This window comes from Rhinatrema bivittatum, chromosome 5 (genome assembly GCF_901001135.1).
Source record: "Rhinatrema bivittatum chromosome 5, aRhiBiv1.1, whole genome shotgun sequence".
Taxonomy (NCBI): domain Eukaryota; kingdom Metazoa; phylum Chordata; class Amphibia; order Gymnophiona; family Rhinatrematidae; genus Rhinatrema; species Rhinatrema bivittatum.
Window position 1 is genome coordinate 116,781,505 of NC_042619.1, and position 60,229 is coordinate 116,841,733.

Below are 60,229 nucleotides of genomic sequence, written 5' to 3' on the forward strand. Positions count from 1 at the left end.
TATCAGCGCCCGTTACAGTATAGGAGGGGAATAGCTAATTCCTTCATTATACAGCTTTTTCGTTCATTTACATGCTGGGTGCAGAAAGGGTTATGTGTCTATTTTAGGAAGCGCTAAGGACGCGTGAAACTGGAGACTGTATCGCTGGATCGCCTTACTCGTCTGTATTGTGCGCTCCCAGCACGTTACAGACGGGAAATCTTCAACCGCACGTTACTGTATCGACCCGCTAGAGCAGGGGTCGGGAACCCATGGCTCGCGAGCCAGATATGGCTCTTTTGAGGGCTGCATCTGGCTCGCAGACAAGTGTTGCCACACTTTCCCGCTGACCCAGCTGCTCCCCGGTCCTCCTCCGCCCGGGCGGAACGCGGCAGGACAGCTGGAGTCAGCGGCACCGGCGTGCTCTCTTCTTCCCGCCCCCCCCCCCCCCCCGCGGCCCGGAAGAGGAAGTGGAGAGTATCGGGTGCCTGCGCGGCAAGAAGAGGCCACGCTAGTGCGCTCGGCATCGGCCCGAAGAAAAGAAGACTGTGCAGCGCGACTCGGAGGAAAATGAAGAGGTTCAACCGCGGCCGATGGGACTCCGCCTCCGCGAGGGCTGAAAATGAAGAGGTTAGTGTTGGGAGGAGGCTGCTGCTGCCGCGAGTTCCTGGGGTGGGGGTGAGAGAGAGTGAATGAGCGAGCGAGCGTGGCCTCTTCTTGCCGCGCAGGCACCCGATACTCTCCACTTCCTCCTCCGGGCCGCGGGGGGGGGGGGGTGCGCCTGTGTGTGAGAGATTGCATGTATATGAATGATTGAGAGTTGGGGGGTGCCTGTGTGTGTGTGTGAGAGATCGCATGTATGTGAATGATTGAGAGCCTGTACATGTGAAAGAGAGTGTCTGTGATTGAGAGCCTGCCTGTGAGAGAGAGCATGAATGTAAGTTTACAATTGAGAACCTGTATGTGTAAGTTTGTGATTGAAAACCTGTTTGTGTGAAAGAGTATGTGTGTATGATTGAGATCCTTTGTGTGTGAGAGAAATCATGTGTATGTATGATTAAGAGCCTGTGAGTATAAGTAAGAGAGAGATCATGTGTGTCTGTGTGTGATTGAGAGCTGGTTTAGGTGATGGAGCATGTGAGTATGTGATTGAGAGCCTGTGTGTAAATGAGAGAGAGAGACCATGTGTGTCTGTGTGTGATTGAGAGCTGGTTTAGGTGATGGAGCATGTGAGTATGTGATTGAGAGCCTGTGTGTAAATGAGAGAGAGAGACCATGTGTGTCTGTGTGTGATTGAGAGCTGGTTTAGGTGAGGGAGCATGTGAGTATGTGATTGAGAGGCTGTGTGTAAATGAGAGAGAGAGACCATGTGTGTCTGTGTGTGATTGAGAGCTGGTTTAGGTGAGGGAGCATGTGAGTATGTGATTGAGAGCCTGTGTGTAAATGAGAGAAAGAGAGGACATGTTTGTAAGCATGTGAATGAGAGTCTGTGTGTGAGAGAAAAAGACAGCATGTATGTGTGTGATTGAAAGCCTGTGTGTGTGTGTAAGCGTGAAAAGATAGACAGCATGTGTGTAAATGTGTAATTAAGAGCCTATATAAGTGAGAGAAAAAACGTGTATATGTGAGTACTGAGAGCATGTGTGTATAGGTGTGTCATTGAGAGCCAGTGTGAGAGAGAGCGCTGGTATGTGACTGAGAGAGAGGAGAAAGCTCCAAGCAAACCACCCCACCTCCTGCTAATTCAGAACAATCTCAGGACACCTGGATATCAAACGTTCCCAGGTATGCAGAGCAAAAAAATTTTTGTATCCTTATTATTTTTCATTACTGGGTCTTTGTGTCTGCTATTTTGAAATATTTTGTTGGTATCTGGAAATGTTTTATATGAGTTTTTAATTATTGGATATTCCACTCATCAACTGTTTCGAAATATGTTCTTTTTGTTAGTACAGTTTTACTGCTGATGATTTTATATTTCTTGATTTGTTTTATAAGGATGGGTGATGTTTCTTTTTTCCTTTGTTACACTGCATACAGAGACTCTGGCTTGTTGCAGTTTCCAATTCATTTTTTTCTGTATGCTTCTTGTTATGCATTTTGGTCTCTTTATTCTATGTTAGGTGAGGGACAGCACGTGATTCAGGTGAGGTTTTCTGCTGGCGTGTAGCAGCCTGACTTGGTCCGTTTTCCTAATAGGAGATGTATTGGTGTCTTAAGGCCTGGTGTAATATTTTCAGAGACTTATTGTACTTTAAAAGTGTGATCTTACATAAAATGCACACATTTACTTGTATTTAGTTTTAAACATATTGTATGGCTCTCATGGAATTACATTTTAAAATATGTGGCGTTTATGGCTCTCTCAGCCAAAAAGGTTCCTGACCCCTGCGCTAGAGAATAGCCACTGCCATTAGCAATGGTTACATGGAATAGACTTAGTTTTTGGGTACTTGCCAGGTTCTTATGGCCTGGATTGGCCACTGTTGGAAACAGGATGCTGGGCTTGATGGACCCTTGGACTGACCCAGTATGGCATTTTCTTATGTTCTTATGTCATATTCACCGCTCTAAAATCTCTACCGCGTTCAAAAAGTGGCCAGATCTGGAGCAAAAAAAAAATCATTAAATGGGGCAGAGCTGCTGCTCCTCTTTTCCTAAGTCTTTTCGGCGACAGTTCTGCTTCCATTCAAAGGAGCTCCCGCGCCAACTGCAAAATAATGTTCACGGGGCGCCGCCGCAGTCGTCTAATAAAGCTCAGCAGCCACGCTTTCCACGTGACCAGTGAGTCTCAGGTGCCGCTCCGTCGCCCCTCTGATTGGATGGGCTGGAGCCTCCCATCGGGCACGCGTCGGGTTTGTTATGCCACCGCCTTCTTCCCCCACCCGGAGCAATGGGAATGTTTTATTATATCTTGTGCGCCTACTTCCTCTCCCGCTGGGTGAGTGCTGTGCTAGCCGTTAGGAGCCGAGAGGGGCTGGGTTGACGTGGTGTCTGCTCCGCCTTGCTAACTTTGTACCCCGGGCTTAACCGAAAGCAAAGCTGCTGCAGTCATCGGCGGATCGGAAGCGCTGGGAGTTGTTCGTCTTGGTCTCCACGCCCTTTCCCTTCCTCCTCTGGTGGATACTTTCCTGGGTATAAAGACCCGGCCGTGGAGGAGGGAGAATGAATCGCAAATTCCTGGTTTAGGATTTCCTGCGGATAGTTGGGTGGCGTGGGCTGCTCTTACCTTTTTAAGGATTGTATTAGCAGGACGTGCACAGTGCCCTGGAACTAGCCGACAATCGGACGGATTCGTGAGCAGTGAGATAATGCCGGAGATGCTCGGTATGGTGCTTGCGCTGAAGTTTGCCCCTTACTATGCAAATTTTCATTGTTCTTGCCTTAAGGCTTGGATTATCTGCATAACAACAGCACCAGGTCTCTAGAGCTCTACTTTCACAAGGAACACAATCCGACAACTGTTTTCTGCGGGAAAATGGGATTGTGTATCACCTATTGGGAAATTAACTTAATATTGCAGCATGTATTTCTAGGCAGAACTATTTCTTTCTACAATGCTCTATTACACCACATCATGAGCTAAGCGTTTGAAACAAAACCTTGAGACACTTCACAGGCAGTCTATTGTACTAGAATTAGAAAATGGCTCAAAGATTTCAAACTGGCCAATGAGCCTTACTGGGCTAGATCTTTCTCAATTAGTGGCCACAAAGCTAAAAAAAAAGGTGTTCTTACTCTGCAGTGTCTTTAACCATGTTGAACCTTGAAGGATGTTACAAAAAAGTCACTGTAGATAATTATAGATTTCACAGTATACAATTAACTGTCGTCTTAGTTTAAGATAACTTGAATTTTTCTAAACTTTATAAGAACATATAGATGATTCTTTGGCTATCTGTTTTGACAAGCGCTCTCTCTGTATTGGGGACCTTCCCAGTCCAGACTAAAAAGGCCAGAATTGCCTTCATAACTAAACAGAACAGGGACCTGGAATCTCCAGGCTCATTGATTTCTCTCTTCTAAATCAAGATGTTAAACTTTTATGCCAGATGACTGAAAGAAAACAAAAATTCTAATCAGATTTATCTCAGATCAAATTAACTTTGTTCAGGGTAGGCATTCCTCACTAAGGACTCAAATGTTTGGCAATACCGGAAAAGCTAGAATTACTAAAATAAGTACAAGAGTAATCTGCCTAGAGGCAGAAATATTTATTATACTTAATATACTGCTTGCAATCAACAGAATCCAAGCGTTTAACAAAATCAAATACAAACAGCTTTTGATTACATTTCTTGATTTAGTTTTTTTTAATCTCTTGGTTTGGTTTTAAGGAACTATTTTTTTTTTTTCATAGATAGCTTTTGGCTGGTGGTAGGGAGGGAGCCCTTAACCTAACGTTATAGTAAATACACTTTCAGAATAATGTAATCTGTACAAAGGAATCCAACAAGAGTGTCTGCTTTCACCTCTACTCCATGGTTTGTGCTGGAGCCTCTGGCTATAGCTCTGAGACCAGCCTGACTAAAGTTTTTTTGGTTTTTTTTTTACGGGTAAAGCAGAGCTGAGCTGGCCCTTTATGCTGATGACCTGCTCATATCACATATCTGAACTGCAAGCTTCTTTACCCCATATTCTGTCTCGGTTGAAAACATTCTAGGCAAGCTTCAGGATGTAGAATGCATTTTGTTAAATTATTGAATTGCCTTTGGATGTAGATGAAGCACAGGTGAGGGGAATTTTGACTATTCTTGACTCCAGGGAAGATTAAATGTTTAGGGGGTAAATATTCCAAGACATCTGTAGAATATTTACAATATGAGCTTTGTTCCCTTTCTCAAATAAAGCACATAGGGCAGAGTTTTTATATTTAATACGTCATTAGCTTTTGAGGGTTATGCATTGACCTGATGAAGGCAGAAACTTGCAGAATATTTTTCACCTAAAAACCTGGCTGATCAAAAAAGTCATTGGTATAATGACTGACAGGACCCTTTACCTGCCGCATACATAACCCATTTTCCCCCTCCCTTACCCCCGTCCCTTCCTATTCAGCACTTATTCCCTAGAATAAATCTATCTACTGTAAATCCCCCAAACACTTTTGTTATCCCTATTACGTGTATTTTATTGATATAATTTGAAAAATGATTCCAGTTCCAAATTGTCTGTAAAGCCTGTTGAATGTATCATTTTTGTTGTTTAATACTTTTTGTTTAATACCTTTTATTTAATATTCAATATTTTAATTGTAAAGCCTGTTGCTGCATTACTGTTTAATGTAAACCGAGGTGATGTTCTGAACGTGCTGTGGTATATAAAAATCTCTAAATTTGTGGCTGTTTTTTTACTACTTTTGTACATATATTTTTTTTTATACTAAATTCCTTATTCAAATGAGAATAAAGCTGTATGCACACAATGCGCACATCATCTTAGTACATCAGAACCCTAGAGAGAATGTTGCCTGAACATCTGGTCTCCCTAGCCTTGCTGGTCAGTACCCAACCATGACTGGGGCTTTGTGGCCTGCTGGTACCAACCTTGCTTACCCTATGGCCTGCAGAATCGTGCTTTCATTATTTGCCTTCTTTCTTCTTTATCATTTCTCCTTTTGCCTGTCCTCTCAAAGGAGTGAAGAGAGTTGTTTGTAATACTGCAACCTTCCAACCCTTTTACTACCACTCTGATGGTCTTTGCTGACCCACCTCCCTCCTAGTACAATGCCACAGACCCCCCAACTGATCCTCAGCCTTCCCCTTTACACCACACGGGTACTGGGACAGGTGGGAGCATGGAGCTCAGCCGGAGGTCTCAACACTAGAGAGCGTGAGAATTGAGTCATTGCTTGCTTTCAGGTCCTATACAGAAGCCAGGAGGATGGAGCAGACTCTGACTCGGTCTCACGATGGCTTATTAACATTCAGCTGCAGCTGTTCCCTAACAGGGGAAAAGAAAGATCCACGGGGCAAGGCAATGAGATAGGAGGCGGTCGGGGGGAAAAGTCTCTTCTGACTGTGGTGCAGGGCAGGGAGTACTTCCTTCTCATTCTCCTGTGATCGCCGATGCTTCACGGACTGGTAGAAATGCTGCTAGGGACCAGTGGTTGAGAAACGCAGAATTAGACTAGCCTTTAATGTTTTCTGTGTGTGCACAAATGAATTGAGACATAATTCAGGTTTTTTTTTTTTTGGTTACAGATTGGGAGCCTGTAAAGTTGCTGTCGCAGTGGAAGCATGGAGCAGTATACGGTGCTGAGGGTGATTGGAGAAGGAACCTTTGGAAGAGCAGTTCTAGTTCACCAGAAGTGCAGTGGTCACCCCTACGTCATGAAGGAAATAAGACTCCCCAAGGTACTGTGGTTTGGGGGAGACACAGACAGACACGGACACACACTTCGTGTGCCACTGGCATTCGAAATGGACTTGAAAACGCTGCCCAGATTAGAGAGTACGGTTTTTAAAGCTAACGGTGTGGGAGAGCAGTTTGTTAATCAACAAGTGGCAAATCCGTGGATGGAAGGACGTGAGGATGGACAGCGGGACCCAGAGAGCAAATAGAGATGGTCCTTCCAAACCAGGGAGGCAAATGCAGGGTCTCCTGTTTGTGGTCTGAGTGGCAGCAGTAGAACGGTGCGTGTTGGTAGGTTTGTAACTGCTCTTGGCTGAACCTGGACCCATGTGAAGGAGAACCCTTTCTGTTCAGTCTCCAGGTGCCGTCCAGGACTCCAGGCGAGAAGCTGTTCTTTTAGCTAAAATGAAGCACCCCAGTATCGTGGCCTTCAGGGAGTCCTTTGAGGGTATGTACCAGAAACCTGCTTTTGTTTTGGGGGGTTCCCCCCCTTTCCTATGAATGATACTTGTTTGCATGATTGTGCTGTGGAGTATGAATGGTTGCACTCAAAAGAATAAAAAAAAACAGGCATTTAATTTGTAGTAAGGACTGTTTATGGAATTAGTCTTTGCAGGGGAACTTGAACACTGCATTAAAAAGGGGCATTTAGTAACACTTTCACCTTTTGGTAATATTAGAAAGAAATTCAAGTTTGTGGATGGAATACCAAACCGCACCTTTTTTTAAAGGAAGGTGAGAAACCCTACATTTTATCTATGGAGTCTATTACAGTCTGCAGAAATCCCACTAGTTGAATTGTCATATGGCTCTGCAATTTGGGGTATGTTTTTAAAGCATTTCTCTGCAAGATATACCCCACCCCAGCCCCAATACGCTCACATGCATGCACACATTACCTTTTTCCCCCTTAAAGGTAAAGAAGAAAGGCTGGACTAGCATGCATCCAAACTTAAAAAAAAAATCCTAGTTTCTCTGAAGAGCTGTGCTCTTTTCTTCTCCTGACAGCAGGAGCTGCCTTGTACCTTGTTTGCTGCTGGTAGCAGTGCATGATACCAGATTGTTCCTGTAGCACCATGTATAGTTTCCCTAGAGACTCTGGAACATATCTACTCTTCTCAGTGTGTTACTTCACCAGCACAATGTCAATTTGGCCACCAGCAGGAGGGGCCAGAAACTGGGCTCTTCTTTAAAGGTCAGGTCAGGTGGGCCTCGGGTTAGCTGTCTCCAGTTTCAAGGACAGTGCAATTGATGCCCTAAGTGAACCTTCAGTCATGCATCTCCCTTCTCTAACCTACCTATTGGTGGCAGCTCCAGCACAGCGCGCTCTTCGGTGGTATTGCCTCTGGCACAGCACCCTTCAGGGCCTCGTGCTGGCGGGATCATGCTGCTCCCAAAAGTTTGATATGCTAGGCCAGTGGTTCCAAACCCAGTCTGTGAGACACCTAGCTAGTCGTGTTTTCAGGATATCCACAGTCAATATGCAGAAGATGGGTTTGCATACATTGGAGGCTTTGCGTGCAGATCTTCCCCATGCATATTCATTGTGGATCTCCTGAAAACCCGACTGGTTAGGTGTGTCCCGAGGACTGGGCTAGGCGACCGCCTGGTCTTCCTAATGAAAGCATTGGCCCTGCCTGGTCTCCGTTTTGAAGAAAGCGAGGAGGAGGTGAACCCTCGGAGGAAAGACTGCGCATATCGCAGCCAGCACCAAAAATGGGAATATTCATGCAAGCCAAAAACAAGATCTGAGGGCAAACTTGCTTAAATGCGACTCCTGTGGAAAGTTAACTTTTAAAGCAACACAGCCAATCAAAGGTTGTTAAAGTATCTTGTCTCACCTCTGGAAGGTGGTATCTCCATCTCTTTTGTTTTTTGTAGTTGGTTTCATTTTTAATGGTGGAATTCTGACTGCTTCCCCCAACCCCCCATTGGGTCTTTCTGGGGGTTTTTTTTAACTCTTTATTTAATAGCTTTTCAAGAACATCAAATAAGAAAATATAGGGAATACATAAAGCAGCATGGAATGTTGTAAAAGAAAAAAGGGGAAATATAGATAAAAAAAGACATAAACAAAAACTCTTAGAACATGGGATTAGTAGTACAAATAGGGACCCCACACCCTATTTTCTGTAAATCATGATGTAACAATTCTGTCTCTGCAATATCCTCACCTGCTGCCTCCAGTGTGCCAATGAAGGTCTAGCCTTCCAAAACGTGGCTATGGTAAATCTAGCAGCCACCAAAAGATGAAGAAACAAGGATCTACTTTACAAAGGAATCCCTGACCCTGACCATTTACCTAGCAACCCAAACTCAGGCCCAAGAAAGACCACATAACCCAAGATGTTAGCTATAAGAACATAAGAAAATGCCATACTGGGTCAGACCAAGGGTCCATCAAGCCCAGCATCCTGTTTCCAACAGTGGCCAATCCAGGCCATAAGAACCTGGCAAGTACCCAAAAACTAAGTCTATTCCATGTAACCATTGCTAATGGCAGTGGCTATTCTCTAAGTGAACTTAATAGCAGGTAATGGACTTCTCCTCCAAGAACTTATCCAATCCTTTTTTAAACACAGCTATACTAACTGCACTAACAGATTAAATTGAATCTGTTTTTATGTATCACTAATATATTGGTTTTTTGTTGATTATATTTATCACTCTCCAGTTGTTATAGTTTAAAATCTGTCTTCCTTCTCCCATGTTTTTACGCTCCCTGTTTAATGTAACTTTACCTTCTACCTAGATGTTAATTGGTTTCCCCCTGTTCTATTGTAAACTGGTACGATAAGACCTGGTCTTGAGTATCGGTATAGTAAAAGAAGTTAGATAAATAAAATAAATAAATAACCACATCCTCTGGCAACAAATTCCAGAGTTTAATTGTATGTTGAGTAAAAAAGAACTTTCTCCGATTAGTTTTAAATGTGCCCCATGCTAACTTCATGGAGTGCCCCCTAGTCTTTCTACTATCCGAAAGAGTAAATAACCGATTCGCATCTACCCGTTCTAGACCTCTCATGATTTTAAACACCTCTATCATATCCCCCCTCAGCCGTCTCTTCTCCAAGCTGAAAAGTCCTAACCTCTTCAGCCTCTCCTCATAGGGGAGCTGTTCCAACCCCTTTACCATTTTGGTTGCCCTTCTCTGTGCTTCTAGAATGGTATTTTTTAACAATGACCACACCTCTTGGACATTTTTTACTTTTGTAGCTGCTCCTTTCAGTTTTTTTTTCTAACAATTTTTCTCATTTTATCAAAGTTTCCCTTTTGAAAGCTATCTCCTGTGTTAACCCCCTCCAAAAGAAACGTACGTTTTGGCAATGCCAGAACATATGGATGTACGTACAAAGAGCTGCACATCCTCTCCAGCAACTAGTACTAGCCCCAGGAAAAAAATTTGGCATAATAGTCGGGGGTTCTATAGGTTTGATGTAGGAGCCGAATCAAGAGAACAACCTGCTTAAGGCAAACAGAGCTCTTATGTGCATCCTGCCATATATGCATCCAGTCTCTGTCAGTAAGCTGAAGGTTCAAATCCCTATTCCCAGCTTCAATAAGGGCTTGTGGAGAGTTGCTGCCATTCTTGCCGACCAGAAGACCCTTATATACTATGGCCACACCCCTCTTATGAGAATCAGGGTCACTGATAAATTTCTCAAGCACATTTAATGGTCGCAAAGGGCTTGATACGTTCATTTGTTGAGAGAGAGCCTGCCGAATCTGCAGATATAGGGCATGCCCATCCAAATGGATGTCGTAGTCTTCGACTAAAGACTGAAAGGTCTGCAAGCCATCCTCTCTCCACAGCTGAGTCACAATTGTCAGACCATTATCCTTCCAGCTCTTAACCACCAGGGAAAATGTACAACCAGATATATTCAAATTCCTGTAAATAGGGGAAAGGGGAAGGAGATCTCCAGGAACTCTACCAAGAAATTGAAAAACCTGACGTGACCTTTCTGTTTTTTTATGGTTATTTGTCTACCACTGTTATACCATGTTTTTTTGCTTGTTGGTTGGTTTTTTTTTTGTTTTTTTTTAATGATTTGCATTTTCTCTTGTTTTTTTATTTTTATTTTATGAAATTGTATACTGCCTTGACTCTTGGAAAAGCAGCATATAAATCTTAGTCGGCCCCTCGAGGGACTGGTGCTATCATGCCTTTTCTCCTACGATCACTGGCCCGTCCTTAGGCCTCTCTCCTTATCCATGCTTTTAGCCAGTAGCAGCTCGCCTTTTCTGTAACATTTATTTTATTTTTAAGCAATGTATAACCTGCTGATCTACCAATCTCAGCAGGTTACAACTTACATACAAAGTCAATATTACATACAAGTTTGACAAAGCATAACAAAACAATAGCACATAATAAATAAAATCATCAAATTAATCTAAAACGTCATGCTATTACATTTATATTAACATTGTTTTATGTTCACAGCATAGTATGATTGATTTGCTTTAAGTGGTTTATAAGTCTTTTTAAATAAATAGATAAGAATTACCATTAACATCTGAAAGGATGTGACTCAAAAGTTCTGCAGTCAGCTAACCTCATGTCCATTGCGACTGAGTAAGAACACCAGGCTAACAGGTCGATACAGTAACGTGCAGTTAAAGATTGCCCGTCTGTACGTGCTGGGAGCGCACAATACAGACGAGTAAGGCGATACAGTCTCCAGTTTCATGCGTCCTTAGCGCTTCCTAAAATAGACTCATAACCCTTTCCGCACCCAGCATGTAAATGAACGAAAAAGCTGTATAATGAAGGAATTAGCTATTCCCCTCCGATACTGTAACGGGCGCTGATACTATCTCCTCAGTAACCCGCTGTTTTGCCGCGGCCTTAACGTGTTAGTTTACCGCCTCCCCCTAGTAGGAGTTAGTGTAGTGTAAAAAACATTGCTTACCCGCCCTGGTCCGGTCTCCGGTCCAGCCCGTCCGGTCTCCTGCAGCCCGTCCGGTCCCCTCCTCCCGAAGCAACAAAAAACGAAAAAGTAGCAAGGCTCGGGCCTGCTACGGCAGTCCCTTCTCCCTTCCTCCCGATTTCGCACGGCCATTCATCCAGGCAGAGGGAACCGGTGGCGAAAACGGCCCACGTTCCCTCTGCCTGGATGAATGCACGGCCACCGGCAGTGAAGGAATGGCCGTGCGATTTCAGCGCTGAAGGCAGTCACATGCCGTGACCACGGCATGTGACTGCCTTCAGCGCTGAAATCTCACGGCCATTCATCCAGGCAGAGGGAACCGGTGGCGAAAACGGCCCACGGTTCCCTCTGCCTGGATGAATGCACGGCCACCCGGCTCCCTCCGCCTGAATTAATGCGCGCCTGTGCGACCCGGCCTCATTTGAACACGCGCCCGCCCGCCCACGGCCTCGATCGAACACCCAGCTCCTGCCGCCGGCCGCCTGGACCCACGCCGCTGCCTGGATGACCGCATGAAAGTGACAGGTATTTAAAAAATTTTTTTTTTTAACACTCAGGTTTTTACATATTTTTGGTTTGTTTTTTTTTTACACTTCCTGGTACCTGTCATTTCAAATGTCATTTGAAATGACAGGTACCAGCGCACCCAGGTTACTGTATAGGTGCTGTATTAAGCGCCTATACAGTAAAATGGGTTACGCGGGCATAACCCTTCCCTAACGCTTTAAAGCCGCGGCATGCATTTGCATGCGATTAGAAGAGAGTATCAGGCGCTAGGTCAAGAGAACTGTGCGTGTGGGGAGGAAGGGTGCGCCTGACACTGCCGCACTGTTTCTACCGCGGCCTTACTGTATCGACCTGTAAATGATTAGGAAAGAAAAAAAAATACAATGAGACAAGTCCTTTTTTCCCCTCTATGATAACAACTGAGATTTGTTAACATTATTTTTAAAAGATAACTGGATATGTTTGGAGGAGCACACTGAGAGAATTTCAAGATCCATTCCTAAAATGATGTGACAAATACTGCCTCAATGATGTGCAAATGAATCCAATCACCAGAGCGCTTAGTCAGGGAGGATAATTTCCAACAACTCCATGTGGCCCCATATACATGTGCATATGGGTCCATGCAGGTTTACTATAGTATCTTAGAATCTGTGCAGATGCATCATCACAGCTTCTAAAATATGCATATTTATGGCCCCAAAAGAATGCAGATATATTTCTGTACGATTATAAAACATGCACATATGGTGAAATATTCACGTGTACCTTGAAACTTGTATGCATGTGTGTTTTATGCACTTGCTGTTCTGTTGAGGTGGGTTCATTCCAAGATGGCACATTCCCTCCCTCCCTCCCCAGCAGGGCAGCAGAGGGATGTATCCCTGCTAGGCACAGGTTCCTTCTGTTCCCCGTCTATAGTGTCAGGAGGAACCTGCAGGAGACTTGTAATCGTGGAAGGAGAGGCGGGCCACAAATGGGGGAGAAACCTGAGCAGGGTCCCAGCAGATGTATTAAAAAAAGATGCTCAAAAATGATAGTTTATTGTTCTACCAATTTTGGGAAAGCAATATGGGGGGGGGGGGGGGTAGATGGCATCAAAGAATCATGTTAAATTTCATTTAGCAAATGCTTGTCCAGTGTATTGATTTGTACTGTTCATACAAGGCCTGAGTAATTGCTCTAAAAAAAAATTTAGGCCCAAGTCTAAATTGATCTTGTCTTTTGTGTGCAGCTGACGGCCACCTCTATATAGTGATGGAGTACTGCGATGGCGGGGACCTCCTGCAAACAATTAAACGTCAGAAAGGAAAGCTGTTCCCTGAAGAAAAGGTTAGACACAAACATGATAACTAAACTGGACAACTCTCTCTTCCTGATAGCTAGCATGTATGTTTAACACAGACTACGCAAACATGAGCTCTAAAAATCTTCCCAGCTGCTAACAGTTTCATTATATTCTTACTTCTGTAAACTAACTGGGAACAGCTTCAACATAGATTTGCAATGGAAAGCAAATGACATCATATTTTTAAATCTGTAAATAAAAGGATTTAAAGAATCTTCAGCTTCTAACCTCTGTTTATCATACAAGCAGAGCTCTGTGCAGAGAGGCACCTTGGACAGTATTGAAGTGCTTCCTCACAGGCGCATTATGCTGTTCTCTTACAGTTGGGAAGCGAAAATACATTTTATAAAATATATTTATGGCTATATTTTGAGGATAATATAAAACATACACAAGAAGAGGACCTATTCAACAAATAAATTTGTTTATTCATATATACCAGTAACCTATCTAACATTAAAATCTATCTAACACACTTATCCATCACACATACACCCACATATAAAATCAATTTTCATCAATGAACATGAAATATATTGTATACAATGTATATAGTAATGTAATTACATTACTATATACATTAGATTTTAATGTTAGGTTACTGGTATATATGAATAAACAAATTTATTTGTTGAATAGGTCTTCTTCTTGTGTATGTTTTATATTATTGTGACGAAGAGGTTGTTTACTTTTTGACCCTTGTGTGATAATACCATATATTTTGAGGATAGCATAGTCCAGGAACTCTGCACCCTTCCTCCCTCCCCCCCCCCCCCCCAAAAAAAAAAGTAAAATCCCTTTCTCTTCAACGTTAGAAGCCTAATGAAGGTCTGTAGCACCTTCTTAATTTATTTCTGGCAGTGTAAACTGAGCAGCAGACCTTGTTCTTAAGTTAGTGCCTTCAAATGCTGTAGATTATAGTGGTGGAAAGTAGGAACTAGAGGACCCTTATTCTAATTCCCAGCTGTGCTGATGGAAGCCCTGCTGCCTTACAGTCTGTGTATTCTACTGCCATAACTCTGGAGCTCTTTTTTTCTTTTCTTTATCAGATACTTCATTGGTTTGTTCAAATGTGCCTCGGTGTAAAGCACATTCACGACCAGCTAGTGCTGCATAGAGACATCAAGTCCAAGGTAAGCAGGAGACAGGGTGTGGGTACAAATGCCTAGAATTAAACATTATAGTCCCGCCATCCATCCCCTCCCCTCCCCTCATCTCTTTTTTCTCACAAATGATTCAGGTCTATATGGCTGGCTAGGGGTAGTCATGAGGCCAGCCGGCGTGCACTATGTAGCTTTTCTATTTTACTATATCAGAGTCTTCACCTTCTCCTGATGGGTTATGCTGGCATGTTTTTTTCTTTTGAAGTGACATTTTTTTGCACATCTCCGGCCAGCTCGTGCATTAGTAAAGGAGACTACTATCTAACAGTGGCTTCATTATATCAGTCCCTCTACTCATCCACCCCTTTTATGATCTCTGCCAGTCTTTGTAGAACTGACTCTGCTTCCTTTTCCCATCCCAGAATATAAAATCCTCTCCTTATTAAAGGATCATGTGGATTCATGCTGTGTTTTTTCCAACATAGAATATATTTCTCACCCAGAACGGAAAGGTAAAATTGGGAGACTTTGGATCTGCACGGCTTCTGCGCAAGTACGTAAACCTCTTCAGTGGCATTAATGATATGGAGTAGCCATTGCAGCATTGTTGAACTGATGCTGAAAAGGTCCATTGTTGCTAGCAATAGCAGCAACTAAGTTTACTTTGTTTTTGTGTCTACTAGTTCGATGGCATTCGCTTGTACTTATATTGGAACACCGTATTATGTGCCTCCAGAAATCTGGGAGAACCTCCCTTATAATAACAAAAGGTAGGAATCAAAGCATGGATATGATCTAAATATGGAAATCTTGGGGAAGGGGAGAATGAAAAGAATGTGATAGACAATCAAATGCTTCCAAATTATAAATGAGGTGCAAGAGACTGGCATTTTTGGAGTAAAAAAATACCATTAAAAAAATGCCACAATGTGAGACCAAAGGAAGGCAAACTCATGAGTAACTGGACTTAAATGTCAATAGTTCAATATACACATTTAAGCTGTTTCCTTTTTTTATTTTATTGGTAAAACATATAATAATCAGATTAATGCAAGAAGCAAACTTGATTAACTAGGAAAAAGAAAGATGAGGGGGTAACAGGCCATCATACAAAACAGAATTGAGCTGTCTGAAGTAGACACAAAACCCAGAAAGATAAAGGTAGGCTCCAGTTGGCAAACATGTTTATTTTTGTGTCCAGTGATTGCAGTAGCCATACATGGACTATATTGCCTGCACATTCCTGCTAATGTTTTCAGGAGGTGTTTACAGGAATCCTGTCAAAACATCTTTTTCTGTCCATAAGCAGGGCTGAATCACCCATAATGTGGATGATGGCATCCAGCAGCACTAAACAGATCTCTTGTCACAGCTAGTAGAGCTTCACCTGAGACTGTGTGGGAATTCCTGCTCAGGTGTTGCCTTGCAAAACCAGTCTGTTTTTTTTGTCTGAGCACTAGCACAGATATGTTCCTCTATCTCTCTCTTTCTGAAAAATTTTCAAAACTTCTATCTTTAAAGTTGTTTTACTGCTTTAGCAACCCCCGAACAGCACTTTTCATTGCAACCTTTATTAAAAAAAAAAATAATATAATAATAATATAAATTTGTCAGAATGTCTACTAAAAAATAGTAAGTTGGTTTCAAGACTGTATTTGTGGCAGTCATGTCCATTGCAGATGGACATATTACCTCTGCTATTGTTGCCTCAGTCCGGGACACAGTCAAGCTGATTGTTATAATTGTGGACATATGTCCCCATGAGCAGAGAAGTCTAGGGCCTGGAAAATGGAGGAACTGCATAAATCTGGGAATACTTGAATCCTAATTCTAAAATATCTCCCCCATCGGTGGAACAGGCCGAATCCTTGGGGGCTGAGTAAACCTAGCCGCCATGCATTGAATAAAAGGAGGCACCACTCTGCAGAACCATTTGGAGTGGCGAGCGCCGAAGAAACACAGAACCTCAGGTGATTTGGCATCATTGACACATGATGCAACAGTCCTCAATGCATTGTGCTCTAGTCTAGAGCATTGATTTTTGACGCCTCTACCCAGTAAACTATTGGAAACACTGATGCATTGTACTGCAAATCTTCCTATACAGTTATATGCTGGTAAGCACAAACTCTTCACAGGAGCTAAAGGGGATATGATTTCTCTTCCACCACAGCGAAATTACTGTTGCAGAGTCTGCGTTTAGAAACACCAAATCTTATTGCTATCAGGTGCCTCTTATTTCCAATCTGCCTCAAGTTCAATTCTACAAAGTCCAGAGGATGTACAAGATTCCATTCTAGTATCAGAAGATGTTCCACCTCTAAGTCAGAGGGCACGCCAGCCATTGGACCAGGTAGCGGAGCTGATGAAAGATTCTTTACCTAACGTTACTCCTGGGGGAATTCTGCGCACAAAAACTGAAAATTCTGCAAACTTTATATTGGTCAAAATAACACAATTTACATGACAATCTTTAATAATTACATTTTAAACTATTACAGAAAAAAGTTATTACTTAAAGTTGCAGAATTTTAAATATTTTGAGCAGAATTTCCCTAGAAATTCACTATAAGAGTGTCCTTTACACACACACACCCTCATTCAGGCTCCCTCACTCTCTCGCGCACACACATCCCCACATATAGGGCCCTCTCTCTCGCATACACACCCACACAAGATCCCTTTCTCTCTCACACATACATCCTCATACAGGTTACCTATGTCTCTCTCACGCAGCCCTTCACACAGGCTCTGGCTCACACATACACAATCCCTTCACTCAGGCTAGCAACCCTCACATACACACGACCCCTTTTTTATACACATGAGCTCCCAATCTCTCACACACATACACACTCCTTCACAATCTCCTCATATAGACTCCCTTTCTCTGAAACCCACACTCAAGCATCCCCCCCCCATCCACCCTTTCTTACCTCCCATGCTCTCTCTCCCACCCTCCTGCTCTTTGTCACCCACACTCAAGCATCCCCCCCACTCCCCTCTTACCAACCAAGCTGTCTCTCACACAACATTCTCTCTTACCGGCATCCCCCCCACCCACCCTCTCTTACCTCTCATGCTCTCTCTCACACCCTCCCCTCTCTCACACACACAATCTCTCACCCTCCCCTCCCCGATATACATTCTCTGTCACTGGCATGCTGTGGGATGCGCGCCATTTGCGGCGAAAAGGGAAGGCACCTGTGTGTCGCAAATGGTATGCCGGGCCTTCCATCTTCGCCGCGAACGGAGCGCATCCCGCGGCACACGGGGGCCTTCCCTTTTCGCTGCGAAGGGCACGCCGGGTCTTTATCTTCGCCGCGGGACGTGCTCCGTTCGCAGCATGCCGGGGTCTCCTCTGCTATTTTCTGCGCAGATGGGGAATTCTGCGCAAATTCTGCAGTAGTGCAGAATTCCCCCAGGAGTACCTAAGGTAAAGGAGGGTACCACATACAACCTTTCCTTTCCAAGATGCTATCTTTACTTCCATGTGAGGGAGTCCTAGCATCCCCAATACATGTGGATTCTCCATCAGATCTCCTCCAAAGTGGTTCTAGCCCACGGCCTTCGCATGCAGCGGACTCAGTCACTCCGAGGATGTGCACTAGGAGTACATTCCTCCTGAGGCGACTGCAGACCCCTCCTCAGTCTTCATCTTCATTATTGGAGTCCTGGATCATTGCTCCCTTTCAACTAGACTCTGAAGAGATATTGACAGGAATTTCCTCTGACCCACCTCCAGAACACTCGTCTGCCTTGGAAGACTTTTCCTACTCCAGGATTCTGGACAAATTAGGAAAAGACCTTGGAGTAAATGTTTCATAAGGACAAAGATCTTGGACCTCCTCTGGGTTCTGGAAGCTCCAGCAGAACCCTCAGCTGTTCGGTTTCTAACCTTAGTGTTCTTGCTAAATGCCTTTCAACCCCTAAAGGACAGCTTTTTTTTTTTTTGCTTTTTTTTTATTTTACTTTTTCTTTTCTTCTACTTTTACTGCAGTTCATCTTAATGTTGTTCATTGGATAGTTCATGTATTTGGTGATTAGTGTTCTGTGAGCGGGTGGCACCATTGCGCTTATGGCATTCTGCCCTGGACTCAGATTATTTTACTGATAGTTCCCTGATTGAATGGCAGATCTCAGCAGGGCCCCATGTTTCCCGCAGCAACCTGCTCTTGGCAATACCTGGACGTATACAGGCTTGGATGTTGAAGGTTAAATGATAAAAGAATTGTCCTAACCCAAAGAAGTTGAGGACATAAGTGTCTGCCAGAAAAAAATCAACTAGAAGTTTACTGGCTTAAATGAAAAGGTTCTCCACATGCCAGTGTAACCACTTGGATCTGTTCACATGCAAGCCAAAAGTTACTAATTTATCTGCTCTCGCTTTCATTCAAGCCTTGCCACCTCATCAGTAAGAGTGTATGCCAGTGCCATAGCAGCTTACCATGTGCAAACAAAGGGTAAGCCTATTTCCGTTCATCCACTATATCTCAGTTCATGAAAGGCTTGTGACACACAACCACTATTCTAAAACCTCCTGTTCCATGGGATCTGAATGTGCTCATGGCCCAACTGCTGAAGCTGGCCTTTTAAGCAGTAGCCGCAATCAGAAGAATCTGTGAACTTCAGGGTTTTAGTTCGTTATTCTCCTTGTTTGCAGTTCTTCCACAATAGTGGTGCTCTGCACCCACCCAAAGTTTCTACCATAGGTGTATCAGCTTTCTGTATTAATGAAGACATCATGCTATTCATGTTCTTCCTGAGGCTGCATACATATGAAAGTGAGAGAGCCAGTCATACCTTGGAGCTTTGGCTTGCTACAATTTAAGAACAATTTCATCGTCCAGCTTCCCAACTGTTAGTCTCTTATGATCCCAACAGACTTGGCATAGCAGTGGTCAAACATACATTGTCCAGCTGGCTAGCAGACTGAATTGCGCCCTACTATAAGCTAGTAGGTATTCAAATTACAGACCCCCATCAAGGCTCATCAAGTTAGAGCCATGGCTGCATCAGTAGCTCATCTGCGAGCCATGCTTCTTGAAGACATTTGCTAAGCTGCAGCATGGTCATCAGTTCTTTACATCCCATTACTGTCAGAATAATCGCTCAACGACTGACAGTAAATTCAGACAAGCAGTTTTGCGTAGCCTGTTCACCCAATATTCTATTCTCCACACGCTCCGCTGCAACTCTTGGCTTGGGACTCTCCACATGTTATGGCTGATTCAGCCCCGCTTATCAATGGAAAAATCAAGTTTGCTTACTGTAAACACAGTTTTCCATAGCTAGGATGAATTAGCCATACTAAATACCTGCCCGGCTCCATGGAAAGTTGACTATCTAGAGAGATTTAGCTCTAAAATCGATTGACAGGGCTCATGAGGCAGGAATTCCCGCACTTGCTCAGTAGAGCAAAAGCTCTACTAGTTATAAGAGAGAGTTCTGTTATGGCTAATTCATCCTACTATTTACAGAAAACATTTACAGTAAGCAAACTTGCTATATAGCTACTTTGTTACTTCTGCCTAGGCCCTAGTAGGCATTGATTATTTCTGTATTCATGGAGCAAATAATCCTGCTATAGCACTGAGAGAGTGAAGGTTCTGCAGGTACCCATGACTTTAAATTACATTTTTTCCCACTGATATGACTGTCTTTATAAGAATGTAATTGTAAACACGGAAAAGAGGAACAGTTGCTTTCATGGTTTCTGCAGCATAACCAATTTTCTTATTTTAAATCTTCAGTGACATCTGGTCCTTGGGATGTGTTTTGTATGAACTCTGCACACTGAAGCATCCAGTAAGTGCTTCATTAAATCACAAGCCAAACTGTGGGTCCACTTTGCTTTACCCATCTTTCTCTCCCTCCCATCCCCCTCTCCTACCAACAATGATGTCCACCAGCTTATCCCACGGGATTCACTTCCTGATGTTGTGGCCAAGCTTTCTCTGATCTTCAGTAAAGCCAAAATAAACAGATACCAGAGTTCTGTTCCATAATATGTAATACACTAGACTGGAAGGTGGTTGAAACTGTATAATCTGCATGCCACCTCATCACTGGCTGGCAGCACAGACTATTGTAATGCCCTGCTACTAGGCCTACCTAACACTACAGTAAGATCTCTATAGATTTTACAAAATGCTGCTGCAAGAATTCTCACTGGAAAAAACAAGAGATCACATAACAGATACGCTCGCCACCCTACATTGGCTTCCCATAGAACAAAGAATACAGTTCAAAGCACTATGCCTAATACACAAACTTATCCACGACGATAAAGCAGAATGGCTGAACACAGCACTTAGAGTACATGTCCCACACAGAAATCTAAGGTCAGCAAACAGAGCACTCCTTCCCATTCCTTCTGTGAAAACCGCAAGACTGACCCAAGTAAGAGAGCGAGCGCTGTCTCTAGCCGGTCCCATATTATGGAACTCCATGCCTCTTGACCTTAGACTTCAGAGCAATCATAAACTTTTCAAAACGCAGCTCAAAACCTGGCTCTACATACAAGCCTTCAAGAAAGAAAACTGATGCGGGCAATGAAGTAAAAGTTATGCGGCATAAAGCACCGAATGCCTAATTTTATAAATCCTTACTGAATTATTTCAACATTTTTTTAACTATAGGCAACCTTCAGGACATATTGCTATGAAACACTTAATCCCCCTAATAAACGCCTTATTGTTACCGAATACTACTGGCACCACCTATATAAAGTACGACTCATATTTTTTTACTGGTGCCCTTTTGTAAACTGTTATGATGGTGAAAACTTAATGACGGTATATAAAAACTCTTAAATAAAAAAAAAAAGAAAAGAAAAGAAATCCAATGCCCCTTGCCCTTCTGATCAGTCTTGGACTTACAAATGCACAAGGTCATGGACTGACCGTCGATCCAAACATGCTGGGCCATCAAACCCAACCTCAAGGTATTCCTTTTGGATTTGGCGACCGACTCACTGACCCACATGGCTCCAAAAAAGGCCAGTGAGAATGCTGCTCAAAACAGCACAACTTCATATCGAGGCCAGCAAACATGTTCCACTTGCTCGGCTATCCGCAACAAGTCTGCATACCTGATAAAGACGCCTCTTGTCCCCAACTCTCTCCATTCCCCTCCTCCATCCCCCCAACACCCTCTTCACCAAAAAACTGCTGGCTGGATGACTCCAGCCTCCCAATTTTTGAAAAAAGGCGAAACCTGCTAACTGGGAACAGTTGCCAATGAATAACCGGTCTGCCTAGCCCACATAATAAACTGAACCACATCGCATTCGCGAACCACCCTCCTTGCCACCCCAAACTCTGCAAGAACGAGACATAACTCTTCTGCCCTCCCAATATGATCTCCATGTGGCTGGCGCCAGTGATTGCTGAATCAATCTCCATGTGTCCGCCTGCCAAGGTGCCATAGCTGCTCTGGAAATGTCTCTCCTTTCACGCTCGCCTTCGGGGCCAGCGCCCTGAAGATATCCCACTTGAAATGAGAGAGAGAGAGAACATCGGCAATCAGGTTCAAGTTACCCAGGACATGCCTGGCCTTGATAGTAACATTCCACTTCAGACACAAGAATACCAATTCCCTCAACTCCGCAACCCAAGGACACTTGGCGGACTGCTTGTTGATAACTTGCACACCCCCTAAGCTGTCACACCAGAAAACTATGCTTTTGTTCTGCAATCTATGCCCCCAAATGACCATGGCTACCACAATCGGGAACAACTCTAAGAATGTGATGTTCCTAGTATTGCCTTGTACCACCCATTCCACTGGCCACTCTTCCGCGCACCATTGCCCCTGAAAATATAACCCAAAACCCGCTGCCCCTGCCACATCAGAGTACAATTCCAAATCCTTGTTTGCCACTTCGGCTCCTGCATCATGCACACTCCGTTAAAGGAATCTAAGAACCTTTCCCATATTACCAACTCCTCTTTCACTGCCCGCATCACCCGAATAAAATGATGTCCTGCCTTCACACCTACTGTTCGTAATGAAAGCGCGGCCCATGGGAATCACATGGCATGCAAAGTTAAGGGAACCAATCAGCGACTGCATCTCCTTTAGCATCACCTTCCTAGACCCTTTGACCGACCTAACTAATTTCCTTGAGCCTAAGTACCTTGTTCATTGGCAATCTTGACACCATTTTGACTGAATCCAGCTCAGCACCTAAGAATGTTAGCCTAGTCACTGGGCCCTCTGTCTTGTCCCACGCGATCGGCACACCTAAAACACTTGTAACCTCGAGAGAACAATCTAGCTGTTCTTGACAAACACTTGTATGCCCAGGTCCCACAAATAAAAAATCATCTAAATAATGCAAAATTGCATTGCATCCAGTATGCTGCATCACCGACCATTGTAGAAAGGTACTAAACGCCTCAAAGAAGGCACAAGAAATCGCACAACCCATGGGTAAACAGCGGTCCACGAAATAACCCCCTTCGAAAACAAAACCTAAAGAGGGAAAGCTTTTTGGATGGATCGGTAACAACCGGAAAGCCAATTCTATATCTGCCTTGGTTAATAACGCCCCTTGTCCCGCTCCTCGCACTAAACTAACTGCCTCATCGAAAGAAGCATGTTTCACGGTACACTCCCTACATGGAATGAAATCGTTGACGGACGACACTTCCAGAGAAGATAAATTCAAGATCAGCCTGAACTTTCCCACTGCCTTCTTGGATATAACTGCCAGCGGCAACAAATGCATCCTAGGGAAAGGAGGCCTTTCGAATGGCCCAACCACCCTCCCCAGCTGTATCTCTGAACTCAACTTTTCCTGGCTACTTTGGCCAGCCAGTAAGCCGACCTCTCATTTCGTGCCCACTCACCATGACCTGGCCCCTCATAAGGGATACTTACGTGGAGGGGGGTGGTCGGACCAACAAGGAAGCCATCGGGGGAGAGGGTCCCCTGGGTTTGGACCGCTTACCCGGGGGGGGGGGGGGGGTGTCTGGTCTGCAGAGGAAATTGCCGCCTCGCCACCGGCCGACGCCAATAACCCCCTCCTCATCACAGATCTGTTGATCGCAGAACGGGCTCGAACTCTCTTCATTCCTGCTAAACGCCAGAACAAAGCAGACAAACCGAATCAAAAACCCATGAAAAAAAAACAGAAAATAGCTGCGGAGCAAACGCAGAAGAAAACCTGCTGCTTGCTTTGCTGCTACTAGCTGACTGAACTCAGCGCATCGCGCCAAAACCTCTTAATCCCTAGCTCAGCCAATGAGGATGCAGCAATTCAAAATTGTTGCCATTCTCATCAGTTGCTCACCCTACCACTCGTGCCCCCCCCCCCCCCGCACCTAGCCTGCTCCCTGCTGCTAGCCCTGTGTTATCTGCAGCAGCACGAGACAAGCGCGTGCTGCCTTCATTTAACACCAGACCAGGAATCCAGGATATATACATATAAAATGCAACTTGTGGGGGACTCAACCAGGGGCAGATTGCAGGCAAATTTTAGTCTGGGGGATTTTTTTCAAAACTAGCCCTCAGCCGCCGCCTTTTTCTTTTCTTTTTTTTTTTTTGCTGCCACCAGCCTGGGCTCTGGTGGTAGCCTGCAGCCTCCAGTTTGGGCACTGCTAGCTGGGTTCCAGCAGTGCCTTTTCTGTGCCATTTAGCAGACCACGGAGAAACAATGGTCATGCTGCTTCCCATCAGCATGTGACCAATTCGACTGGCCCAACAGATTGTATAGATGGAAGGGTGACTACAGCTCTATTTGCTCACCCCTGCTCTAGGGTGTACCCTACTAAAGTTTTTTGGGTTTTTTTTTTGTTTGTTTTTAATGTGAAATTTTATCTTGGAGATTTTTGGCTCAGTTCTGCCGGGTTACATGATAAAGCTCTCAAGAGTTGGAATGGTTTTTGTTAGAAGCTCTTGAAGCACGTACTGCACAGCAAGCATACAAGAGGGTCATGATACTCAAGGGCTGGTTTAAAAAAAAAAATCCCCTGGGCTGATATTTTCCTGCAATCCACCCCTACTTCCCACTTCATCACTTGATCATTCTTAGCCCCCAATGCCACTGTTGGATGAGTCTGCAGACTCTTGTAGGATTCTATACCACCCCATCAGGCCCTGGAGTCTTAAATAATTAAGCTTGATTGATTCCTGTTTGAATCTCCTGAAGTGATTTATAGGGGAATTTAACACTTCCAATTGTCGCCCTGCGATTTGAGGAAGATTAAGATTTTGCAAATAGTTGTTCATCCCTTCATGATCAGTACATTCTTGAATATAAAGTACTATAGAAATCCTAAAAATCTTTATTAATTTATTCTTTGGAATTAACCAGTTTCCCACTTTTATCCACCATTTTTTATATAAATTTCTGGCCTGTCCAGTTCCTGACAATAGAGGCAAGCCTTTTCCCTGGTTTATTTCCAAATTTTAAATAATTTGAATTTATAGCAAATTGACTTTTTAGCCCTTTGATGGATTAGGGTATTCATTGCCACTTGAGATGCAATACAATTAAACTTAGCCAGAGAAGATGGATGCCTACAAGTATCCTTCTATTATGCAGAACTTGTTTTTCTAGCTTTAGTATTTTGTCTAAATCTTTTTTTTTTTTTTCTCCCCATGTTAAATAGTTAGGATTTAAAAGCAGCCTCAAAAAGGTGAGTTTTTAGACTGAACTTGAATATGGCCAGAGAGAGAGAGTACCAAATAATTGTTTATGGACTCTTTCTCCAGGAAATTGTCAAATCTCCTTTTAAGCCCAGCTGTGCTAGATGCCTTGACACATTCCACTGCTTGATTGTGTGTTACTTGAAAAAGTTTTTTTTCCCAGTTAGGTTTTTTTTTTTTGTTTGTTTTTTTGTAATTAAAGTTGTATTGGTTTTTCATGTATTGTAGGCAGACTACATATGAAAAATATTCGGTAATAATATGACAAGTTGACAGCTCAAAGAACTTAAGAATATTAAAGTTCCCATAGCAACAAGTATATTAAGGAATGGCCTCCAATGGATCTAGTTATATAGTAAACAAAGAATAAAGGCTCCTCAGGCCTATATATTGTAAATGTTGCATCTTCCATGCCCATTAGGAGCAAGAGCTCAAAAAAGGGGTTCCAAACTGAGGGAAAAGAAAGATACCATTATGCTTAGTAGCTGTTGAGGAGGCTAAATGACAATAAGAATGCAACTTTTCCACAACATTGGAAAGGGAAGGCACATGTCTGGTATTAGAGATCTAGTAGCAATGAACACTTGTATACAGAACTTCTGGTGTTTGTTTAGTCCTAGGAGGGGCAGGTTGAGTAAGGCCGAGGCAGCCGAGAGAGAGCAATTAACAGTCAGGAGTTTACTCAGCCAATTGAACACAGCTTGCCAAAAGTGTTCGATTCTGTCCCAATGCCACCATATATGCATAAAAGTCCTCATCTATCCGACTGGTGCCAAGACGGGGGAGACTGATTCAGGTAAACTTTGTGTAATCAATCTGAAGTGAGGTACCAGCGAAAAAAGTATTGTATAATGGTTTTCTTGCAAACTCGCAGAGATTGAACACTTATTGGCCACCAAACATATATGGCTCCAGGTTTAGGGGCCAAAGCTGTCCCTAGATCCCTTTCCCACTTGAGCACATGAGCAGGTGGCTGTAGGCCCTGATAATTTAATAGCTTATAAATCTTAGAGATGACGCCCTTTATTGAATCGGCGTGTGTAATATAGGTTTCAAACAAAGATCTGCTATCTCATACAGTGTTGGATTTTCGTGTTGAATCTATGAAATGTTTAATTTGTGTATACGCTAGAAAGTTATTTTGCTGTATGTAGTAAGTATGTTGTAACTCTTCTATCGACATAAGACCACCCATTTGAAATAAATGCCCAAAGGTCGTGATCCCAGTAGTGTTCCAGGGCTTAAACATGGCAGTTTGATACTCCGCAGGGAATGTGAGATTATGGAAGAGGGCGGGTTGATAATAGTAGGAAAAGTCTCTGACTACCTTAACCCTCCATTTTCGCCATACCTGCAGCGTAGTACAAGTTGTCCATGGTAGGCATCGCAGTGGAAGCCAAGATCGTGCAGGCTGCCAAGGAAGCGCACTCAGCGGCATGTCCCAACTATTGCTTGCTCAATAAGCACCCGCTGTTTTATTGAATTATGATGGCTTTAAGTCTAGAAGTGCTCTTAATTGAGAGGCTGCAAAGGGGCACACTTAGATCTCATTTAATTTTGATTGATAAAGGATTCGTCGTGCCACCCGGGGGGGGTTTGACGCTTCCAAAGAAAATGAAAGATTTTTTTTCTGCCAAACTTGTATAAGAGCAGAAGGGAGGAAAATGGAGAGTGATGAAAATAAATATAAAAACTTAGGAGGAATACTCATTTTCAAAATAGCTATGTGTCCAAGCCATGAAAAGGTTCCTCTCCCCCATTGGTCCAGATTCCTGGTTACCGAGTTTAACAAGGGTGTGTAGTTAAGGGAGTACAAGGCAGAGACTTGGGAACAGATACGTATGCCCTAGATATTTTCGGGACGATTTGGCCCAGCGGAACGGGTTTTCCAGTTAGTTTAAATCTGCTGTTAGTTTCTTGGAGCGCCCTCTAGTCCTAGTACTGCTTGATAGGGTAAATAACCAAACGCTATGTATCTGTTTTACCCCATTCCTGACTTTATAAACTGCTATCATATGGATAGCCTGATGGGATGGTGTAGAATTCTGCAAACTCATAACGGTTTGATACTCTAGTCAGGATTAACCTTCTTTACATTTAATGTTCTGTGTTTTCAACTAATTGGATTGCTTGTGATTAAACTGAAGCTGATAAGGAATAAGTCAGACCTTTATGTAACTAGGGGAATAAAAATATGACCTGTCTACACATTCTACTCGTCTCTTGATTTTGTTTTTTTAAACAAATTTGTCCTTTTTTAGTTCCAGGCAAATGGTTGGAAAAATCTCATTCTTAAAATTTGTCAGGGCTCCTACAGCCCACTCCCTGCGCAGTATTCTTATGAACTGCACTACCTCATCAAACAGATGTTCAGGAGAAGTCCTAAGCAGCGCCCTTCAGCCAGTACAATCCTTACCAGAGGTCGCATAGCAAGGCTTATCAGAAGATGCGTGCAAGCAGAGGTAAGGGGCCACAAAAGTGACGTTTTGGGATCCTGCCAGGTACTTGTGACCTGGATTTGCCACTGTTGGAAACAGGATACTGGGCTTCATGGACTCTTGATCTGACCCAATATGGCAAATCTTATGTTCTCATATAGCTGGCTACTATTTTCTCTTAAGCTAATGTTTTGCTTTTTTCTGACAGTCTTCAAATGAATGTTTGACATGTTCCTGGTGGTCATACTTAGAAAATGTGTGGGACAGATTTGACTGAGTCCACTTTCTGGTCATGCATATAAGAACATAAGACTTGCCATACTGTGTCAGACCAAAGGTCCATCAAGCCCAGTATCCTATTTCCAACAACGGCCAATCCAGATCATAAATACCTGGCAGGATCCCAAGGGGTGGATAGATTCCAAGCTGCTTATCTCAGGGATAAGATGTGGATTTCTCCATCTCCACCTTAATAATGGTTTATGGACTCTTCCTCCAGAAACTTGTCCAAACCTTCTTTAAATGCAGCTACACTAATAACTTTCACCACATCCTCTGGCAGTGAATTCTAGAGCTTAATTATGTGTTGAATAAAAAAATATTTTCTCTTGTTTTAAATGTATTGCCTAGTAATTTCATTGTGTGACCCCCTAGTCTTTGTATTCTGAAAGAGTAAACAACCAATTAATGTTTAATCGTTCCACTCCAGTTATTATTTTATAAACCTATAAGTGGATTGGAGTGACTATAGTTTGGATGTAGTTTTGACTCCTCACTCCTCCCACCCCCATATAGCCATATGTCCAGGAATTAAGATCGTATTGGACAAAATGGCTGCCAAACCCAACTTCTATTGCACAACATTTAGCAGCCATCTTGGAAAGCTTTCTGCCTGACAAAAAAAAAACCAGCTGCTTCTTACATTTTGGCATTCTCACATTTTAAGTTTGTTGGAATTTCTGGGGCTCCTGGAAGTGCTCTGATTTAATTTGTTTTGGGTGTATTGTGGCCAAGGTTGTTCCAGATAAATTTAATGTTGGGTTTGGTGGTTGGTCAGAGAAAAGTCCAGATTCTATTTAACTGGTGTGAAGAAACTGCAAAGAATGTATATAAAACTAGAAGCTTTTAAATTTTCATTTACAGGTGCTTGCACTTCTGAAATTTTGTAAATTAACATTTAAAAGAATAGTTCTTCTGAACAATTTATAGCTCTAGAATTGGAAATTCCTGTCATGTGCTAAGTGTTTGACAGGTGAGCCCAAAGAAACCACCACTTAAAACACCATGTCAGGATTAGAAATCCTAGGTACTGAAACAAACCAGATCAAACCTTTTGACGTCTCCACATCTCATGTACTACAGCATTTTGAGATTAGTCTTATTTTGGCCCTTTTAAACGGAGTTTCAACATACAAAGAATCCAGTTTACTTCAGGCCCCATCTGGCTACTAGATATTTTGTTTTTCGAGACGTGATCCCTCCAAATCAAGGTCACACTATGGGAGGGTGCACTGCCCTGTCCCCTCTGCTCTGGGAACAGATGGAGGGCTTCATGTTCAGTGTTATCAGTTCTAGCCTGTGTCCCAAACACTGCAACACTGTTAATGTAATAAAATTTCAGATAAATCTGTCAGAAGCCAGTAACAGAAAAACATAACCAACTCCATGCCATCTTATAAACCAGGATGCCATGGTTACAGAGCAAGCCATAAAACACAGACTATAGAGAGAGGGCAATTTCCAAGTAAGTTTTGTTCATTGCAAGCTACTTTTCGCACATTTTCGAAGAGAAACTGCCTGCGTTTGTTTCTTTTTGAAAATGAGCAATAAGGCACACGTGTTAAAAGCACCCACGTAGTTTGTAGGCGCTGCTTTTGTTCAGGCTGCCAGGGAAGGTAAAATAGCGGCTGTGCTCTTCTTCATCTTGTCATGATTGTGCAGCGACTGCCTAACTGTGCCTCTGGGAATGCCGCCTCACTGCCTGGCGATGAATCTGTGCACTGTGGAATCCTGCATCTGCTTTTATCCAGTCTGAGGTAGGGCAGCATTCAGCCCAGCTATTTTACCCCAGGTGTATTCCTGTTTGCCCAGGTAAATGGCTTTGACAGTTGTCCTGAAAAGAAAACAGGCACACCAGATTATTGCAGCAAAAAAGGGCAGGTTGGATCAGAGCAATAAATTGCTGACATTTCCGTCACCAGCAGAGACCTTCGTTAGTAGTTAATATCACATCTGTTATAGAAACTCTGTCTATTTTTAGACCACAGCTGAGAGAGAGCAACATTTGGAAAAGGAATCCAGGCCAGAGGACAGAGTTCAAGAGAAAACCGGTAATAAAGCTTTTATGAATATCCTTAAACAACTTCCTTTATCATTACCCCTACAAAATGGGTAATGTAGAAAAATGATTATATATGTGATTAAAGTTCCATTTATTCACATAGCTGAAAAAGGTTGAACTTAATGGGATGAAATTTTGTTTTTGAATTGAACGAAGTTACCTGTGTTTGGCATTTACTTGTCTGCAATGTCCCAGAAGACAGTCAGAAACTCTGCTGCGCTTCAGTCCATGATGACTCTATGGCTGAAATGTTTCCTTCTGACTAGAAGGCAGCTGGAAACCTCACCTTACTTGTGTTGAAGTCTGGGAAGACCATTAGTGTCCGTGTGGACTGTTGGGGATCTTACAATCTTATTCCATGTTTTCCTGCAGGCATGGTGTCTCTTAATGACTTTTTGGCTGTCATCACCTTGTTGGAATGCGATTATCATCATAGAAACATGACAGAAAAAAACCATATGGCCTATCTAATCTGCCCAATTAATTTAGCATTATAATTCCTATCACTCCCTTAGAGATGCCCTGTAATTATCCCATGCTTTCTTAAATTCAGATAATGTTTTTGTGTCTACCACCGCAGTGGGAGGCTGTTACATTCATCCACCACCTTCTCTGTAAAGAAATATTTCCTAAGGTTACTCCTGAGTCTACTCCCTTTCACCCTCAGCCCATGACCCCTCTTCTAGAGCCTTGCCTCTGTTGAAAGAGGCTTGCTTCCTGTGCATGGAAACCTTTTGAGATATGATAGACATCTAAATATCTCCTCTACCTCCCCTTTCCTTTAGGGTATGCATGTTTGTCTTTGTCTATCCTCATATGCTTTAGATTGAAGACCACTGACCCTTTTAGCAGCCACCCTCTGGACAGACTTCATCTATTTATATCGCTGGCATCATGTAAAGAACCCCAGAACCAAAATTACTGCCAGATATTGTGAATAAACATATGTGAAACAAAATCACAATTATCAATATCTCTTGATTATAGCTAACAAACTAATTGAGTAAAATTTGTGTGTAACCATAGCTTTTCACTTGCTTTTACTTTAGTAACCCTGTGTGTGTTATAAACAAATAATAAAGCATATATCCATGGAATTCATGCCATGTACATTAAAAAAAAAATGCAGTCATTCCCAGCTGCTTAAAAATGTGATACTTAGCTGGACTGAGTTGTGGACTGCGCACAGTATGGAGTGCTTGTAACTCAACTTCATATCCACCATGAGAACAAAAGATCTATATGGGCTATATCCTGACCCATTCTGAGTTTCATCCTCATAGAAAAGAAATTTCAATGATCTTCGAAAATTGAAAGGCATCCACTCAATTTCCAAAAGACAGACACACACACCTAGTCCTGACTCCCTTTCTTCACCATAATTGTGGAGTGATGTTTGTTTACTTTAGTGCGCTCACTCTCTCATTTTGATTATTATTTGCATCCAGAACGTGGACATGTTTGCAGATCCCAATGCTTATAGTGAAACTTTTTATTTATGTATTTAAATTTTTTTTTCTATACCGTCGTTAGGAAGGATCCATCACAACGGTTTACAGTAAGGCACATAAAATAAGGATGCTGAGATACATTAAATTTACACGTGTGCCATGATGATTCGGTACATAGTTTTCTCAATGATATAATTGGGGAGTGATACAATACTGTCCAAGAACTATCAGTTTAAAAGCAAATCTATTTTATAAGTGTCAACTTCTCATCTTGTGAAGAACGAGAAGGTAGAGTAAAAAACAAATCGAAATACAGCTACGCACTATTTGTTCATATCTCATACTTTGCCTGCCTCACTGTTTCTCCTTCTCTATTTAGTAGGCTAGCTTGAATAGCCAAGTTTTTAATCCTTTTCTGAAGAATTTGTTGTCTTTTTGCAACCTTAACTCTAGTGGCATGGAGTTCCACAGTGTGGGTCCTGCCAAGGATAGTGCTCTCTCTCTCTTACTTGAGTTAGTCTTGCTGTCTTAATTGATGGGATAGTAAGGAGTGCTTTATTCGCTGACCTTAGGTTTCTGTTTGGTACGTGTACACGGAGGGCTGTTAAGCCATTCCGCTTTTTCATTATGTATTAATTTGTGTAAGATGCAAAGTGTTTTGTATTGTATTCTCTGCTCCACAGGTAACTTGTTTATTTCTGTTGAATAAAATGCAGCCTAGTTTATTTTTACCTTTATTATTACTATGGCAGCAGACTTCTGCGAAAGCGTATAAAAAAATTTCTAAAACAGAACCATGCCTTGCTAATAAGCTTTTTCATTGTCTCGAAAGACAGGGCAGCCTCTGCAAAGGATAGGACTGCAGCAGGTCGCAGGAAGCAACAGTGGGACAGGGGGCCTCCTAGTGCAGTTCTGAATGTCCTGCAAAATGCTTCCCTCCTCTCATCCAGCACAGCAGAGGAAGAGGACAGTGAGGAAAGGCAGGCAGGTAATGTACTGGGACAAAATTAAAACTCAATAATTCACCAACATGAAGACACTAGCAACTAAAGATTGCACTATAAAAGGACACATCCTGACCCATTGCTGGAAGCATGTAAGCATGTGCCAACCTTAAGAACTTGTACTGACTGCTACATTCCTGGGGGGGGGGGGGTGTGGAGGGAACTGATGAATTGGTTTTGTTCTCTTGTATATTCTGGTACCAGTGAGGCGGTGTGTTCAGCTTATATGACCATTTTCCTCACTGGCTCAGATTAGCACTTTCTCTACTGTGAGTGTTGGTATTGCCCCTGCTAGAATCAAAAGCCTTGAGCTTTCTGTGGTAGGCTGAGGTGTAGCTTCTGAGATGACACATGAAGAATTTGGAGGTCCAATTTATCTAAATTCCTATTCATCCCCAGATCAGTCAGACAAGTGGGTTTTGCATCCCTACCAGCAGATAGAGCCAGAGAACAAAACCTTTAAGGCACTGCTACTTATCTGAGAGTGCCACCTGCAGTCCCTCAGCATTTCTCTGTCTCCAGCAGATGGTAGAGTTACAAACCAGCAGTTTTGACTGAAAGTTAAATTTTGGAGATAGTGAAGAGTTTTTTGACTTGGAGAAGTTGTATTAGCTCCCCGATGTGCTTGGTTCCTTTGTGGGCCATCCCTTGGTTTGAGCCGGGCGACTGGGGGGGTGGGAAACTCCTGTCTGCTGAAGCCCGCTGCTTCCGGGAGGGCTTGATAGCCTGGAAACTGGCTCCCTCTTTGCCTCCGATGTCTCCTCCTGCCAGCTACTGCTCAGGAAAGTACCCTTTTGTTCTTGTAAATTTAAATTAAGTTTAAAAAAAAAAAAAAAAAGAGAAGATAAAGTAATGGGGGAAACAGAGCAGGAATTCCTAGGCAGGGAGATTTGTCTGTGGCTCGGTGATCAGGGTGGTTGGCCAGCAGGAGCTGCTGTGGCCTGCAGGATGAGGAGGAAGAGGTAGAGGAGTCTACAGCTTGTTTTCCCCGGTGGGGAAATCTTGTGGGTGAGGCAAAGTCTGGTCACTCGTCACTTGGGCCGCGCACTGTTCAGGCTGACGTGATTGCACGGATCGGCGTGGCCTAATTTAGTGTCGGCAGCCTTGGGCTGCATTGCCTTTGGTGTCCATGGCTGATGGCACCTAAGCCGCGCATGGCAGCTTGCAGCTTTGGTCGGCCTGCCTAAATTCCTGCTCCTTCTGCACCAGCGGTGCATTGGGTGAGGAAGGGAACCTCTGTGGTCAGCTTAAAAGGAGAGGAGGGGCTGTGGCTGTTCCGGGGTCCTGCTGTTTCATCCTTGCCCACTGGGGATCTCATCCAGGGATCCACTCTGCTGGGAGCCCAGAGATTCCCCTCTCCCCTGTGGTGCAGGGGGCTGAGGAGGATCCGGAGGAGGGAGCAGGCTCGGATGACAGTCTCCTCACACAGGGGACAGAGGATCTGGAGGAGTTTTTTTTTTTCTGGATTTTGTCCTGTTGCACGGAGCCTTTCTGGCTAGGAAAGGGTGCAAGAGAGAAAAGATCCAGAGAGAGGCGGTCAAGAGGCCAGTTTCACATCATAAGAGGCTCCATTTTTGCATTGCCATTTGAACAGTATTCAAATTTATTTATTTAGAGGTTTTATGTACCGTCGTTCCAAGAGAAGATCACAACAATTTACAAAATCCGCGTACATATTTATGGTCAACGGTCATATACTGTCAGCATTCACCTTCTAGTTTGATACTGCATTGTATACATATTCTAGTTCATAATCATAAATATTCTAGGATATTGCACTAGCTACTATATAATCTAGTTCATATTCATGCGTTTTCTTGGTTCACCTAACAGTAAATACAGTTTCTAATCCTACTAACAATGTACATTCTAATGCATGTATATTAATGTTGTTGTTTAGGCGGTGGCATTACAAAGTGCCATGAGAATAATGCCCGGAAGCAGTGGGTCCGGGAGCCCCCTGAAGCCTTGCTGAATATGTTGGAGAATGCTGATGTCAGCTTAGCATTTCGGACCTACACAGTGTACAAACCAGGTAAAGGTTCAATTGTGTCTCCACCTGCTAGTCAGTTTTACAAATGAGATCCCAGCAGATGTGCAGGCTTCTCTATTTATTTACAGCAGGGTTTTTTTGGGGTTTTTTTTTTTTTAATATTCTTTGAGTTTAACAATAATAACAAAGAATACACTTTGTACAGAAAAATGGAAAAAGATAGAAAGAAGGCCAAAAGAATAATGTAAACACAATGGAAAACAATATTTAAATTTGTCCACCATCGAGGAAATACAGGGGGGACAGAAATATAGGAGATAGAATGAAGATATAAACAATAATAGGAAAAGACATAACATAAGAGTTGCATCATTACTTCAATAGACGTTCTACAGAGGTTCTATAGGACTAGACGTTAAAGCCTGGAACAAAAAATATAAAGTTTTCATTAGCTAACGTCACAAAGCATTTACAAGGAAACCTTAACATAAATATAGCACCGAGTAATAATACATCTTTACATAAAGCTATTAAAAGCTTTTCTCTAAATCTGAGTAGCACAAGAAAAATCAGGAAAAATCCTTACTGCGCAACCCATAAGAAGTGGTAATATTCTTAAAATAAGTCTTCATAGCAAAATTCAAATCAGATTCCGAGAAAAAAGTAACTAAAAAGGTAAATCTTCCCACAATCTCAAGACTTGATGTCTCTAAGAAGGCAGTTAAGACCAAGTCTGAAGCCCATGATGGAGAACGCCTGGATGAGATGAAATATACTTTATTCAGAGCAGGAATAGTCTCCTCAGACATCTTCAAAATCTGAAGAAAATTAGTGCCGTAGAGCCATCCTGGGAAGCGCTCTCATAACCTTAGGAAAATTGGTGAATCTTAAGTTTAACTGACGGGATTTATTTTCCAGGAATTCAGTCATGTGTTGGAGACTGTTCCTCTTTGTTAAAGATGATTGAAGGATTTCAGTATTAGAAACTTTACACTCGAGAGGAAAATCTTGATACGGACTGAGATTGAAAGGCATCCGATGCAGAAATATGCGAATCCAAACGCGAGGAAACTTCATCTGCTTTGAAAGAGCATACAGCACAGGCCGGGCCAATGGAAACAATCAAGTCCCACAGGGACTCCATGTCAACAACAGCCGGCTTAATGGGGGCCATAAACGCCGAAGAAATGTTGGAAGTTAATCTAGACTCGCCAAGAGAAGCTCCAGCCTCAGTCAGAGACATAAGGTGTTGATTAAAAATGTCTGGCAGAGAGGACCCAGCTGCATCAGTACTCCATGAGATGCCGGATTCTCCCTCCGAGGTAGAAAGCAGCACGGGAGTTCCACCCGTTCACCACATCCGGGTTCCAAAGATGCTGAGCCGGCGGCAAACAAGCGTCGGGAGGGTCTGAGGGAAACCTCCTTCCCAGCCGGGGCAGACTCTCTCCTCCAACTAGCCCGACAATGGGGATCTCGCCCTCCCCTGTGGATGCAACCGCTGTGAAGTCTGTCATCAGACACTTTTCCTTTGCATTTCAAAGACATAGCAGGAAGAAACAGAAGAAAAACCAGGCAGTGTGTTCCTGGCAAGTGACGCCGCCATCTTGTGCCCCTCTATAGCAGGGTTTTTAATGCACTGCGCAGAAGGTTGGCATACAGCCAGAGACTGATTACTTTGGTGAACAGCTCTCACTGCTGAACAGGTTTAGAAGAAAAACATTTCTAAATCTATATAAAATGCTGTGGTTCAAACTCACAGGCTTGTCTGCTATGCTTGATGGCTAAGGGAAGATGTGGGCTGTCACTGGTTAAGCCTTCTTTTTCTTCAGTCATTTAAGGCCTGACTCCTAAGGCTTTTTTTTTTTTTTTTAATTTGAAATGTCTTGGGGGAAAGCAGTAATACTTCACTGCTGTGCCATAGGTGCTGATCTGCAACATGCTGGTAATTAGGAGCAAGCTGGAGGAAAAGACACTGTTGCAATTAAGCATCACCAGTAGGCTACATTATAGCAATGGATATATTTAGCACATCTGGTTTTCAGTGTTTATAAAATCTATTTTGGTGTGGGTTTGTTTTTTTGTTTTTTTTTTACTATTTTAGTTTTTGTTGATGCATTAAATTGGGGGTTTTCAGGCATTTTGTAAAATTCTGTCCCCCTCTGATCATTTTGTTTTATCCTTGCTCTGGCACTCACTTGCTCTGTCACTCGCTCGCTCTTCTATTCCTGCTATCCCTGGTGTACTGTTGCTGCTTCTGGCTCTGCGCTGCTCTCAGTGAGTTTGAGTTCAGTTGTGCTCAGACTTCGCATTATTCTCTCAAGGACACAAGCCCCAAAAACAACATGGGAGCTTGGGCAGTGCATGGATTCAACTTGCCAAAATTTGCATGGAGACAGAAGTGGCAACAGCTGTTCTGGGGAGAGCACCAGTGGTGGGACCAGGAGACAGAGTGTCTTAGGAGGACTGAAAATGCAGGATGGCAAGGAGTGAGAAAGTGCTGGGAGAGGCAGTGTTTTGGTGGGTTTTTTTTTTGTTTTTTTGTTTTGTACATAGACTGCGAAAATGCCCGGCATTGCTTGGGATGGTCTGGTCTATAACTGTGTGTGTGCATGCCTCTGCCTATGTGTGCATGTGAGACAGAGCTGTGCAGATAGAACACATTGGGGTAAATTTTAAAACCTACGCGTGGGCGTCCATGTGCCCTCGCTCCCCGGCGCACGCACATGGATGCCCGATTTTATAACACTTGCGCGTATGTTATAAAAATCGGGGGTTGGCACACACAAGGGGTTGCCCAAAATTGTGCACCCTGTGTGCGCAGACGCCTGTGGCCTACACATATTCCCTCCCAGGCCGCTCTGATTTCAGAGCGGCCTGGGAGGGAACTTCCTAACATCCTTTCCTCTTCCCCTAACCCTCCCTCCCCAACCTTTATTTTACCTCTTGTGCCTGCTTCCAGGCAGGCGCAAGTTGCACGCGCCGGCAGCCTGCTGGCACGTGATCCTCCAACACAGCGGCAATGGGCTTCGCTCCACCAGACCACCCCTTCCCACCCCTTTTTCAAAGCCCCAGGGCTTTATGCGCGTCACCGAGCCTTTGTAAAATAGGCCCGGTCCGCGTAACCCTACCTACGCATGTAAGGCTTTGAAAATCTGGCCCATTGTCTTTAAACAGTGCACTTCCATTGTTCAGGGTGCTACATGCTGGCCACAGAAGACATGACAGTGTGACCAAATGACAGACCAACAAGTCTTTTATAGATAGATTTTTCTTTCTTGTATTGGAGGAATTACATTTTTTTGTGGTTAAAACAGAAAAATAGAATATATTGCAGAAGTGCATGGCGGTGAAATGTTTTTAAATTTGCCTGCATGCACCTCTGGTTTCTTGAGTTGTTGTCCAGTGAAATTTACAGTTTACATTAATGACATTTTTATAGATCTCTCCCCATCCTCCTAAGCTTTTTTTTTTTTTTATATGGTGGCTGCTTCTCTTCCTGAACTATCAAATCTTTTACGTTTTAACTTTCCCATAGCTAGGAGATCATAAGAAATCTGAAAGCAAAGTTGCTTAGCTGTGAGACAGCAATTCATCAGTCGCACAAACCCTCCCACCTCTCCGTTGGAGTTCTCCCCACCTCTTCCCCCAACTCCCAAGTCTGAGCTAATACATGAAACCAGGGCGCCGTGGTTGCACTGTAATACAGGGACTACTGCATATGTCCAGTGCACGGTTCCTGTCCTTATCAGAACACTGTTGCCAAGCTGTCACATGACCCATTTGTGTGCCTGGTGAACAGCTGACTTCAGAGAATACCTGACACAGGGAAGCAACTTCGCTTAATGTGTGTTAGAGCAGGGAGAGCTCCTGCTGTCATATAACCCGCGATTGGACGCTTGTTTTTGCGCTAGCTTTACCCCTTATTCATGGGCCAATACAGTAAAAATTGCGGGAGATTAGGGCCGGCAGTAAAAAGAGGCGCTAGGGACACTAGTGCGTCCCTAGTGTCTCTTTTCAGACAGCGGCGGCTATCAGCGGGTTTGACAGCTGATGCTCAATTTTGCTGTCATCTGTTCTCGAGCCCACTGACAGCCACGGGTTCGGAAACCGGATGCCGGCAAAAATGAGCGTCCGGTTTTCAAGCCGCGGGCCTATTTCAAAAAACTTTTTTTTTTTTTAACTTTTTTTTTTTTTAACTTTTTTTTTTTTTTTTAACTTCTGGGACCTCCGCCTTAATATCGTCATGATATTAAGTCAGAGGGTGCACAGAAAAGCAGTTTTTACTGCTTTTCTGTGCACTCTCTCGGGCCAGCAGAAATTAACGCCTACCTTTTGGGTAGGCGCTAATTTTTTTAAGTAAAATGTGCGGCTTGGCTGCACATTTTACTTACTGTATCGCGTGGGAATACCTAATAGGGCCATCAACATGCATTTGCATGTTGCGGGCGCTATTATGTTCGGGGGGGGGGGGGGGGTTGGACGCGTGTTTTCGACACGCTATTACCCCTTGCTGAATAAGGAGTAAAACTAGTGCGACAAACAAATAACAGAATTTTTATAATAAATTAGGCAGCTGTAGGGCTATACTACAGTGTCTGATGCTGTGTGTAGTGGGCAGAGATCTGTTAAATGAAAGAGCAGAGACTGGCAGCAACTTTAGTGCTCCAATTTGCTTCACTTTCCTGTAGCATCTTGATTGCAGAACGAGCATTAACAATTTTGAAATTCTTGACTTCCAATCCTGACAGTGTCCAGTTTTTGAAACCCACTCATTCTACACACTCAACTGGGCTATCGAGATTCCTTGCTTTCGGGGGGTGGCATGGGCATGCAGTGGATTAGTGAAATTTTCTTTCAGGAAGAGATCAGCAGGCATAAAAACATCTGAGTTGAGAAAGATATTACGCAAGAATTTCACTGCCACATTCCCCTGAGTAGCCCAGTTCATGGAAGAACACAGAGCTGGAGAAGGTGAGAGCGAGGGTGGGTAGACCCCCAGACCTGGAAGCTGGAGCAAATAATTGGATTTTAAAATTGTCTTAAAAGCACAAGCTGCTGTCCTCTTTTGCTTTTCTGGGGTTTGCTCATGTCCCTTTTTATTGGCGAGTTGTGTGGGTCTCTTGTGTGTGTGTGTGTGGGGGGGGGTATTAAGATTTTTCTTTCCTTTTGATGTTCTGAAAAGGCTGCGGTGATTGCTTGAGAGGTCCACTCTCTACCGAGACCAAGGCATCAGATGCAACAGATGGTAGCGGAGAAGACACTGCTGCAGATCCTGAGAGATTTGAGCCGAGATCCGATGACTATGACACGTAAGTTCCAAATCCAAGTAGAACAAAAGAAGGCAAAGCAGAGGCTTGTGGTGGGGAAGTCCGACGTGTTCCCTAGTTTCTGCATGTAGGTGACTGAACACAGATTCCTGTTGTCTGTCAAAATGTGAAGACAGTTCAGTTACTTTTGGAGAGTACTCCATTATCAAATTCTTCAAATGCTGGAGGGAAAGGAAGGGGAAGGGGTGCAGAGAGGCAAAGAAGCAAACTAGATAAAGCAATCATTTAGGGCTTGACCTGCTAAGGTGGTGTTTTTTTGATTCTCATTTGGTGTGTCTGGGTTGGGGGAAAAGCAGAGAAAATCGGGCCTTTGCTATGCCAAAAAATAAAAATAAACTGGGCAAAACCACAACATTAACGAAATACACCAATTCCCTCAGCCCCCTAATATAACATTAAAAAATGAGCAAAACTGAAAACCATTTTTTCCTTGGTTCCTTTAAACTTGTGCTGATGCTCCCAAGTTCTCTAATTTTGCACCTTGTAACTCTGGTCTAAAAATCCATTTGGTAGTGAGTTTGTAGTCTCTGCAGAAAAATATTTTTACTAAATTTCCTCGCTGTAGAGATTATTCTTTTACCACTGCAATATTAATATTCTGCGGGATATGGTGGGACATGAATCAGATGTGAAATGCATGTCGTGCTGACAACTAATGTTCTTTAGTCTGTATAAGAGTTCAGTTAAAATTTAAGTTCTGAATGCCAGAAAATCCAAGTCTTGACATTTTGGATGTCTGTTGGAATTCTGGGAAGTCAGATAACACTCTCTCTTTCAATGCAGAAGTCTGTACGTTAATGTTAAGGCCTGGTTCTTCGCTAATCGCATATTTACAGGATACAGATTCCTCTTGAGCTTTACCAGGTATTGGGTAATGAAGGAAGACTGGGAGGGAAATGTGAGGTGGCTTCTTACTTTTGCTTACTAGAGCCATTCACGCCTCTTTTTCAGGGACTTTGAGGAGGAAGATGTGGATCCTTCAGACTGGGTGTCTGAGCTGAAGAGGATGGTTGAAATGTGACGAACGCTTGGAACTGTAGGGACTGACATTACTTAAAATATCTCTCCACCCAGCCAGCAGTGCCTCCTGGAGATACATTCCAAAAGAGCTCTTACAGGGCATTTCCTCATCTGCAGGCATTGCTGTCTCCTCTTCCTCTGAATATCTTCATCTTTTTCATTAACAAAGTTTGGATGTAAGACCTAGGGGTGCTGTGTCTTGGATTAAATATAGGATCTTGGGTGGTCATCTTCTGAGGATGGTAGAGAACCAGTGATGAAGCAAAAACTGACTTGTATAAGGAGCAATATCCCTCCAGCTTCTACAGCTGGGAGTCAGGATTTATCCTTGCTTTAAACTGGCAGGGTAGACTGGATGGTTTTTCCTGGTCAGTCCTTGTTTGTTCTTCTTTATTGTTGTGCTTCTTTATTGCTATTTAATCATTAGAAAATTCCATTCCATAATGCAAGACGTGTAGAGACTGAAAAATTACGAGATGTGCACTGGAGGCCATGTTTAAAGTAGATTGTCAAAAATATTCTTGAAAATCTTTCTCCAAGTCTGAGAAACACAGACATGAAAGAACTGTCATGATTACTGAGCCAGAGAGTCAGAAAATTAGTGTGTGTCACTCATTTTAATTTTACAAGTTAATAGTCTGGAGAGTGTTAGAAGATATGTGTCCTGTAGGTTGGATGAAAAGGACACAATAGAATTTCTGCTCACACAGCACCTATTCAGTTAATAGGTGCTCTATAAGTTATGACCTGCTCAGAGATGCTGCATAATATTTTGGGGTTAATTTAGTTTTAAAAAAATAAGGAAGGATAATTTGTGAATTTGGATTTTTTAGCCCATCTTTCCTAATAATACTGAAGGCAGCTTACAGACCAAAAATCTAACTCTATAAAAACAATATACTCCTAGTCTTATTTCAGAAAAATAGACTTTGCATGCAACAGACCTCATAAACAAGTGATTTCCTGGTTCCTTATTTGCTCACAAATAAATATGTAGTGCCATATGGTTTATAATCATCGGCCTGGATAGAATGTAATTTCTACAAGTTCCTTAGTTATATTTTTTAAGAGAATTTTTTTTAAATGCAAATAAAACATGCCCTTTTTCAAAAAATCATTCTTAATCAAGGTAAGCAAAGTAGAGAAACCACTTATCTTAGGGATTGATGAACTCAAAATCACAAAAGTGTATTCTCATCTATAGCCTGCTTATCTTCATCAGGGGCTGAATTAAGCATAGCGGTTGTAATGAAGAGCCTGTTGGCTGTCAAAGTTCAGAACATATCCGCCTAACAAAAATGCTGCCACATATTAATCTGAGAGAGCCACACATTTCCCGTGGTGGCTTCAGCTTACAGCATTTTTTAAATTGTGATATTATAAGTCTCTTCTCCAGAAAGCTTACAATCTAAGCAGGTACCTAAAGCAACAGGAGATGAATTGACTTTACCAAGGTCTCCATTGGGATTTGAACCCTGGTTTCCATGGTTCGCAGCCCATTGTTCTGACCACTAGGTCACTTCTCCTCTTGGCAAGATGCAAAAAAAGGGGCTGAATTAGCATGTTTGAAACTTGTGAGCAGTTGCACCAGTCATTGAGGCTTTAACTCTGACTACTGTCCATCTGCACCTATTTCATATGCATTCATAATTCAGCCATCTTATAAAATCTATGTAAAGTGGAGAGTATAACGAAGCATATTTACTTAGTTTCAGTCTGCATGCTGGCCAGGCATGAGATCTTAATGAGTTGCCTTGGCAAATTTTAAATATCAATAGGTGGGGAGTCCAAGATGGCCACCGTCTAGAGTGGAAGCGCGCAATCTTGCTCAGGGGCTTTTTGCTGTTAGCTTTTCTTGAATTCTTCTATTGAAAGATTTCTTCGGCCGCGAGTGCCGCGGTTTTTTCTTGCTATGCCGCACACAAAAAGAAAAGCAAAGCTAAAACCTGTTGTTACCTCAACACCTACCTTTGAGAGATAGCCACGGGATCGAGTCTATGTTTGCTGGAACCATGAGGAACATGCCAGGGAGAGGCACCGTGGGGAGCTCCGATGTAGAGCAGATGCCAGGACCCCAGTTGGATGAACTATCCCTCAGCCCCGGCGCACCAAACACCCCGGAACTACCGTCGGGGTCGTCTGGGGACGACTGGCTGGAAGGAAAAATGGCTCCAGCTGGAACATCAGCCCCGAGAAAGGACGCGGTTAAAGCGTCCATTTCGGAGAACCTTGGAATTCAAGGCTCCGGGGGCAAAGGCACCGAGAAACAACAGGACGACTATGGAAACCGGGAACCTGTGTGTGCAGGGAGAACAGAACCTGAGGTACATTTATATGAACCTTTTCCCTTGGTTAAGCCCACGGAAATAACTACAGAAGTTATTTGGAAAATGTTTTTGTCGATGGATAGTTTAATTAAAACAATGTCAAGTTTGCTGAGAGAAAATTTACAACACACTAAATCCATAGATATAAAGATACTAAATATAGAAAGTAATCTAACTGTGACTTAACAAAAAGTTAAACTTATGGAAGAGATACAACTTAATCTTATTAAATCTGAAACTATATGTTTTAATCGTATGGAGAAGATGGAAAATGATATAAGAAGAATAAACTTGAGGGTCTTAAATTTTCCTAGATTAAAAGTAGTATCCCCACGTGATATGTTTAAAGACTACCTTAAAAGTGTCTTAAAATTTACAGATGAGGGAACACCTGCTATTTCCAAAATATTCTATATCCCAAAGAAAGTAAATGAAGAAGAAGAAGAAGAAGAACAGCAGCAACATGTGTTAGGAACACAGGAAGAACCTTTTAAAAGTCTCTGCATTACTAGAACTATCATCAGATACTGTGATTAATACTAGACAAACTTTGGTGGTTTCCTTTGTTTTTGTCTCGGAGCGAGATGCAGTATTAAAGTTTTATCTACGTAATCAAAGTGGACTATTCCATGGGCATAGAATCTGGATTTATCCGGATGTTATGAAAGTAACCCAAGAAAAGAGGAAAAAATTTCCTCAAATGAGACAAGAAGTAATGTCTAGAGGAGCAAAATTTATGTTGCGCTTCCTGTGCAAATGCTTAATATTATATCAAAATTCTAGATATATCTTCTTTGAACCAGGACAGTTGCGTACATACTTAGATTCCTCTTCCTGATAGAACGCAGGTTATGGTTATAGGATTAACTCATGATCTCCACTCTATAAACGGTATTATAATGGATAGTTATTTATAGAATGTTTCCTTATTTTACTGCTCAATGTTTTTGGACTCCCATGTTACCTATAACTAATATACAGATGTGTAATATTAAATTACATAAAGTGTAATATTCTTATTACTTTATCTGGTTTTCTCTGAACAAATGTTCTGTAAATATGTTGAAATTTCAATAAAAAAAATAAATCAATAGGTGAGCCTACAAACTGACCCATTGCAAACTTCATCTACTGATTATAAAAAATTTCCCAAGGCAACTCCTTAGAGTTTTAGCCTGTATGCTGCCCAATCGTTCCTGATCCAGGCATGAGGTAAATAAATGCAAGTATTTTTTGTATCTTATACTGTTCACTTTAGATAAATTAAAAAAAAAAAATTGAATTTGAATGGCCAGCAGCCAGAGTTGGTGCTACTGCTCACAAGTTCAAAATTATGCTAATTAACCCATTTTTGTGCCTGTTTATGTCCAAAGTATGTTCACATACTTCTGTCAAGTAAATTGTTTTGATTTCATCTGTTTTGTTTTAAAAGACATTTAAAAAACCTATTTATGACCTCTTTAAGAAATGCTGTTCCCTGTACTGGACCCAGATCAAACCGGACTCATGGATTTTGCCTCCCTAGCCAGCAGCTGGAGCAGAGAAAGTTTCACTAACACTGAACATAACACAGTGTGCCACCTGCAGTCTCTCAGTATCTCTGTCTCCAGCAGATGGTAGATGCTGTAAAACCTGCAATCTAGAGAGAAAAAAAAATAAATTAAAAGACAAAATTTCTGGATCCTCCCAGAGGATTATGAGGTCCTAGTGGGGCCATCCCCCCCTGGTTTGAGGCAGACGTGCAGGGGGGTTGGTGACCCTTCTAATAGCTCAGTCTCGAGGTCCACAGGGTGGACATCTGATGGTCCAGATCCCTCATCCCCCACGAGACAGCAGTGGAACCTGCTGGCAGTTCTGCACTGCAAGCCCAGTAGAGCAGGGAAGCATCCTTTTTATATGGTTTGTCCTGGGCTAAGTCGCTAAAGTTTGGCAAATGGAGACTGAAATAGCCAGTGGTCTGGCTCTTTTCTGATCTGCCATGCGGCCTGCCCTCCTGGAACCTAACTTCTGCATCAAAAAGTAATGGTTTCTATGTATCTTTATTTGTTCTTAGAGTTTAAAAAAAACCAAAAACAACCCCATGGAACTAGATAGAGGAATCTGTGCAGCAGTGAGGTTCTGGGGGGAGGGGAGGGGGGAGGACTACCTCAGCAGCTCGGGAAGCTCAGCGATGGGGGTTTTCAACAGTTTCTCTCTGCCTGCAGAGGAAACCAGGTGTTGGCTCTGTGGCACTGAAGAACTGTTCCCTTGCTTGCCATTGCGGTGCTGGTGGTCCTGCAAGTGCGGGGAGGAACAGCAATGTGCATGCAGCAAAAGCATTCTGGGGGTCTGCATCAAGCATGACCCTACTGGAAGAACAAGCCTCATGGGTGACGGGGTCTAGCGGAGGCTTTCCTCGTCAGCGTGGAAATGGTGGCCATTTTTTATTCCCTAGCAGCTTTGGAGGGAGAGGCAGGGGAATCCCTTCTTCATCTATCGCCGCAGAGGTGCAGAGATCTACTTGCACTGAGGGAGGAGTCTCTGGTTCTGGTAGAGGTCTTCTGCCAGTTTTAACTTGCTTATATGCAAAGCTTGTTTAGCGGAACATGCAAGGGAGTATGCTGGCTCTTAGTCCCAGTCTCCATGGATTCTCAGCCAGTCAAAAGGCCTGAGCTATTGTAGCTCTTCAGGCCGATGATTTTTGATGTCAGATGTTAAGCGGATCCTGGCTTAAATGCGCTTAAGGTGCAGGCAGACTTTACTTTGTGTGGTAGGTCACTGCAGCTTTGTGTTTTTCTTGCGTGCGTAGGCATGTGCGCGCATTCTCACCGTGTGGTGGTTGCATGTGCTGGGACTGGGGCTCGTAAGGCCGCGACCTAGATTTGAGCGTTGAATGGCTGCGAACTAGACTTAAGCACGTATTTGCTCAGGTACTTGATCACATAAGACCATGACCTAGACTGGAGCGTGTATTCGCACGGTTACTCGTGCACATAAGAGTGCAACCTAAACTTGAGTGCGTATTTGCGCAACTACTTGTACGCGTACGACCATGGCCTATACGAGCACATATTTGCGCATGTACTTGAGTGTGCGACCACGACCTATTCTTGAGCACGTATTTGTGTGCATCCTGGAAGGGTGTTCGTGTATACCCAGGTGGCACTGGTATGCGCACAGGAGGCCGCCTGGAGCCGAAGTTCATGAGGTCCAAGTACCTTGCTATCTGTGAGACTTGGCATCTGATAGCAATTCAGTCCTTATTCTCCTCCTGCGTGGAATGTTTCTAGGGCCTGCAGACCTTTCTGCAGGGGTACCTAGCAAAGGTGAAGCAACCTATGTAGGGATTGCGTGCTCGGGCCTCCCGTTTTTCAGTCATGGCAGGCAAATGCTGAAGGAAGGCTGTCCCTGGTAATAATGTTCAAGGGGGTGTGAATCATAAGACATTGGAGGATTCCGATGGGGAATTGGCTTTCTCACTTCTAGAAGTGAGAGCTATTGCATATGATTGAGAGCCGCTTTGGACTCTGCTCAGACATTTTCTTTTTTCACACTGATGTCTTGCTGAGATTGTTGGCTCAGACCCTGAACATGCTCGGTGTGGCCAGAGTCTGTTGGCTCAGACCTTGAACACATGGCGTAATTTTAAATCTGCCACGCACGTGCCACGTGCATTTTCAAAATGGCCTGGCCATGTGCGTGTATCGCCACTTTCGCACAAGGGCCAGGCCCTGAGAAAGGTGCGGGCTAGGGGAGGGGGCCAATAGATTTTGTAACATGCACGCACCTGCGTGCGCATGTTAAAATCTGCATGTCCATATGTTTGAAAATCTACCCCTTAGTCTGGTCAGAGGTCAATTTTAAGTTAAGCATCCTGTTTCTCCCCCCCCCCCCAATTCAAGAGATATTGGCTTTAAAGAAGGTAAATTCAAGGTTCCTCATTTCTGCATGGAAACTCTATTCAATAGCCCGCGTTTCAACAGTGTGATGATGTCATCACGCCGGGGCTGTCATGGTAACAAGCAGTAAACAACTCTAAAAGTCACTACATAAGAAAACATATAAATCCAACGACGTGTTGAGTCCTGAAGGGTGAACAGAATTTAATTCTGTGGATCAATCGCTGCTCTGCTTGTAGAAATCTCATGTTAAAGTCACCGTCTAGCCAAGAAGGTTGTAATTGCTCGAGAGTACAAGCATGCAGTGAATCAAGTGTGAAGAGTTCTCTATGCAATGTGCTACCAAGGGTGCGGACAGCCGATTCTTATTCAGATAGGAGCGATGTTCCACAAGACGTGTTCTAAACGAACGTGATGTCTTGCCAACATACCAGAGGTTACACGGGCATTGAATAAGGAAAATGATGCCTGATGTTGAGCAATTAGTGTGGTTTCTTAATATCCACGTGAAATTCAATCTTGTAAAAAGAATTGCAGATGATCATAATGTTACAGACTGAACATGCCCCACATGCTTGATGGGACCCAATAATAGCTGCAACATTCGTCTGTGGTGTTGAGTCTGAGTGTACCAATAGATCCTGCAAATTGGTGGTTCGAGTAAAGGTAAATCGAGGAATTTCCTGAAATTCTGTGTGCAATTGAAGAATGTGCCAGTTATTACAAATAATATTCTTAGTGGTCTGACTCATGGATAAAAAGGTAATATGCAAGTCAATTTGTCAGTAGAATCAACCAGACGTGGAAGCATTAACCAATCTCAGTGGGCAAATTTGGCTCGAATGTAGGCTCATTTAATGCATCGTGGCGAATAGCCTCGAGCTTGAAAACGTCTGGCCAAACCTTTTGCTTGGTGTTGGTAGTCAGTAATAGATGTGCACAAGCGTCGAATTCTGAGAAATTGACTGACTGGGAGGTTCTCTTTTAGACTGCACGGATGAGCATTTGAAAAATGGAGAAAAGTGTTACTGGATACTGGTTTCCTATACATAATGGTTTGAAAGCTGTGTGTGGTCCAAAAAATGTATTTGATCATGTTGAATCTCTGCAGAAAAACGTAAATGAACATTACGTGTATTCAACCAAAGTAAAAATGATGATAATGAATCTGATGTATCTGACTACAACAAAAAAATGTCATCTATGTAGCATTTCCAAGCTACTATGTGAGAAAGGAAGGGAGTATTAGTGTATCCATTAAGCCTCAAAATTGGCCATGTATAAGTTTGCTAGATCCAGAGCCATGGTTGCACCCATAGCAGTGCCACAGATTTGTTGGTAAAAACTACCTTCAAAAGAAAAAAAATTTTTTGTCAATGCTAATTGAAACAAGGAATATAAAAATGAAGACTGAATTCTCTGAGGATGTGGACGTGTCTCAAAAAATGTATATGCAGTGTCCATAGCCTCGTGCTGCGGTATATTTGTATATAAAGATTCTATGTCAAGCGTGACCATAATTAGCGAAGAGGTGTCAGTAAACAAGGATTCCAAAAACTGTAGCATAGCCTACGAGTCTCTAATGTATGATGCTTGAATTGATATGTAAGGAGCCAAAAAGTGATCTATAAATTTTGACAATGGTTCCAGCAGGGAACCCCCCTGCTGGCTACAATAGGTCTCCCATGTGGCTATGTCAAATGCTTGTGGATTTTGGAAAGAACATAAAAAAAACAGGAACTGTTGGAAAAGATTTTGTTAGAAAAGACGCTTCTTGAGATGTTAAGAAACCAGAGTCAACCTCTTGTTTAACAATTAGCTCAATTTCTTTAGCCAATGATGGTGTGGGGTCTGTAGGCAGAGGCTGGTAGAATTTACGATCTTGGAGGCATTGTACTTCCGCTATATATTGACTTCGATTCATCAATACAATTTTACCCCCTTTGTCTGCCGGCTTGATAACCAAATCTTGATTGTGACAAAGAAACTAATGCTTGCATCTCTAATCAAGTTATATTAGTAAATGAACGCTGGTCAGAAAAAGAGTGACATAAATCTTGTAAAAGTTTCTGATGGAATGTAGAAATGACAGCATCAACTGGACCAGGAGGAATCCAAGTAGATTTATTTTTCATGATGGATAAATCAGGATCACTGGGTTGAGTAGTGAAAAAATGTCTGATATACAGTTTGCGCACAAACTTATAAAGAGCCACTTCCAGAGAAAATAAATCTGCTTTCGGAGAGGGAATAAAAGTGAGTCCCTTTTCCAAAATGTTCATTTAATCCGGAGTCAGCACCACTGAAGATAAATTTAATATCAGGGATTTGGACGTGTCTTTGATCGAGTCTGCCTGTAATGCTGTGCCTCGTCTTGCCAATGGACTCCCCTGGAGCGTGGCGGCTGACGATTGGCTCAGCCGCGGCTTAAAAAAGGGTGTCAGATCCAGCCTCTTGTGCTGAAGATTTTAAGGTGGTTCTGCTTAAAATCTCATCACCAGATGAATCATCGCTCCCTGAGTCAAATGTTGTCTGTCTTGCTGGACTTTGATTTGGCTTTATCACTCATCCAAGGGTACACATATCCTTGTATGTAGTCACGTTCATCCCTTTGGAATTTGTCAAATTTCAATTTTTTAATGTCTGATTTTAATTTATCAATAGATTCATTAAGTGTTTGTAATTGTGTAGTATAAGCATCTGTATTCATAGTGGCAGAGAACTGATCTTTGATGGAATTAATTTCTGCCTGCATTTCACTATCTTTCATCTGAGCAGTTTTTATTATGAGGATCATCAAATCCAGACTGCATTTGTTCAATATAGCATTCCAATCCTGTATGAATGCAGGGTCTTCTGTGTATAAATGAGGCTCTTTTAGGACTCGTAGACCACGTGGAATTCTCTGCTGTCTGCAATATTCCAATAATGTGTTCGTGTGCAACATGGTACGTGCAGATCGTCTAAGAAACTTGTTTAAAGTGGACCATTGGTCATTGTCAGAAGGTGTAGCTGTCTCAGTGAAAATGGAGAGTTTAGCCAATAAGGCTTGTAAATCTGCTTCTGAGAAGCTCAGAGGTTCTGTTCCTGACATGGCTCATAGGCTATGACATACACCAAAAAGAGCACCACACTTCAGTCCCGTCTATCAAGTCAGTGTAACAGGGGAACCGGTAACAAACCAAAATTTCACTAAAGCTCTCCCATTTCAGAAAAATTCAATGGTGTAAACAAAAATAAATTTTTGTAAGGTGCCGCATCAGCAAGCCTGTCGGCGTGTTCTATAGAAACTATTAGAACCGCCCGGACTGTTAATCATTTGCGGCTTAGATGACAACTCATTGTATGATATTCTTTAATAGTATGCAATATTCATTAGATGTATATAGTTGTAACTTTTTTAAACAGTGTCCTGTCACACTTGCTGTACTTTCAACCCACCCGACAGCAGCCGGTGTTTCGCTACAATAACATGTAGCTTCATCAGGGGTGAGTTACATGTAAGCACTAAAAAAGATGTTGGAGAAACAGCATGTCAAAAATGCAATAATTCACTAATCAGCGAAGTATACTTAGCTTAAACATTGACGGAGAGCAGGAACCTTCAATTTGAGGACGCCTAGTCTCAAAATTTTCACGGGAACCGGGACAGAGATCCCTTCCAACTCGAGGTGATTATTAAATAGCCCGCGTTTCAACAGCGTGATGACATCATGACGCTGGGGCTGTCATGGTAACAAGCAGTAAACAACTCAAAGTCACTTCATAAGAAAATGTATAAATCCAACGACGTGTTGAGTCCTGAAGGGTGAACAGAATTGAATCTGTTCACCCTTTTTAGACACAATCGGCCCCTTGAAAAAGGCTGTCACATGCCGAAACGTGGTCAGTGTCGGGCTCGTATCTTACAAAACCTCCACGACCAAGTCTCAGCCACTTCCTCCAACAGCGCAAAAGCTAAGTGTCAAAATTTGAACGATGATACTCACCTGATATGGAAAATTGCAATGTAAAATTGAAATGAAAAAAATGTGATACAAAAGACCTATGATTGTACTATTGGTATACCTTCACTTTGTGTTAATTAGCATGGAATTGTATGCCTTTGTATGAGGTCTTCACTACACAAATTTGTCCACATGTACTCACACAGAACATTTAGGTTATCATATTGGGTTGGTAGCTTCCACTCGTGTTGAATATTCATTTAGCTATTACCCTGCATCGTTATATTACATGAGAGAGTATTCTGTTTTTCTGATCTATATATCGGCACCAGTTAACTATATATTGCCACATTCAGATTTGTAAACTACTTCCCGTTCAAATTGTGCCATATATAAATTAGCTGTTGTGGGTGCCAGCGGAGAACCCATGGGAATCCCATGGATTTGTTGTTAGTCGATTCAAATGTAAAATAGTTGTTTGCAATTGTCAGACAGTATTATTATTATCAGATTAGTGGGCACAAGTTGTACCCCAACCCTGTTGTTTAAAGTTTGTTGTATTATATTTAAGGCCTAATCTTGAGGTATATTGGTGTATAATGCAGATACATCCATAGTTGCCAACCGATAATGTGTATGTTGGTCAATCATCAACTCTTGTAATTGTTGTAAAAAATGTATTGTATCTTTGGTATAAGATTTCATGTTTAGTATATACGGTTGTAAGATTCAATCTATAAATTTAGCCGGTGCTTCCAATACCGATGCATTGAGATATAATTGGCCGAATGGGAAGATTCTGTGAATTTTTGGTAATGAGTAAATCACTGGTATTCATGGATACTCAACCATCAAGAACTTTTTTTTTCGTTGTCAGTCCCTGTGCTGGTTTAACTATCGATTTAATAGTATTTACCAATGTACTTGTGGGATCCTGTGTTAGTCTACAATAAAATTTTTCATCATTTAAATGTTGTAGCATCACCCTATCATATTGTTTTATTTTGTAAAACCACAGCTCCACTTTTATCGGCGGGTTTAATGATTTATTGTGATGTGTTTAATGCTGATCTTAAGGGATGTGATAAATTATGTCTCCATTTATGATTACTTATTTCGTAGGCTGTCAGATCCTGTAATACCATTTGTTCAATTGCCTTAATAAACGGATCCACTGGTCCTGGTGGATTCCATCTCTATTTTGGATGTACAATCGAGCTGTCTTTATTACCAACCGTGCCTTCCTTAGAGAAAAATAATTTTAAATTCAGTTTACACGAGGTGGAGGTGAGAGGGATCGCTGCCTGCTACCCGCGGAGCCTATTTCTAAAACTGCATTACCTTTTTGGAGTTTGCCTTGGCTTTCCAGCCCTGCTTGAGCAGGGGGAAGATTGAGAGGACTTCCGGGAGCTGACGTCACGGAGGCGGGGCCTCCCACTGAATAAAATCTGACGCCCTGCGGCGCGTCGACGTCGCCGGCGCGTCGCCGAAGCCGCGCGCGCCAAAGGGGCGCGCGGCTTTGGTTTTTCTTTTTTGAAATAGCAGATCACTCGACAATCAAGAATCAGCGCCATAGATTCAAAAATTAAAATAATCTCGCAATGCCAGCAAAGAGGAAGGGAAGGATTAGGGTGTTTCCCTCAACGCCCGCATCTTCAGCCCTGACTCAACCTGAGATTATAAAATTTTTGACTCAGCTGGAAAATCAAGGAGGAGCTGATGATTCCGTTGGGGCACATAATGGAGAAGTGTGTGGCTCCCGTGAAGAGGCGTCCCTCAGCCCGGATATGCGTTTACCCCCGATTCAACGTAGTGAGGAGGAAGGAATAGCTCCATCGCCACCCAATGAAGGGAGTGTTGCGATGGAACCAGAGGGTCCATCCGTCCCAAGGACTGTTGAATCTGTAATACAACAACCCCCCTTGGAGGGGCAGGTAACTTTAGATAAGATACTGGAGGCAGTAAATAGTTTAAGTCTGGTGGTATCTAGGTTAGAGAGGAAAATAGACAATGTAACATCTGACTTTCGAGGTCAATTATCCAATGCTCAAACTCAGAATACCCAATTGTTGAAGAAGATGAATGAAAATGAAAAGAACATAGTGTCATTACAAAAAGTGAATGTTTCCCTAATCAAAGATCAAATTGCAAGTTCAAGGCGATTAGAGATATTGGAAAACCGAGTGCGTCATTTAAATATACGGATTGTAAATTTTCCACAGGTCCTTGGTGAAATTCCCTATACCTCTCTAAAACGTTATTTTAGAGAGGTATTACAATATAAGGAAGAGGATCTTCCCTCTATTAATTCATGTTATTTCTTGATTAAAAAACCCCAAGTTCCTGTAAATTTGACGAACTTCCTCGAAGAATCAACTTTAGAAGTTGTTCACCGTAACACACTTGTAGTATCTTTTATTACATCTCAAGATATAAACAGTGTGATGAGAAAATATTTTAAAAAGTTTCCAACAATGTTCTATGGGGAGGCAGTCAAATTATATCCAGACCTGGCTCCAATAACTAGAACAAGGAGAAGGGAATTCTTGGCAATGCGCCAACAAATTATATCCTTAGGTTTTTTGTTCTTTTTAAGATATCCTTGCAGATGCGAGATAAAGAAGGGGGTAAATTCTTATATTTTTTACCAAATAGAACACTTGAAACAATTTGTTGAGTCCCAATCACCTGGTACAGAAGCAGACCTGCCTATAGCTGAGTCCTCCCCTGTCAATGAGCCATCTAGTGGAGTATAGCAATAATCTGGACAAATATAAAATTGCAGCTGACTATGTGATACGCTTAGTTATATTAATGATATTGTTAAAAATTTCTCCTTTAGTTTCTTATTCAGATTCTAAAAAATCATCTGCCTCAATTTTTCCAAAGAATTGATTTACCAATTTTCAGTTTAAGAATTATTTCATTTTATTTTATTGGATAAGCAGTAGTTTATTGCTTTCCAATCTTATGGTGTCAAAACCATTAATTAATACTCATATATTTTTATTTCATATGTATTTGAGTGTTATGACTCAAGATGATAATGTATTACATAAATGTATTAAACAATTGTATCTCAAAATATTTTCTCTATGTAAAATTTGAAAATATTAATAAAGAACTAAAAAAAAAAAATTCAGTTTACACACAAACCATCGTATGGTGATCCTGGCATCAAATGGTGAGTGTGTAGTTATTGGTACAAAGGATAATCCATGGTCGAGTAACTATTTGTGCTGGTGTTAGCACAGTGGAAGACAAATTCACCACTGCTGTCCCCGTTTGTGTTCTGGTGTTCCTGCTGGGTAACCGGTCTCTTCCAAATCACCCTGTCGTCGTCTACCTCAATACTGCGACTGTTCTGTTTTGGTTCCTCGCTTTGATAAAAAAAACCTCCGATCTTAGTGTTCCTTTTGTTCAAACCTTGTACCTTCCATTTCTTCGGAACCACTGGAGTTGTTGTCTGATGAAAAATTAATTGAATTCTAATGTGTGTATCCCTCAAAATATCTTTAGTGCATTGATTGGGCCTTCTTTCTTCGGCAGAGGCTGCTTCCAGTAACAAAGTCCTCCAAAGCGACAGGTAGCAAGGTCCAGATCCATCCTCCTCAATCCCCTGAAGGAGACTGAAACTGCTCTGGCTTTGTCTCCTTTTTTATAGGATGGAGATTCCTCCCCCAGTCGCCAGGGCTTGTCTCTTGTCCTCTGCTGCTCCAGGGGGAAGAACCCCAGGTGTCTGCCTAGCCGCAACGACCAGGGAAAGGACCCAGCTTGCCTCTCATAAGAACATAAATTGCCATGCTGGGTCAGACCAAGGGTCCATCAAGCCCAGCATCCTGTTTCCAACAGAGGCCAAACCAGGCCACAAGAACCTGGCAATTATCCAAACACTAAGAAGATCCTATGCTACTGATGCAATTAATATCAGTGGCTATTCCCTAAGTAAATTTGATTAATAGCCATTAATGGACTTCTCCTCCAAGAACTTATCCAAACCTTTTTTGAACCCAGCTACACTAACTGCACTAACCACATCCTCTGGCAACAAATTCCAGAGCTTTATTGTGCGTTGTGAAAGATTTTTCTCCAATTAGTCTTAAATGGGCTACTTGCTAGCTAACTTCATGGAATGCCCCCTATTTGAAAGTGTAAATAACAGAGTCACATCTACTTGTTCAAGACCTCTCATGATCTTAAAGACCTCTATCATATCCCCCCTCAGCTGTCTCTTCCCCAAGCTGAACAGCCCTAACCTCTTCAGCCTTTCCTCATAGGGGAGCTGTTCCATCCCCTTTATCATTTTGGTTGCCCTTTTCTGTACCTTCTCCATCGCAACTATATCTTTTTTTGAGATGTGGCGACCAGAATTGTACACAGTATTCAAGGTGTGGTCTCACCATGGAGCGATTATAGAGGCATTATGACATTTTCCACTTAATTCCTAACATTGTTTGTTTTTTTTGACTGCTGCAGCTCACTGAGCCGATGATTTTAAAGTATTATCCACTATGATGCCTAGATCTTTGTCCTGGGTGGTAGCTCCTAATATGGAACCTAACATTGTGTAACTACAGCAAGGGTTATTTTTCCCTATATACAACAGCTTTCACTTGTCCACATTAAATTTCATCTGCCATTTGGATGCCAATCTTCCAGTCTTGCAAGGTCCTCCTGTAATGTATCACAGTCTGCTTGTGATTTAACTACTCTGAATAATTTTGTATCATCCGCAAATTTGATAAACTCACTAGTCCATATTCCTTTCCAGATCATTTATATATATATTGAAAAGCACCAGTCCAAGTACAGATCCCTGAGACACTCCACTGTTTTACCCTTTTTCCACTGAGAAAATTGACCATTTAATCCTACTCTCTGTTTCCTGTCTTTTAACCAGTTTGTAATCCACGAAAGGACATCGCCTCCTATCCCATGACTTTTTAGTTTTCGTAGAAGCCTCTCATGAGGGACTTTGTCAAACGCCTTCTAAAAATCGAAATACACTATATCTATCGGTTCGCCTTTATTCACATGTTTATTAACCCCTTCAAAAAAACTAAGCAGATTTGATAAGCAAGACTTCCCTTGGGTAAATCCGTGTTGACTGTGTACCATTAAATCATGTCTTTCTATATGCTCTACGAATTTGATCTTGAGAATATTTTCCACTATTTTTCCCAGCACTGCAGTTAGGCTCACTGGTCTATAGTTACCCGGATCGCTCCTGGAGCCTTTTTTAAATATTGGGGTTACATTGGCCACCCTAGTCTTCAGGTACAATGGATGATTTTAATGATAGGTTACAAATTTTAACTAATAGATCAGAAATGTGATTTTTGAGTTCCTTCAGTACCCTAGGATGCATACCATCCGGTCCAGGTGATTTGCTACTCTTTAGTTTGTCAATCTGGCCTACTACATCTTCCAGGTTCACAGTGATTTCGTTCAGTTCGTCTGACTCATCACCCCCTGAAAACCCTCTCTGGAACTGGTATCTCCCCAACATCCTCATTAGTAAAGATGGAAGCAAAGAATTCATTTAGTTTTTCTGCAATGGCCTTATCTTCCCTAAGAGCCCCTTTAACCCTTCGGTCATCTAATGGTCCAACTGACTCCCTCACAGGTTTCTTGCTTTGGATATATTTTAAAAAGTTTTTATTATGAGTTTTTGCCTCTATGGCCAACTTCATTTCAAATTTTCTCTTCACCTGTCTTATCAATGTTTTACACTTACCTTGACAATGCTTATGTTTTATCCTATTTTCTTCAGATAGATCCTTCTTCCAAGTTTAGAAGGATGTTTTTTTGGCTAAAATAGCCTCTTTCACCTCACCTTTTAACCATGACTGTAATCATTTTGCCTTCTTTCCACCTTTCTTAATGCGTGGAATACATATGGACTGCGCCTCTAGGATTGTATTTTTAAACAGTGTCCAAGCCTGTTGAACACTTTTAACCTTTGCAGCTGCACCTTTCAGTTTTTTTTTCTAACTATTTTCCTCATTTTATCAAAGTTTTCCTTTTGAAAGTTTAGTGTTAGAGCTGCAGATTTACTTATTGTCCCCCTTCCGGTTATTAGTTTAAATTTGATAATGTTATTATCACTGTTGCCAAGTGGCCCCACCACCGTAACCTCTCTCACCAAATCCTGCGTTCCACTAAGAATTAAATCTAAAATAGCTCCTTCTCTTGTTAGTTCCTGAACCAATTGCTCCATGAAGCAATCATTTATTACATCCAGGAACTTTGTCTCTAGCAAGTCCTGATGTTACATTTACCCAGTCAATATTGGGGTAATTGAAATCTTCATCCAAACCACGAAGCAAACCTTGCACATAAGCATGTATCAACAAACAACAGTGCAAGAAAACAACTTTAAAGATCCACCTTCAATATTCAAATAGTATTTAATTGTTATTTTTCACTCAATATATGGTTTATAATCTGCAACTCCACATAAATTGCAGGATTATTTATATAAGTCCCCCAGGACTTATATAAATTATTATATAAATAATCCTGCAATTTATGTGGAGTTGCTGATTATAAACCATATATTGAGTGAAAAATAACAATTAAATACTATTTGAATATTGAAGGTGGATCTTTAAAGTTGTTTTCTTGCACTGTTGTTTGTTGGTAATTGAAATCTCCCATTATTATTACACTGCCAAATTGGTTTGCTTCCCTGATTTTTCTTAGCATTTCATCATCTGTCTGACCATTTTGTCCAGGTGGACGGTAGTATACTCCTGTCACTATATTCTTACCCATATAGATTCTACTGAGCATTTAGTCTCTTGTATAATCTTTATCCTATTGGTCTCTATACCCTCCCAGACAAAGTGCCACACCCCCACCAAGTTGATCCTCCCTATCATTGCGGTATAATTTGTACCCTGATATAGCACTGTCCCATTGGTTATCCTCCTTCCACCAAGTTTCTGTGATGCCAATTATGTCAATCTCATCATTTGCTGCTAAACACTCTAACTCTCCCATCTTACTTCTTAGACTTCTGGCATTGGCATACAGACATTTCAAAGTGTGTCTTTTGTTTGTTTTTAACAACCTGCTTTTCAGTTGTTTGGGATCATTCGGAAATCATTAGCTTTGGTGATTTTTTACATATAGACATATGGACTATGTTTGCTTTTAATGAAACCTCTCTGTTGGGATGCCCTAACTCTCCTGTTTCATTAGTATCCTTCAAGGATACATTTCTCCGAACCATCACCGCTAAGTGACTGTCGGCTTCCCCCCTTGTTCTAGTTTGAGCAGCTTTTAATCTCCTTTTTGAAAGTTAGGGCCAGCATCATGGTTCCACTCTGGTTAAGGTGGAGCCCATCCTTTCGGGAAAAGTCTCCCCTTTCCCCAAAAGTTTCCTCAGTTCCTACAAAGCTGAATCCCTCTTCCCTGCACCATCGTCTCATCCACGCATTGAAACTCTGGAGCTCTGCCTGCCGCTGGGGACCTGCACGTGGAACAGGAAGCATTTCAGAGAATGCCCCCCGCAGTATCTGGATTTTAGCTTCCTACCTAAAATCCTAAATTTTGGCTTCCAGAACCTCTCTCCCACATTTTCCTATGTCATTGGTGCCCACATGTACCACGACAGCCGGCTCCTCCCCAGCACTGTCTATAATCCTATCTAGGTGACGCACCTTCGTACCAGGCAAGCAAGTTACCAGGCGGTCCTCACGACCACCAGCCACCCTGCTATCTACATTTCTAATAATCGAATCACCAACTATGATGGCTGGCCTATCCCTTCCCTCCTGGGCAGAATCCCTGGGAGACTTGTCCTCAGTGCAAGAGGACAATACATCACTTGGAGAGCAGGTCCTTGCTACAGGATCACCCTGGTGTAGCAGAAAGTGATGTTCTCCTACTTGGAGACCTTTCTGCCAGACTGGATTTGGGACTTGGCTACTATGTCCCTGAAGGTCTCATCAATGTACCTCTGTCTCACTCAGCTCCTCCAAGTCTGCTACTCTAGCCTCCAGAGATCGGACTCGTTCCCTGAGACCCAGGAGCTCTTTGCACCGAGTGCACACATACAATCTCTCACCAGCAGGTAAAAAATTATACTTGTGACACTCAATGCAAAAGACTGGAAAGCCCCCCTCTTGCTGCTGGACTGCTGCCTTCATCTTAGTTTTATTGAGTTCCTACTTAAGTTTAGGATACTAAGGGAGTTGGAATGAGAGAAGTTTAAATTTACAGGTGAATTTACTAATTAATCAGCTAGTGTCCTACAAGGGGATGATTAAACTTTCAATAAGGGCTGGTACAATAGTATGATTTAGATAAAACCCTGATTGATTTTTAATGAGAAAGTGTCTCGTGCCTAAAAATCAAGGGTTGAGTGGGTGGGAAAGACAGACACTAGAATTAACTATCTCGGGCTTGCTTATTACCTCAGACACACACAAACTCTAATGAATATATCCCTTAATTTCACCTTTCACCAAACTTTTATAAGCCCAAAAATTTCTGAAAGCTATACTTACCACTCCTCTTTAACCACCGTTAAATTAATCTTCACTCAGTTAATGGAAGGGTTTGAGATTCGGCACGCGCTTCCAGTCCTTCTCTACTGCAAAGGGTGCGGGGCCTCTGGAAGCTGGGGCTATGGAAGTCAATCCCTGGATCACTTGCAGTGACTTCTGGGCTCCTCTCCCGGGGGATGCTGGGAGCAGAGTAGTATGCAGATGAGCCTTCCGATCCTCCTCTGGTGCTTCTTCCTCTTCTGCTGCATTCCTTCCCTGGGGAACTTCCACAACAGGTCCCCCAGCTGCTGCTGCTGTGTTCCGGCATCCACCGTCTGCCTCCAACCGCTGTCCAGCCCTGCAGGGCCACCATCAGACCCTCCCCTGAGGAACAGCACCTTCTTCCCTTCCTTTCCCTCCATACCACCCGCACACAAGTGCTGCAGCTCTTCCCTCCCTTCCTTTTCTAGCTTAGGCTTTAGTTTAGCCCCCTGTCTGTTTCTCCTCCACTTACTCCCCTCTCTCTCTCTTTTCCCTTCCAGATGCTGCCCCCCTCTTCTAAAGAGGACCTCTCCCCTGCCCCTCTGCTGTCAGAGCAGAGGCTGCAGGTTCTGCAGGGAAGCGCACAGATGGGAGGCCCAGAGGTAAGGGGGAACAAGAGAGAGCCACCCCACCAAAGGTGGCTCCTTCCTTCTCCCCCATCCACTACTTTTCATTTCGCAATTACTTGTGTTCCTCGTGCCCGCGTTGCCTTTTTTGTTGGTTTTCCTGGATTTGAGTTTTTGCCTTCTTTTGATTTCTTTCGTCTGCCGTTTAAGTTTTCAGTTTGTCCTTACTCTGCTTCCGTCCCTTCCCCCTGCTGCAGGCACTCTGTCCAATTAATTAGTCGATTGGGAGCAGCGGCCTGCAGCCCCTGCCCCGCCCCAGCTGCTAGCTTGGCCCTTTCCCTTTAGTTTCAGTTTCTTTTACGTTTTTTTCTGTTCGCCCCTAAGAACTGGAGCCTGTGTGTGCTAACCCCCCCTGAAAAGGCAAAGCAGGGAAAGGATTTTTTTTTTCTGCTCCCTTTAGGGAATTTTTTCTCCCTGAAGGTGTTTTTCTTCTATTTCTCTCTCCCCTTCACTCTT

General features: G+C 42.6%; 1 protein-coding gene across 4 annotated transcripts; it reads left to right on the forward strand.

The window, feature by feature from the left end:
* The first annotated feature begins 2,774 nt into the window (after window positions 1-2,774).
* Window positions 2,775-40,640, forward strand: NEK3 (NIMA related kinase 3). Of its 4 annotated transcripts, none has more exons than XM_029602787.1 (14): window positions 2,775-2,920; window positions 6,183-6,335; window positions 6,695-6,781; window positions 13,012-13,109; window positions 14,175-14,258; window positions 14,714-14,781; window positions 14,912-14,998; window positions 19,982-20,036; window positions 27,146-27,346; window positions 29,583-29,652; window positions 31,947-32,102; window positions 34,019-34,153; window positions 39,294-39,420; window positions 40,390-40,640. In XM_029602787.1, the coding sequence occupies exons 1-14, from the start codon at window positions 2,842-2,844 to the stop codon at window positions 40,457-40,459; spliced, it is 1,470 nt and encodes a 489-aa protein (XP_029458647.1). In that variant the 5' UTR covers window positions 2,775-2,841; the 3' UTR covers window positions 40,460-40,640. The 4 variants fall into 4 exon arrangements, with proteins under 4 accessions (XP_029458647.1, XP_029458650.1, XP_029458649.1 ...); XM_029602790.1 differs by having other exon boundaries at window positions 2,782-2,920; window positions 6,688-6,781; XM_029602789.1 differs by lacking the exon at window positions 2,775-2,920 and adding an exon at window positions 2,931-3,306 and having other exon boundaries at window positions 6,688-6,781.
* Window positions 40,641-60,229: the final 19,589 nt, after the last annotated feature.

Bases quoted from the DNA above. Each gene is read 5' to 3' on its own strand.
- NEK3 (XM_029602787.1), top strand. From the start codon at position 2,842: ATGCCACCGCCTTCTTCCCCCACCCGGAGCAATGGGAATGTTTTATTA. The intron at 13,110-14,174 runs GTTAGACACAAA...TTTCTTTATCAG, and splicing joins AGCTGTTCCCTGAAGAAAAG to ATACTTCATTGGTTTGTTCA. The intron at 39,421-40,389 runs GTAAGTTCCAAA...CCTCTTTTTCAG, and splicing joins AGATCCGATGACTATGACAC to GGACTTTGAGGAGGAAGATG.